At 40.6% G+C, this 72,089-nt stretch overlaps 2 protein-coding genes across 17 annotated transcripts in view; both read left to right on the forward strand.

Annotated features, from left to right (window-relative positions):
* Positions 1–20,130: 20,130 nt before the first annotated feature.
* LOC123514032 (AP-1 complex subunit beta-1-like) lies at positions 20,131–58,243 on the forward strand. 3 transcript variants are annotated; one of them, XM_045271609.1, is made up of 19 exons: positions 20,131–20,222; positions 21,953–22,108; positions 28,581–28,729; positions 33,565–33,810; positions 41,351–41,544; positions 42,164–42,338; positions 42,497–42,684; positions 43,283–43,409; positions 49,827–49,954; positions 50,300–50,480; positions 51,125–51,226; positions 51,479–51,643; positions 51,799–51,952; positions 52,064–52,198; positions 53,850–53,973; positions 54,092–54,308; positions 56,847–57,018; positions 57,484–57,638; positions 57,862–58,243. In XM_045271609.1, the coding sequence occupies exons 2-19, from the start codon at positions 21,979–21,981 to the stop codon at positions 57,934–57,936; spliced, it is 2,817 nt and encodes a 938-aa protein (XP_045127544.1). In that variant the 5' UTR covers positions 20,131–20,222; positions 21,953–21,978; the 3' UTR covers positions 57,937–58,243. The 3 variants fall into 3 exon arrangements, with proteins under 3 accessions (XP_045127544.1, XP_045127546.1, XP_045127545.1); XM_045271611.1 differs by lacking the exon at positions 20,131–20,222 and adding an exon at positions 20,312–20,428 and having other exon boundaries at positions 51,802–51,952; XM_045271610.1 differs by lacking the exon at positions 20,131–20,222 and adding an exon at positions 20,314–20,428.
* A 7,972-nt stretch (positions 58,244–66,215) lies between these two features.
* LOC123513902 (collagen alpha chain CG42342-like) overlaps positions 66,216–72,089 on the forward strand; it is a 364,679-nt gene continuing 358,805 nt past the window's right edge. For 8 of the 14 annotated variants that reach the window (XM_045271369.1, XM_045271379.1, XM_045271371.1 and 5 more), the window contains exon 1: positions 66,217–66,831. In XM_045271369.1, the coding sequence (XP_045127304.1) occupies positions 66,507–66,831 (325 nt within the window). In that variant the 5' untranslated portion in view covers positions 66,217–66,506. Of the gene's footprint in view, positions 66,832–72,089 lie in introns of all 14 variants that reach the window. The other 6 variants (XR_006677477.1, XM_045271367.1, XM_045271376.1 and 3 more) reach the window with 1 other exon arrangement.

Here is a 72,089-nt window from a genome sequence, read left to right on the forward strand (position 1 = left end):
CCGTGCGAGTTGATTCCATGGTCGAGCGGCTCTTACAATTATCAAGAAATACAAATAATAATGCAAATAAAATCAAGACAATCATTTCCACAAAATCAGAAATCAGAAATATGAAGCTCACACAACTAAATAAAAAAAAAATAATAATAATAAAAAAAAATAAATAAATAAATAAATAAATAAATAAATAAATAAATAAATAAATAAATAAATAAATAAATAAATAAATAAATAAATAGATAGATAGATAGATAGATAGATAGATAGATAGATAGATAGATCTATGATTAGCAAAACGTAAACACACAACTGATGACTGGACAGCTGTACAGGTGGCTACCATAAATACCACAACACAGGAACTGTGCTACAATAGTTCTATACAAAAATCAAATTAAGTGATGCATGTGATATATGCGACAACTTGGTACTGTACCAACAGAAAAATATTCTGCTGATATAACTAAAATTGACAGTTATGGTAAGAAATTATTTATTGGAAGCATGTAAAAAATAATATGGTTTTTGTGTTTAATGGAAGAGTAGGAGAGGACAATATGATTGGTAAGGAAACTACTGGAAAGTTGTTTTACAACAATACTAAATTGAAGAGTGACGGAATTTTGTGATAGCAGTTATGTTGTAAATGAAATGCAGACTGGTTTTAGGCAGGGATATTGCACTACTCATCATGTATTTGTAATGAAAGGCCTATTTGATTGATTTCAGTACAAGAAGAAAAAGCTTTACTGTTTATATGCAGACTATAGGAAAGCATTTCACCTTGTATGGAGAGATGCACTGGGCTAAAACTACTCAAGGTAGGAGATAATGGTAAAATTATCACTTATAACAAAGACATGTATAGCAATATGGAATTTTGCGTTACTGTTAATCAGTAACTTTCAGATTGCTTTATCAGTTACACTAGAGATGTTATGCCAGCAATAGCATCTTGTCTAGGGATCAAGGCACACAGAAACTTCTAGTTAAGCCGGGCTTGCTAATGCATTTAATTAAGACATTTCACCATCACCACAACCCACATAAACCCATCACCACACGGCACATATACAATATCTACAATTGTGTGAGCTCGACACGTAAAACATATCCTACATAATCCTGGAACAATACTTAAGTATTACCTGGAGCCACGGAGAAGGAAGTGTGGACGAGGCAACTGCCAAAGCGAATCTGACTTGTCCCAGGGCTCCAGCTAACACGTATCCTAGGGACACGTCACCGACCGATACGTCAGCCAATTCCATGGTTCGTGACCCTTCATTCGAAGACATTAATATCGAACCAATGTATATAACAATGAGCTTAAATCTAATAATTACCCATAACAATGAGCTTAAATCTAATAATTACCCATATCAATGTATACAAGTTAGAACATAAAAAGAAACAAAATAAAGAGAAAACTTATAAAGTTAGGGGAGATTATAGCGTACCATAACATCCTCCCCTTTAAGATAAAAATACAATGTAGATGTTTTTTTTATCAAAACCAAAAGTTATGCAGATGGACGGGATAGGGCATCGGCAAGAAGGTTATCGCGCCCTTTAATGTGTTTTATTTCAAGATCATATGGCTGCAATATCAAAGCCCATCTAGTTAACCTTTGGTTTTTGTTCTTCATCTTTGTCACAAATACCAGGGGATTATGGTCACTGTAAACAGTTATTTTACCACCAGAACCTAGATATACATCAAATTTCTCTAGAGCAAACAATAAAGATAAGGCCTCCTTTTCAATTGTAGAATAATTTCTTTGATGAGGCTTGAATTTAGTTGACATATAACAAACAGGATGTAATACACAGTCTCCGTCTTCTTGCATTAACACTGCTCCAGCTGCAATTTCACTGGCATCAACATGCAAAACGAAAGGGTTGCTAAAATTTGGCCCTTTCAAAACAGGTTTACACATTAAAAATGATTTAATTTTTCAAAGGAATTTTGACATTTTCATCCCATCTCATAGGTTTCTTAGGGCTAACTAGGTCAGTCAAAGGACTTACAACTTCTGCAAAATTGGGGCAAAACTTCCTATAATATCCAGCCATTCCAAGAAATCGCTGGACATCCTTGCGAGTTTTGGGTACAGGCATATTGTAAATAGCATCAATCTTAGCTGACAGAGGGAAACATTACCAAAACCAACTTCATGACCTAGAAACCTAAGTGTTGCGTGGCCAAACTCACTCTTTACTAGATTTATGGTTAGTGAAAATTGTTTTATTCTCTCAAACAAGGCTCCAAGAGTATTTATATGGGTTTTCCAATCATTTGAGTGTATTATAAGATCATCAATGTAACAGTGAACATTTTCTAATCCTCTATCAACCTAGAAGTTAACCGTTGATAAGTACATGGGGCATTCCTAAGCCCAAAGGGCATGACACAATATTGAAACAATCCATCTGGGGTAGTGAAGGCACTTATTATTTTAGCTCTCTTAGTTAATGGGACCTGGTAATAACCTCGCAACATATCAATTTTAGACATAAACTTAGCACTGCCAACAGAATCAATTATGTCATCAACCCGTGGAAGCGGGTAAGAATCTCCTTTGGTTAAAGCATTAACTCTTCTATAATCAGTACACATCCGGAATGAACCATCCGGCTTAGGTATCAAAACACAAGGAGATGCCCACTCACTCTCACTAGGCTCAATTAATCCATTAGCTAGTAGAAATTTTACCTCATCTTTCAAAATCCGCCTCTTTTCTGGTGACACACGATAGGGAGCTTGTTTCACAGGAACTGCACCATCAGTTAAAACAATATCATGTTCCACTGCTGAGGTTGGCTTAGGAACATCTGTACATATATCACTATATTTATTTATAAGTGAAACCATTTCAGACTTTTGCTGAGCCTCCAAATGACATAATTTTGAATCTAGCGAAGTTAAGATGTCAGAATTCTTTAGCTTTACATCTACCTTTAGCGTGAAATCATTGTCAGCATTTTCCTTATCTTGACTCTCCAGGATCTGCACCACCTCACTCCTGGCCTCCTGCTCTCTGCCGTGGTATTCTTTGAGTAGGTTGATATGTACTAATCTTTTATCTTTTCTCCTTCCTGGGGTGTCAATGACATAGTTTAGGTTCCTTCCTTCTTAATTACTGTAAAGGGTCCTTTGTACTTGGCTTGTAAAGGGTACTTTTTATCTGGCAAGAATAAAAGCACCTTATCTCCCACCTGGAATTCACGTAGCGTGGAATGAGCATCATAGTTGAGCTTCATCTGCTTTTGAGCTTTCATAAGGTTACTCTTTGCAAAAACATGTACGTGTTTCAGTCGTTCCTTACCTTCCTCACATATTCACTTAAGTCCTCACTTTCCTCATCCACCCAACTCTCTTGTAAGAGTTTCAGAGGTCCACGTATATCCCTGCCAAACATCATTTCATTGGGTGAATATCCCAGAGCTTCTTGTCTGGAACTCCTTATAGCATACAAGACTAGAGGCAAACCTTCATCCCAGTCTTTACCTGTCTCAAGGCAGTATTTGGTAAGCATCGACTTCATGGTTTGATGCCATCGCTCCAGCGCACCTTGACTCTGAGGATGATATGCTGATGATAAGTGATGTTGTATATCTAGGGTAGACATAACTTGCTTAAATATCTTGGAGGTAAAGTTGCTACCTTGATCTGACTGGACCACTTTAGGTAATCCAAACTGAGTGAATATTCGGAGTAGGACGGGGATTATTGTTCTAGTAGTTATTCCTCTCAGAGGAATTGCCTCTGGATAACGAGTGGACCTGCACATGAGGGTTAAGATGTGCTGATAGCCTTTTCTTGTTTTAGGGAGAGGACCCACACAGTCAATAATAACTTCAGAAAAGGTTCACCAGCAGCAGGAATTGGATACAATGGTGCTGGGGATAACCTGGTTGGGTTTACCAGCAATCTGGCATATGTGACAAGATTTACAGTATTTCGATATATCCGAGTTAATGCCAGGCCAATAGAAATACTTCAAAACTTTATCTAGAGTTTTCTTTACTCCCAAATGACCCCTAAGTGGTCATGAGCTAAACCCAACACCAAAGATCGGTAACAGGATGGTACTACAACTTGTCTCAGTTCGTGCCATGTTTCACCTGCTGGGGCATCAGGAGGTCTAAACTTTCTCATCAGCACATCAGACTGAACATAATAGCAGACAGGTTCGCTTTCAATTTCATTCACGGTGACTGCCTTGTTAAACAGTGAGGTTAGTGTTACATCTGCCTTCTGAGCCTCTACTAACATTTTCCTTGTGATTACACCTTTATCCATACTCACTGGCTCAGGGCTAACCTCAGTAGCATCAGGGTCAGTAGCCACACAAATCTCTTCATGTAGAGGTGCTTGTAAGGATTCTCCCTCGTACAGTAGTTTGTAAAGTCCAGCTTCTGGGTCATCACTGCAGTACCACCACCATCCTTGTTCGTGTTCTCACTGGCTTGGCTGCGAGTAACGGCACATGCAGGAAACAGCTCTGGAAAATCTTTGCTAACATCAGCAACAGGATCATTTTCTAATGGAGAAGAGCAAACAACAGGGTCAGGCACTACCAGACTACCTGCGACATCGTTACCCAACAAAAAAGTGACTCCTTCTACTGGTAAAGAATCTTGTACAGCAACCGTAACGGGCTGAGAAATCAACTCTGTCTTGAGATAGAGTTTTGCTAATGGCACATTAGTGGTTCCACCTACTCCTTTCAACAGAACATGCTCACCTGTGTAAATGTCATCAACAAAAGGAACCGACTCCTTCACTACTACACTATGAGATGCTCCTGTATCCCGTAATACATTAACTGGAACCGCCTGACCATCTTCATCAACCGAGATGAAACCCCGGAATATAAATGGCTGAAACAACTCTTGAGGATCTTTCACAACTGCAGACACTTCATTACTAAGTAGCGATAAATCTGCAGGGCCAAACACACAATTAGCAACAGCACCACCATCATTTTTACCAGGAGTTCTTTTTCCCAACTTTGGGCACGTGAATTTGTAGTGACCCGGCTTTCTACAATAATTACATATCTCAGCTTTACCCAAACCTCCACTATATTTTGTGTATGGGGACTGATAAGCAAAATTCTTGCTATGATAATTACTGTTACCTACAGGCTTACCATATAGTTGAGATTCGCTTTGGTCGGAACTGGGTTTATCATAACCCTTCTTACGAGATTTGCAAATAATACTATAGTTTTCTGCAAGAGATGCAGCCTTATCTAAAGTCTTCACTTCCTTCTCTAACAAATATAACCTCACTTCCTGTGGCACACCTCTTAAGTATTGTTCCAAAACAATGAGCTCACACAACTGTTCATAAGTCTTTACACCACTAGCAGACAGCCATCTGTTTTTTAGTTTAGTTAAGGCATGAGCATACTCCACATACGACTTATTTGGGTCCTTGAAACTGTTTCTAAACTTTGCTCGGTAAAATTCCTCAGTAAGTTCATAGGAGCGAAGCACTGCAGTTTTCATGGCTTCATAATCAGACTGTTGACTACTTTCAAGAGATAAGTAAGTCGATAAACCTTTTCCCGTTAGTGCAGTCTGAACTAAAACACCCCAGAACTGATTAGGCCATTTCAGGGTTTGTGCAACATGCTCAAATTGAAGGAAAAACTCTTCTGGGTCGTTTTCATTAAAGAGAGGAATCCATTTAGTAACTCGTGTCACATCAAAATCATCATGTAGCTTCATATCTACCTGAGCCTTCTTGTCTAACATTGTCAACTGGAATTCCCTTTCCCGCTCACGGTCCTGTAATTTTTCTCTTTCTAACTGTATTTCCATAAGTCTAAGGTTATCAGCTGAATGAGACTCGCATAGTTTTAAGGCATCCGATGTTAGTACCCCCTTGTTCACAAGGACATTAATCACTGCACTTTTGATCTCTGCTTTCCTCCATGAAGTTTTAACATTGACCTTGTAATGAGAAGCCAACTTGACCCAATCATCCTTCCTTACTTCACTCTCAATCAAGAGATTAGTGGATGGCTCGAATCATCGATTACCAATTGTAACCAACGGGTAGGAGGTATAGTGGATGCCCAAGAGAGGACTGGATTTGTAATAAATGTAATAATAACGTAATAGGGGACGAGTTCCATGTTTTGCTTGAATGTAATAACAACGATATACAAGAACTCATGACAAACTACTTACCCATAATTACAGAAATAATCCAACCCGGTATAAATTTGTAGAATTATTACAAAGTGACAGATACACGATACAACACAAGTTAACGATATTTGTTTTGTTAAGTATTATGTGTAAAGAGACACAATGGGTAAATTTATAATGTATACTGTGTATGGAAACTGTCCTCCATACTTTGTTAAAAAGTCTGACCATAATAGCAGTCTCTGACGAGACAGCCAGACGTTACCCTACGGAACGAGCTCAGAGCTCATTATTTCCGATCTTCGGACAGGCCTGAGACCAGGCACACACCACACACCGGGACAACAAGGTCACAACTCCTCGATTCACATCCCGTACCTACTCACTGCTAGGTGAACAGGGGCTACACGTGAAAGGAGACATACCCAAATATCTCCACCCGGCCGGGGAATCGAACCCCGGTCCTCTGGCATGTGAAGCCAGCGCTCTAACCACTGAGCTACCAGTGTGTGTGTGTGTGTGTGTGTGTGTGTGTGTGTGTGTGTGTGTGTGTGTGTGTGTGTGTGTGTGTGTTAGTCAATCAATCAGCCAGACAATCATTTACGTAGTCCCTTTATTTAATCCCTGTCTCTGTCTGTCATAGAGTGAGCGAGGGCGGCGATTGAGCCGTGATCTTCTTATTTCAACATACTTTGACAAACTGGTCCGAAGAAAACATTTAAATTCATATCAAAATAAGAGAAATAAAACGAGAAAGATAGAGCAATGGGTCGCATCTACAGCACTCTGAAAGTCTCTGCCCACCTGGAGGTGGTGGGCCGGTGTGGTGGCGCCGACCGCCTCACCCTCTGTCTGCCCAGCAGCAAGGGGAAGGGAGGCCGGCGCCTGCTGGGGGCCTTCAGCTTCCCCAGCGCGGTGGACGGGGCAGGCCAGCATATGTCTGCCCAGAAGATCTTGGTGCCCGTTGGCAGGGTAGCCAAGAAGGATGGGGCCACGCCCGTCAGGGTGGACATCCTGGCGGGGGAGTGCCTCGTGGCCCGCCGTGAGATCCCGCTCGCTGACCTGCGGGTGGGTCTCAAGGCAAACACAATCGGGCGCCGTTCTGCACTCTTCTTCAGCCTCAAGGCAGGCCAGGCTGAAGAAGTCGCAGTGTATTACAGCAGAAGGCTCCTCAGCGAACCAAGCCCATCCCAGGAGGACAAGCAGGAACGAATGAAAACCGAGCAGCACATCAGCCTATCCCCTGAGGGCGACGAGACAACCAACAGCCTGGTCCCCCAGGCTGGTGAAGTCAAACCAAGCCTGCCCCCATATGCCGTTTACACAAGCCCCAGCAAGACCGCAGCCGAGGTCACGTACTGTGTCCTCACCCCCCAGGTCACGGTCATTTACCCTCTGCATGGCCAAAGGTGGGCCGCTCCCCAGGCCCAGCCCTACCAGGAAAGGGGACATGCTACTCAGGCTGACGAGACCGTGGACAGCCTGACCCCCGAGGTCGTACACCGTGACCTCGGGGATGGCCAGAAGTGGGTCGCCCCCCAGGCCCGGCCCTGGCGACAGAGGGACTATACTACTCAGGCTGACGAGACCGTGGACAGCCTGAACCCCGAGGTCGTACACCGTGACCTCGGGGATGGCTAGAGGTGGGCCGCTCCCCAGGCCTACCTCTGACACAGGAAGGAAGAGCCAGGTTGGAGATCATCTATGGGGGGACGGAAGGGCATTGTCTTGCAGCCTTCCATTTGTTCCCCCTCTAACAAGGCAAAGGAAGTCCCGAGGGGCGGCAGGGACGGGGGCCGGGGCCTAGTGGGCAGCCTGCTCCGATGTGTGGTGGCCATGGCCTTCACTTTACTCGTCTACCATGTGTGCATGGAGTGATACGTGTGCATGGAGTGATTCTAGTCAGGATAGGATAGCTTAGGTTAGGTTAGGTTAGGATAGGATAGGATAGGTTAGGTTAGGATAGCTTAGGTTAGGTTAGGTTAGGTTAGGATAGGATAGGTTAGGTTAGGTTAGGATAGGTTACGTTAGGTTAGGTTAGGTTAGGTTAGCTTAGGTTAGGTTAGCTCTCTCACTCTCTATTTCAAATCTCAATACGACTTCATATTCTCATTCAAAACATTCTTAACACTCTTTATCCTCACAATAATGGACAAATATTCTTCCTATATTAATGCAACCACAAAAACACACGTTTTCTCACTCAAACTAAAACTTTCTCAATGCACTCAACCTCCAAACCACCAATCCTACAACACACCGCCCAACAACACCACTTCCTATACCTACATTTCAACAAACCCTTTCATAACCTACCACACCACAGAATCATCACAAAACTTACACTTACACCGCTACCCATACACGGAACAACATTACGCTGCATAAGCTCTTTAAGCGACACACAATTATAATAAACCATTCTCATTTACATTGGCCTCAACTCATTAGCGGGCTGCCTCAGGGATCGCTTCTAGATTAATCATTTCGATACTGGAATTTAACACTCATTTTACTCAATTCAACGAACACATCAAATGGACACACACAAGGCAAATGCAGGTTAACATTAACAAATGCAAACTATTTACTCTACATACACCAAATACACACAACAACTTGTAGCTTCAGACTATGAAAAAAACATTGACGAGTTAGTTACCTCTCATCTTGGTCTAACAACACCATGCATACAGGCTGGAAATGAGGCAAATACCACTCATTTTTACGAGTGTTAAAAGCACAGGTCCCGAGGCAATATTATACCTGTATTTGGTAACACCGCATTTACTACATTACGCTGCATACTTCTGGGCCCCACATTATACGAAGGATATACGAATAACAGAATCACCACAAAAGAGAATTGAAAAAAGATACAGTGATATTCCCTACGAAGCGAGATTTCAGATACTATAGCTAAAGTTGCATTCCTTAAACAAACGTGCAGGGGTTAAGAGGGGTTCTGATACAAATATCTAAGTGGTGTAAGGCTTATAAATAACAAAAGGGACAGGAGCAAAGCTCTTACGATTCATCACTAACAAGGATCGAACAGAAAATAAAGCCTTCCAGCTTGAGAAATTTACCTTGAAGAAACAGATGGGCAGGAACTGGTTCTCTAGCAGAGTGCTTCATGAATGGAACGGACTCACTACTCATGTCACTAGTGCCGAGTCAATAAGTTGCTTTAAAAGAAGATGACACAAGTTTATGGGTGAGGACGATAGGAATTAGGTAGGTGGTGGTGGTGGTGGTTGAGGTGGTAGCAGTAAAGAAAGGTTAAGTTGAGGAAAGGTAATTCATGTATAATCATTAATTAATCAATATTATCACTCCCACTGTGACCTGACATCCTGTTCCATATCACTTTTTTCCTCCACCTGTTACCAGCCTTCTGTCCTTGACGACAACCTCCCACGGAACAGGTTACACCTCACTGGTAATAACCTATTAATATTATGCAATTACTTATCATTTTCCTGAAATAACATATCTGATAATGATCTTGGTTGACGAATTTTATGAACACTTTATAAAATCGACTTGGGCAAACTCTCTAAATTCAAGGCTGTTTAGCGGCATCTCTCCACCAACATTGGCGTCAAATCGCCTCCATTGGTGGCAAGATATCAGTAAAGTTGTCAGTGTGGTGACTCCTTTAGTGCCAATTTCTGATCCCACCTCGCCGCGTCTGGATTCATTTGATTACTAACTCATCTGTGACTCACGACAACACAGGTACTGTATTCACACACACACACACACACACACACACACACACACACACACACACACACACACACACACACACACACACACACACACACACACACACACACACACACACACACACACACACACACACACACACACACACAAGAGTGAGCGCACTCTTCTTTTCGCACTGTTCACCATTGAGGAACATTGTTGTTGCCAGTAATAAAATGATAAGTGTTTCAACTACTTCATAAGAAAAATATGATGATAATAACAATAATAATAACAATAATAATGATAATAATAATAATAATAATAATAATAATAATAATAATAATAATAATAATAGTAATAATAATAATAATAATTATGATTATAATTATAATAATAATAATAATAACAATAATAATAATAATAATAATAATAATAATAATAATAATAATAATAATAATAATAATATAATAATAATTGTAATAATAATAATAATAATAATAATAATAATAATAATAATAATAATAATTGTAATAATAATAATAATAATAATAATAATAATAATAATAATAATAATAAAGATGATGACAATATTAATAAAATAAATAATAATAATAATAATAATAATAATAATAATAATAATAATAATAATAATAATAATAATAATTATAATAATAATGAAAATAATATAAAAAATAATAATATCAATAATAATGATAATGATAATATCAATAATAATAATGAAAACAATTATAACAACAATAATGATAATAATAATGATAATAATAATAATAATAATAATAATAATAATAATAATAATAATAATAATAATAATAATAATAATAATAATAATAATAATAATTGTAATAATAATGGAAATAAAAATTATAATAATAATAATAATAATAATAATAATAATAATAATAATAATAATAATAATATAATAACAATAAAAATAATATTAATAATAATGATAATAATAATAACAATAATAATAATGAAAATAACAATAACAACAATAATGATAATAATAATAAGAAATTAACATTTATATTTTAACATTGCATTACTTTTTAGAAAGACAGCAAACTGGAAAACTGGATGGCCGTGGCCCAAATGAAAAGCAAGTGAACACAAATCCCTACAAATACAGATGCAGTTTTCAAAAAAGCTCCACGGATGCAGAGGAAGAGGTCAATATTTGAAAAAAATAAATAAATAAATAATAATAATAAATCTAAACTCGATTTTCTTGTGTGACATTTTAGGGGATTCTCGGCCTTCCAGCCTTGCCAAGTCTACCTAACGAATTACAGCTTCGTGTACATAATTAAGACGCATATAAAATGCTTTATCGAAAATCCAACATTAAAAAAAAGACAATAAAAGCAATTAAAAGAGAAACATTAACGTTCCACGCTTACGATATTCCTATCACAATAACAAATGCCAGCAGACCTGTGTAGCAGTGTTGGTGTAAACACGTTATAATCTTTATGAACGTTCACCGTAGTCCTTAGTAAGACAAATGGTGCAATAACTGTGTTCCAGATACAATACGAAAGAATATATCAATACAATGAGGCATTTCGTTCATGAGATGAAATATTGTCAACTCCATTCACACGGCAACACTCATTATTGTCCAAGCCCCGCCTGTCCGCGAGACACAGTAAGGGACGAGGTCACGTGTCACGGTGGTACACTGAACCTGTTCTAGAGACAATATCAAGAACTGTAACAATACAATGAGGTATTTCCTCGCTTAAAGTGATTATTATAAATATAGAACTCATTCAGATGGCAACGCTCGTGTTGACACAAGGCGGACAGGTGAGGCCACTGTACAGCCTCAGGTCAGGTCAGGTCAGGCAAGGCACAGGCATGGTATGCGAGACAATGATATAACCCTTAACCCTTTCAGTACCAACACGCGTCTCCAGAGTCATTCTGGTCATTTTTTGGTGATTCTATACAGCTTCAGAAACTCATGGGAGGGACTAAAATAATGAAGACTGTGGCTATTAATCTTCTGACCTCCATAGACCCTTTCTAATATCAATAAAATGGTCTAATCGTACACAAATCTTCAGGTTAAAATGTGTCCCAGTACTGAAGGAGTTAAATCTGGAGATTTTGAGATATAGGCGAAAACTTGTTGCTAAAGGTATGATTATCATGTGGAAGGGTCAGACAGAGGAAATCCTGATGGTTAACTAAGGCCTACAGTGACATGATTTGGTCCGTAGTGTCGATCAGACTAACTCATCTGACATGACTGAGGACGAGGGGACGCGGTACAGAGATGCACGCGGGATAACAGTGCTCCCACAATGCAATGTTCATACAAGCATAATGTATATAAAATGCATGTAAATATCATGGTACTTAATAATATAATGATACACACAACACAAATTAAACAAATATGTGAGTGGCCACCATCACAGGGTACATGTTTGTCATTTATATTATAGATATTGAAGTGGGAGAAGGAGGAAGCCAAAAACTTCAGAGTGACGTATTGTCTGTCATTTGTGACGGTGGTAAGTACAGTTTTTGGTCATGGGAGCATTATAACGGGGGAAAAATGTTTCCCACCATTACAGTGCTGTCATGATCATTTGTTGAAATGTTGAGGATGTAAATTATTTAACATTTTAGTTATAAGGAAGGGCAGTTTGTAGGATTCGGTTAAAAAACGTTTCCTCATGTATAATGTGCTGTTGAGCAATATTATTGTTTGTTGGTTTAGTTTGTTTTTTGTCTTCCCTAATTTTCATGCTAAGCGTTTTTCTGGTCTTGCTAGCTGCATGCCTCCCCTCCTCCCACAGCCTCGCTCCAAAGTTTTTTTTTTTTTTTTCTTGCTTTCATCTCTATTCTGTCTACCTCTCTATTGCAAAAGTTAACCAGTACTCTCAACCATTCATTCCTTTTTTCATTGGTGTTTTTGTCCTTGCCTTTAGCAATTAAAAGTACAGTAATGAATAAATAAATAAAAACTTTGTCAAGTGACAGGTAATGGAATAAATGCATACGTGATCTGGCATCACATGTACAATATTGTCACAGAATGCACACCACTTGTCACCAAAGACACAGGAGGAACAATCAAACTTGTATCCATGTACCGGGTAACGGAAAGTATTGTGGCTCAGCAGTTGTTACGGCAACTTTGGGTGTCAGGCAGGGTTCCTCTATCTCTTGTTTTTTATTCGTCACATTCGTGAATAAGTTGATTAAAGTAATGAAAGAGAAATGCATCACAGAAAACTTTTTTGGGTGGTTACACATACTTGTACTAATGGATGATATTGTGATATTGTCAACTACTAGACATGCTATGATTAAAAAGGTAGAGATTCTCCAACAGTTCTGTCAGGAATACGGCATGGTTGTGAATAACAGCAAGACAAAGTTTTTTTTTTTTTTTTTTTGTGATGTAAACGGTGAGGATGAGGATGCAGAGCCGATACGTGTGGCGGGCCTAGTGATGGAACACTGTACTAGCTATGTTTACCTTGGATCGCCCTTCACGAGTGACGGCTCGGTGTCCCTGTCTGTTAATGTCCGTGCTAAGAACAAATTATGTTTTGTATTGAAATATGTATCTTTTTTTTACAAAAAATAACGATGTGCCTTTCATTGTCAAGCGGCGGGTATCTGATGCCGCACTAATGTCGTCGCTCATGTATGGATGCGAGTCATGGGTGTGTGCTGATATTAAGCCCATCATGAAATTATATAATTGGTCACTGAAGCAACTGTTAGGAGTGAGAAGGACAACATCAAACCAAGTGTGCTATGCTGAGGCCGGTTACCCGTGGCTCCCAGATTTCATTAGATACAAACACCATAAGTTTTTCCATAAGATGTGGTCTGAAAGATCCAGTATGCCTGATGATCCACTGTCATTTGCCATTACAGTTACAACTCAAGCAAACACTCACACAGGTAAACTCATTAAAGAATTATTAGAAAATGAAATCCCCAGCATGGCTTCATTAATTGGCAAAGTACAAAATGCTATAACTGCTTCAGACTCATCACGTTGTCTTGTATATAAAAAAAAAATTAATCCACATTTCAAAGTACATGATATTCATAAAATGAGAAATGTAATAAACGGATTCAAGCGCATATCTTTCACAAGCATCCGTACATGTGGCCTCAGTCTCGCAGTGGAGACTGGCCGCTGGAACAGAAGGGATCGTGGCCGCTTTCCTGTGGAGGAGCGCGTGTGCTCCTGTGGCCAATACAGACAGAAAGGCATGCAGTTGAGGATTGTCCACTGACAGAAAATACCCGTCAGGTGTATGATATCAGCAGATTAGAAGACCTATTTAACGATAACATTTCCAGTCATGAGGCACGTGCAATAATCCATGAAATTCTAGAAATATTTAAGCAATTATATATGCTGCCCTCATGTGTGATGTATTTTATGTGTTTGGAGTGTTTGATTTGATTTATGTGTTTTATGTGTTATAGTTCATGTATGTTATTATGTTTCTTTTTGTGTGTGTTTGGAGTGTTTGATTTGTTTGTGGTGTTTTATGTCATATAGTTCATGCACGCTTTTTTACTTAGTGTGTTTAGAGTGTTTGATTTGTTTTATGTGTTTGATGTCTTATAATTCATGCATGATATTATTTTTGTATGTTTGGAGTGTTCTATTTGTATGTCTTGTTTCGTAGCTCATGAATGTTCGTACTTGGTGTGCTTGGAGTGTTTCATTTGCTGTTTATGTCATATACTTATGTATGTTTGTATTTTGTCTAATGCATACTATGTGCTTAGTGTATATTTCATATGATTTATTACCGTACGTGTTTTACGTTTTATGTTCAAATATGTTGTTGTATGTGTTTATTTTATGCGCTTTGTGTGTAGATGCGTCTTATCTATTTTGTCATGTGTTTTATACGCTTTATGTGTAACGTGTTTCGTCCAGTTATTTGCATATTATTAGTAATTTGAACCTTGAGTATTATGTTTTTCTTTTTATGTTTTTATGTGTTTTGCTGCGTTTGATGTGTGCCATTTGCTATATATTACGGGACTATTTTCGATGGGATTTGTGTGTGTTTAAGATGGTTTGATTTGCTTTAGGCGTCTTACACGAAATGTGTGTTATGTTTTATAAAATTTTGACATTCATGAATTCTAAAGGAAAGCATTTGTGATGGACCATATGTTCAGAGTACTTTTGTAAAGATAACATTACGTTGTGGTCAATAAATATCTATCTATCTATCTATCTATCTATATCTATCTGTAGCTTGCCTGCAGGGTTGCCACACTGATTCTTACTCTGCTTCAACAGAGAAAATGAGCATTCAGCTGAACAATATGCGACCATTGCGTTCAAAATATACCAAAGCCATTGTCTACATTTGGAAAGGCACACTCAATGTTACCCTGTACAAGTATTTTATAAAGTTCAGCATGACTGAATCTTGTTTTTACAGTTTTTGTTTAACTGGATACAAGTGCACCGGTCATTTTTACCTGTCTCAATGGCAAGAGCTCACCAAGCTTAGAGAACCATTAAAGGTTTAGAATCTCATATATATGTACACACTGCAAATTTATAATAACGGCACCACAGATTTAAAAGAATAACTTTTGGCTAAGCGGGCGATGGCAGCCAGCATCGGTGGTGTCTGTACCTACTATCTTAGCTTAGGTTATTTTTTTTTTTTTTTTTTACATTACAAGGGCACTGGCCAAGGGAAAACAAAGTGTTGGAAAAAAAAATCCCGCTGGTTGCCAGGCCCTGTTAAGAGGAAAGTAGGAGAAAGAGAAAAAACAAAAAAATCTAAAAGGAGGGTCCAGTTAACGTAAGAGGTGTCTTGACACTCCTCTTTTGAAAGAGTTTAAGTCATAGGCAGGTGGAAATACAGACACAGGTAGAGAGTTCCAGAGTTTACCAGTGTAGGGAATGAAGGAGTGAAGATACTGGTTAACTCTTGCATTAGGAAGATGGACAGAATAGGGATGAGAAGAAGTAGAGAGTCTTGTGCAGCGAGGCCGCAGGAGGGGGAAGGCATGCAGTTAGCAAGTTCAGAAGAGCAGATAGCATGAAAACAGCGGTAGAAGACAGATAAAGATGCAACATTGCGGCGGTGACTTAAAGAATCAAGACAGTCAGTTAGAGGAGAAGAGTTGATAAGACGAAAAGCTTTAGATTCCACCTTGTTTAGTAAAGCTGTGTGTGGATCCCCAGACATGAGAGCCATACTCCATACACGGGCGGATAAGGCCCTGTACAGAGCAAGCAGCTGGGAGGGAGAGAAAATGGACGAAGACGCCACAGGACACCTAACTTCTTGGAAGCTGATTTAGCAAGAGTAGAGATGTGAAATTTCCAGTTTAGATTTTTAGTGAAGGATAGACCGAGTGTGTTTAATGTAGAGGAGAGGGGAAGTTGAGTGTTAATGAAGAAGAGAGGATAGTTGTCTGGAAGGTTATGTCGAGTAGATAGTTGTAGGAATTGAGTTTTTGAGGCATTGAACAAAACCAGGTTTTCTCTGCCCCAATCAGAAACAAGTGAAAGATCAGAAGTTAGGCGTCCTATAGCATCTCGCCTTGAGTCATTTAATTGTTGTTGGGTTGGGCGTCTGTTGAACACTGTTGTTATGCCCCTATCAACTTGTTTTTAGTTCTCTTTGTTAGCTGACTCAAGTGTTTATTGAACTTCAATTGTTACTTTATTTTAGGTTGTACCCGACACCATCTAATTTTAGGTGGAAGGTTAGGCCCACCATCTTTTTGGCGAGTTTGGAAGAAAAAAAGAAAAAAAAAATTTCCATCAAAAACACCAAAAATTGTCCAGGAAAAAAATAGGCATTGTCTTTGAGAGTGAGTAGGGTGGCCTTGTACAAATTTATCCTTTATCAAGTTACCAAAGTACCGTAACTAAAAAGACTTCAATTCACCACAGTCAGAACTGAATGACGAATAAATAGTTTTCCAGCTTGGACCGGCTCCACGGTTCAACACACTACCCTCTAGGATCTATAGCATCATACATAACAGCACAGCTACACTTAATATATGTTGTTCCTAACCATTGGGATCCACTGATACCGGAGGGTATGCAAAGCCAAATCAAAGACAACAACAAGAAAAATAAGTTCAAAACTTGCACAGCACACAAGTGGTAGCCAACTAGTTTCGGCAGGCTTGGAGTAGAAGGGAGGGAACAAAACAATACCGCAGCTTGTGTCTCTAAGATTGCTCGTGTGACCTGCGCTTCTTCAGTACTGGAACGCATTTTTACCACGAGTTTTGGGTGTGATTACACGATTTTATTGACATTAGGAAGGATCTTTGGAGGTCACAAGATTAATGGCCAGATTCTTCACTATCTTAATTCCCACTGAGTTTATGAAGCTGTATAAAAATCACCAAATTGTAACCAGAAAGAATATGAAAACGTGTCTTGGTACTGGACGGGTTAAGCCTTCTATACGGGGATAATATTTCATGACACCATTCAAAATTCGGCTATGACAAATTTCTGCGGTGTCCCCCTTCCCTTGATGCCCTAAGCACGAGCTTATTTTGCTAAATGGTTAGTCCAGCCCTGCTCCCAGACATGCTGCCTAGAGTTTCTCACCACATCTTCCTTAGTAATAATTAGGAAACATCTCATAATATCATTAAATTTACATTGTCATGATTGCTTAAGAGCATAAACAAAGATATCTAAGTGTTGAAATGTACCCAAAAAATATGTCATGACTGCAAAAATGTTTTTCATAAAGACAATGAAATTTCATTTCATGCCTTCTATACTGTACCATCGTGCAAGGTTTGGGAGTCATCCTCGCCAAACATCAGGCAGCGTTTTAATACAGTATGGCTGAAGTGTAAGTGTCTATAAGTGTATACTATTGCCTTTCTCATCTTCAGTTAATAACAAAAAATAAACCTAACTAATTGCTAATATATGTATTTGGTTGTCTCTCTGGCTCAGTCACACAAAAAGTCTTAAATACTGTAGTCTAGTTATTTTGCATTTCATTATTTGTTACATTATTATTTTTTTTATTATGTGACAATATCACAAGATGTACAAGCATTTATGCACTTCAAAATGCAATATATTTTGAGCATCATGAAATGAAGGCTGCTGCAGGCAGTCTCTGACAGATGCCTCACCAAAGAACTGAGCTACAGTCTTTAAGTCCGTAAACTTTTGGCCTGTTCTTCAGTACTCTTGGGTGAAGCTGACAATGGAGCAAGGAAGATGTGGGAACACACCTTTTGGCAGATGTGCATGTTAAATATTACATAGGATTATGTATGGTGGTGGTGGGCAGTGCCTTCCCTCATGTTTGGCATTCATATGTAATGAGGCAACACATCAAAAATCACCATTGCCACAACCATCATGGCTCTATAGCATATCTCCATGGCTTACGGTTAGTATTCCACTTTCTTCCAAGGATATTGTTTCTTTCTTCAATTGTAAAGTTGCTTTCTCACTTGATGGATTTATATGCACAACACACAAATCAACCAAGGGCCTCAGGGTATTCCAAAGTGAAGGAGGTAAAAGACTACAGCTGCACGTGACCTTGGCACTCACCTCCACCTCATTTCGTGACAGTGTACCTAATCCTACGCAATTTTCTTTCTTTTTTTATGGACCCAACAACAACACAAGAAATAAAGATGATAAAAAAAAACTCAAAGTAACTTTCCCGATAGACGACAAAGTATTTACAAAATAATAACAACAACAGAAAAAAATGCGGCCATATCATTTCACCTTACAGAAAACTCCCTTATTTCAGAATATCAGTTTGGATTTACACCCTATTACAGCACAAAATAAGCGATATATAAGCTTTCTAATACATTCATGGCGCCATTCAAAACAAGAAATACTTAATTACTTTTTTTTTTTATTTCAACAAAGCATTTGACACCATTTCTCATACAATTCTAATAGAAAAAAATGAAGTTTATAGGGCTCGGGGAACAGCATACAACTGGCTCAAGAGTTAAGGCGGGTTCTCACTTGCCAATTTGCGACTGAAATTTTATGCAGGTAGGTAAAGTTTCCGACTCAAAATCGGTGCCCAGTGACTGGAGAAAGCAGTCGCAAAACAAGACCAACATATTGATCGATTTGTGATTTTATTCACGTTGTGACGTCACGGAAATTTTTTTTAGAATGTTGTCTCCATGCAGATGTAGAGATGTTAGAGTTGGTGATGGAAAAAAAAACACATCTGGGACCCCAAAAACGAATTATACAGTTAAAAAAAAAAAAAAAAAAAAGCTTGCGCAAATCGTCGTTCGAGGATGTAGCTGCCACGCTACAAGAAGTGTTTCCCTCAATGCAGGGTGATGTTGGAGGTGAGGATTGAAGACTTGTCATGATTTGATTTAATCACAATTGTACATAGTCTTCTTAAGATTAATAGTTTTCTTATGAGAAATATAGGCTAATCTAGAGTGTGGTAGACACTCTTTTTCTTTCCTTCTACTTAGCCAGGGACGTATCCACATGCAGGCATTTTATTTTCTGTTGACTCTTCCGGTACGCCATAAGAAAAGCAACCACAGCTTCAGCATCGTCACTGGAGTAAGACATCTTGGCGGGTATCTGTTTGTTTACATTCACTTCCCGTTAAGGCGCCAATTAGTCGATGCTTAAGCGCTACGTCGACACTTTCCGACTAGAAGGGATGAGTTGGAAACTGTACGTACGTAAAATAACAGTCGCAAATTGGCACGTGTGAACCCGCTTTAAGACTACTAAAACTGCCTGATATTCTATATTTATAGGCCTGTCAATTTGAATGCGGAGCATTACATCTGTTTTCAATAAAATGTAGCTTCCATGTACTAGTACACAACAATACTCGAAATGAACAGTTACTTACCCTTCAACTCCCATTATGCAGAACATACAGTTCTCTGGATGAAAGAGGAACCAAACTGTGCCATTCGGGGTCCTTCGGCTCCACAGCCAAATGACCGCGATGTTATGATGACATTTTTTTTTTATTATTGATCATAATTAACCGAAATAAAATAAATACTAACTATAAGCATAATAAAACAATATGAATAGGCCCATAGATTAAATTACCGATTGATATTGGAAAATGGTAGGAATGGATTTACTAGAATATAAAACATAAATCTTTATATTATAATTTTATTAGATAAAAAAAAAAGTGATAGAATGATAAAGAAATCAGGAGAAAAGAGAATGTTGGTTGAGCCCAGCCGAAACCGAGATTGTGAAGCGACTCCCCGACTCGGCAAGGGGCGGCATCTCTCAGCTGGCCACGGTTATCTCTTCTTCACCTCCCTAGGTAACATAATAAACCAGCTATGATGAAAGGGCTCCCATGGGTGCTGGACTAGCGGTGGGGGTGTGGGCGTGGCTGCCAGGACGAGGACGAGGGGTAGCAGTGGGTGGGAAACAGGAGGGAAGGAATCGATGTGGGCGGAACTGTCATGGTGGTGTGTTGTGGCTGGCTGATTGGTAGACTACTTGGGACCTTCTGACGTTTTGGTGGTAAATGGCTGTATTTAATTGTGGTGCTGAATTTCTGTTAATTCTTTGTATTTATCGTGATGTAAAGAGAAATGAGGTGAGTGCATTGAGGACACGTAAGGAGATGTGTATGTTGCAATCCCTTGGCAGGAATCTTCGTAATGTCATGTAAGTGTATTTACACGATATTATAGAGCGGAAATTATAAAATTGAGCGGTAATTTCTATAGGGAACACTTGTATAACTCATTGGTAGTGTGGAATACTATATTTCACTATTTTCTGGAATTACTGACGAAACCTTTTTTTTTTTTTTTTTTTGTCAATTTCCAGTAGTGTCATCCAACCATGGAATCTGACGTGGCTTAAGTTTGTCTAGTTAGAAATGTAGTGAATTACTTGATGATATGTATATAATTTCGATGATATGTATATAATTTCCATCCCAAGTAAATATTTTCAAGTTATGACTTTTTTCAACTCCAACTTAAGCCTACCTCTCATTCCCAATGATCTTGCGAGATTGGGAAGTCAGGGTTTTCGGGTGGGGGAGCATTAAATTAAGTACTAATGTGTGTTACAAAAGAGGTCAGAAATCAATTAAGTCACATAAAAAATCTGAAAATACTTTGATGGTGGCAGCAGCGGTAGCTGCAGTTCTGGCGAGTGTTGTTTTGTTATTGTCATCTCTTGTGAGTGGATCTACCCTTTTTTTTCATAATATATTTACTTTTTAATTTCCCCTCCCTCCCCAACCACCTGTCTCCTCAGAAGGTATTGTTTTGCTGTTGGCATGTACACTTGTCTTAATAGGCTGTCCTGTACATGTGCATCTCTTTCCACTAGGTGTCTATTTGCCCATAACTCTGAAAATATCAAGGCAGTTGAATCTTATAAATATCGTAAGCATAATTCATTATTTTATTTATTTGTCTATGACTCAATGAGTATTAACACACTTTTCATAAATTCTCATTGGATTTTATGGAAAAAAAATAGTAAAAATTTTCTTCTTATCTTTTTTTTTTATAAAAAAACTTCTTCACATTATACTACAGATAAAAGAGATAACACTCACAATTATAATGTATAATGTGATGAACCATACATATCCTCCAGTTAGGTCACTTTCAGTAGCATCTTCAGGTTAGCTAACAGCCAGGTAGTACTGTCAGAAATAATGCCTGGAGATAAACGAACCCAACTAACCTGAGGAATTAAGTGCTTGGCCAGTAAATCCTGGACTAGCTTTAAGAATGAATTGAGCCTTTACTAGGTAGCCATTAGCTGCCTAACTCCTGCAACTTTTGGTCTTGTGCTTTATTGTATATTCTTAATATTTAGTAAAAGATTAATTTACCAAGTCTGCAATTTAGTTTGTCAGGCTTCTTACTAGTGAAAGGTTTCCACTCTGGGTTGAGATGACATTATCCAGAAGATAATGGAACACCTGGTAGGCATTGTGGAACAGATCTTTAGAATAGAATTAGGTAGATACTGAATGCATTTTATGTTAAAGATTCTGAAGGTACAATTTTTCCTCAGCTTGAATTGGATAAAGATCCTCCAACATGACTGACTCAAAATACTTCACCACCACCAAGAAGGGGGAGATATTTGAGCTGAAATCTGAGCTCAATAGTGACAAGAAGGAGAAAAAGAAGGAGGCTGTAAAGAAGGTCATTGCTTCTATGACAGTTGGTAAGTGGCAGCTGACCAAGAGTGGCAAAAAGATAATGTGTTCTCAGTTTTTTTTATTTTACCCAGTTATTCTGATAGTATATTCAAGTGGAAAACTTGAATGTTGTCATCAGGATTTGAATACTTAGTATTGTTAATGAATGCTTAAAAATTACACTACTCCATGTTGATCTTATTGGTGAGATTTATGTTGTGTCAAACAACAAAGATTTTCACTGATTATATTTGTTATTAAAGAGGAGATGCACATGTTCTTAAACACCAAGTTTTTTGCATTAACCTTTCTATTTTTTGTACTTTTAGAGGTGTTATATAGGATTAATTGTGATGATAACAGCAATATTCTTAGCTGTATGAAAAATAGAATATCTATTGTGTAAGAGGACAGCTGCTCTTTGGTCTTTCAGTTACATTTGCTTTAGTTCTTCAGTACATATGTGATATAGCAGACAAATTGTTGCTGTTGAGTTGATTAAAAAAAAATTATATCTCTTTGTCTGTGTCCAGAGTGAGTAGCTATGGAAGAATGAAGAGTGAGTGAGTGTTTATGCTATGTAGAAAGAGATAGGTTTGGAGGAGATAGCACCAACAATAATTTGGCTAAAGTGTACCAAATTGCAGGTTTTGATGGAGTAACTACAGAAATGTTTAGTTAAGTATGCAATTGAAGTAGGGGTGTAATAGATTGTATGCTTCTGATATGTGAGCTAACATGGTAAGAAGTGTTTTAATTGCATAGACAAGCAGCTGTTGTACTCTATCTTTATAAAGATAAAGGTTGTTGGAATTGAACTCTTAAATTTTATAGATTATGAGTGTAATAGTTGAAGGAGGGGGATATTTTCTTAGTGTGCCAAGAAAAACTAATACATTGGAGATTCTTAACTTGGAGTGGAGTGACTGAAAGGAAGAATTATGAGGAACAAATGGGACTTGGGAAAGATAGATATATTTTTGCAGTCAAATATGGAGTTGCTAGATTCACCATATATATATATAGTAATATTTCACAGAAAAATTGATGAACTGGATATCATATATTTTTGGATATTCTCACATTTGGATACTGTCCCATGCTGATATATTAGAATAGCTTAAGTATTTCTAAACACATATCTACATTTCGTGTCTTCTTGCACTCTCTTGCAAGTTGCAATAACACGATTGTGAGAGATAATAATAACCTTAAGGCAATATATTATACACTGCTAAATTTTCGACATTCAATTACATTAAAACTACTTACACAATATTCATCAGTAATTACTTCAGCAAGTAACAAATTCTCCTTCCATATAAGTGACACCATTCTCAAAAGTTTCTCATCAAAATCCAAGCATCAAAATTCAAAATCAAACTCACTCAACATATTCCAAATCCATATCACACAACATATCAAATCACCACAAATCTTAATTCTAAACATCCTACAAATATAACATCCAAAAATATTATTTCCTCCTCTACTCCATGAAGTGATAATTAACTAAGACTGCATCACCAACTGTTTAATCTTCATTTACTAATACAAGAGTTCTCCATGTCGCCTCTGACGTCTCTCCAGTCAGGAGCCTGCGATCTCCCTCCAGCTTTCTTTTCTTGACTCCCAAAAAAAAGGCTTTTTTTCTCCCTCAGTTACATCTTATTTTATACTCCTAGATTGTTAGTGTCCATATTTTCCAAGCAGAAATGCACATCTCACCTAAGTCACACCCCACAGGTGGGGCAATGTACTTTTTAAACCAATCCTCAGTAATACACATGTTATTTTCAAACCCTCTAGGTGTGGCAATGCATCTTGACCCAATCCTCAGTAACACAAGTCACCCAGACACACCCTTAGGCTTGGGCAGTTATATCTTGACCCAATCCACAGTAATATAAGTTACCCAAACACACCCTTTAGGCGTGGCAAGCTATATTTTGACCCAATCCCTAAAAATACATTCTACATAGACACGCCCCCTAGGCGTCACACTATATTTCACCTAATCCTGGTATCTGAGGTAAGGTATGGCACTAACCAAAGTGTCCCCTTGCTTGCGGTGACCTGCGTTCCCACAGGTCGGGACCATGTGTGCCTCCACTGAATTCCTTTCAACCGCCACCTCATATATTTCTGTCAACTCCCTCATTTCTATGTTTACATGTTATGTTTGAGTCTGGTCATGGGTAGACCTTTGGGCAGACCGTCAGTTTATTACTGTTACACTCAAGCCCCTACCAAAAATTCTACTACATGGTACAATGTTTTTCTACTTTTCTCTATTTTTTCTCTTCCTCCTTCATGCTTCTGCTTTTCTCCTTCTATTCTCTCTTCTTGTTTCTTCCCTCTTATTTCTTCTTTCTTCTTTGACTGTGTCAGGTTACCACATACAGCATAAATGCCTTAATAGTAAAATTAAGGTTATAACCAAGCTTTTTTTTTTTTTTTTTATTAATTTTTTTTATACTATCTATCCCGTGGACAAAAATTACTTCTGTTACTCAATTGATAACTCAAAGTTAGGATGATATATTCTTTCCTTGTAGGCTAGGAAGTAGACTACAAAAAACCATGAACATAATATGAAGCCTTGCAAATGAGTTTATTTTCTAACTTAGAAATCAAAGTCTGATAATGAGATTGTCTGTTGCCAACCAATTCATTCTGCATAGATGTTTTTGTCATTACAGAAGCCTAACAGAGACCTGGCTAATGGACAGTGGCCATTCTGACAAGTTATTTTTACTCTAAAGACACACTATGTTCAGGCTTTGGCAGTGCAGCACCCTCAGGATATTTTGGTTTTAGCCACAATTTTCTTTTTGCTCATAAAGAAAACTGAACAAAATTAGCTGTACCCTTTCTTTTTGAAGCATTAACCTCTGCAGAGATGAAGAGAAATGTGTGTTAAGGTTTTGTGATGTATTCAAATATATAAAAAATGAAAGACCTACATTTTCCTCTATGTAATGATTTTAGTCATATAAACTCAAGTAACTATAAGGAAATACCATAGTAAAATAACAACAGAAAAAGTACTCCTGAATTAAACCAGCTGCTGAACACCAAAAAATTGCCAGTTTGTTACATTGTTGGATGACAATTGTAAGGAAGAATTAAGGCTTGTCATATGGATAGAAGGATTCAAGTGAGTGAGGAGGGAGAGTTTTGCTATATGAACAGGATTAAGACAGGGATGTCTGATGTCTACTGATTTTTAATATTTTTATTGATGGCAATGTATATGTAAGGAAGATTAGATTGATGTAGGAAAGGTTGGTGGAAAGCTGAAAAGGAATGGAGTGGCATAGCTAAACTGCAGTAGCATATTCATTTGCAGATAGCATTGCTTTATTAGTTAGTAGAGAATGAAAGGAAACTTACAAACCTGAGAGTATTCGATCATTTCCATAGTGCATATGAGACAAAAACTAAGGGAGAATGCTTGAAAAATTTATAATTGTAGTTTTTGAGAAGGAAATTGTGTGACTTTAGAATACAGTACTTTATAGATCAAGTGTGGCAGCTAAAGGTAGCATGTGAGGTGGTTGTAGGGAGAGAGAGAGAGCATGGGGGAAGTAATTGAGTTTGAGTATTTCAGGACAGTATTAAGCAAACATAGTGAGATGGACAGAGGAAATGGGAGAGAGGGTTGTGAGATTTTGGCATATAAGAGTAGTATGTGGAGTAACAAGATGGAATAGGTGAGAACAAAATGTATATGAGAAATGTGTTATTAGTAGATTCCTGAGCAAGGGATATGAGTTGTAAAATGGAGAAATTGGTGAAGAACACATTGAGGTAGTATGGCCTTATTGAGATGATGAGTTTTTTAAAAGTAAATAGTATATGTCCACAGAATTCATTAAAGTTGGTATTTGGAGAGAAAGGTCATTTGATGGGTGAAAGGAAAACATGAGAAAGAGCAGAGGTGTTAGTAGAGGTGAAACACTTGCATAAAGACCAGAAAGGCTAGAAATAAGGTGAATGGGCTACTAAGATTCATTTTTAGGAATGTGAAAAACAGAAGCCCCGAAATAATTCTAAAATTCTATTTAGCGCTGGTCAGGCCACATCTTAACTATGCAGTACAGTTCTGGTCCCCACAATATGGAAAGGATATAGCTCTATTGGAGTCAGTGCAAAGGAGGATGACTAAAAAGATACAGGGGATGAGGGATATTTCCTAGGAAACGAGACTAAAGAAACTCAATCTGCATTCCTTAGAGAGCTATAGGTTTAGAGGAGACCTGATAGAGGTATTTAAGTGGCATAAGAGTTTTAACAAATGGGACATGAACAAAGTTGTTAGGATTAGTAGGGGAGACAGAAACATAAATAATGGGTTTTAACTTGAAAAGTTCAGGATGGTCCCTGAAATAAAAGATCTTCCCTATGAAGAAAGATTGAAGGAGATGGAGCAACCAACTTTGAAGGATAGACAGGAAAGAGGAGACCTAATAATGATGTATAAGTTAGTAAACCTTATGGAGAAGATAGATAGACAAGACCTGGTAACACTGATGGATCAGGGAAACAGACAAACAAGAGGACATTCCAAGAAAATCATGAAAAGTCAGTGTCATAGGAATATCAAGAAGCTCAGTTTTCCACATAGGACAGTAGACATCTGGAATGGATTAAGTGAAGAGATTGTAACAGCAGAAGGTGTGCACAAATTTAAAAAGTTAGATAAATGTAGATATGGAGACAGGTCACTATGAGCCATGAGCCCTGCTTGAACCCTGTAACATACAACTAGGTAAACACACACACACACACACACACACACACACACACACACACACACACACACACACACACACACACACACACACACACACTTCTCTGCCTGTCTACAAATAACTGATTATAATCTTCAGGACTCTATGTATCTTTAGTAGTGTTTACTATCATACTATCATCAGCATCATTACTCTCCTATCATTACTATCCTATTTTCTTTTTTATTTTTTTTTCGGCAAGAATTATTTTATTCTTATGCTGCCTAACTTCCCACTCAATCACTTCATTCTTGGTGAGGCTGCAGGGTTTGTTCCATCAAACTGTTCTAATGGATAAACACGACATGACAAGTTGGGGGCCGCCGTGGTACAGTGGAACCATGTGTGCATTGGGGTCCAAGGGTTCTCCAAGCGTATGGGTTCAAATCCTGTGCACAGTCTGATTGTAGGTTGGGCTTCCTTACTTGGGGCAAGGATTTCCTAGCGGGTGGGCTTTAAGATAGGAGGTACCCCAAAAAGTATCTCGTTTAGCCCAGAAATTCCCATGAAAAGCCAACATGGTATAAATTTAAAAAAACTAAAAAAAAGTAAGATTTTTGCATTTATAGTAATGTAATAAATATGAATTTTTTCAATACATATTTGTTTATAATTAGTACTAACCTGTACTTTTGTGTTGTGTTTCACTGGCTAGAACTCTCCATGGTGACTATTTTGAAGTCCACATGATAGTATGTGTCTCAGATTAATGATAATATTGTCACCGTTTCTTAAAAATAGACTACCGGTAGCTTCTTTTAGACGCTGTCATATTTACAGGTTTAATTAAGTTTGGTTTAGGAAGTTTGCTAAATAACATGATTTGCAGCATAAAGTGATGGTAGATTATTTTATTCTCTTGTATGAAAATTATTTGACACAAAAATCACTCACTTCAACTAAGCATAGGCTGCAAAATTTTTGAGAAAGCCAATTCCACCTCCCACTAGTCTACAGCAGGCTGCTTGAGGCTATGCGAACCTATGTACAGTAAGGTATAAGGATAACTGCTTAATCGGATCAGTAACAATATAAGAAATGGAAAACATAATGTGTAACTGTAAATCAAGTAAGACAAACGCAAACAAATAAAGCTTTGATATATTTACCTAATAATATTTTTTTCTAGCCTCATTTCTCTTGTACTCCTCTGCCACTCCTCTAACAACATAAAGAATTAAATACAATAAGATAAAGTTTTGTTTATCATATAATCACAGTAAAAAAAGTGCGAACATAAAATAAAAAGGCTTTTCTCGCCTTACTTCCCCTCTCAATCATTTTGTTTTTGGCTCTCAACACCTTACTCACCTCAAGATGGACACGTGGTTCAGGCAGGGACGCAGGGCATCAACACACAAAAAGTGGCAGCGCTATCAGCCGAGGTGATAGTGCATGGGTGTCATTGCTCCAGTGTTGAACATTCCTCTATTATTATGCAGTGAGGCATTAGTTACAGGATCTTACCTGCAGATTCTCTAGTGTTGACATTGGATAAAGTTCATGTTTATTCTCCATTACCTTAATTTCCAGGTTGACAGAAAACACACGTGACAGAGGAAGATTATTGGTGCATATTTACATATTTGCATTGCAGTGTAATCCTGTGTATTTTTATTTTATTGATATATTAACTGTAATGAGGCTTTGATGTTTTAAAAATAGTATTGCAATGGCTTCATATTACATTTATCCTGTGCAGGGAAGGATGTGTCGGCTCTGTTCCCAGATGTAGTCAACTGCATGCAGACCGACAACTTGGAGCTGAAGAAATTGGTGTACCTTTACCTCATGAATTATGCTAAATCCCAGCCTGACATGGCAATTATGGCTGTTAACACTTTTGTTAAGGTATGTGGAAGATGCAAGAATACTGGGACATGAAGGTCATTTTGCCCTTTCTCTAACTACATAAAGTGTTTAAAGAAATTATGATGTGTTTTGTGTATTGCTATGTTTTTGGTCAATACGTACTTATTACTCCATCTCTCTTGCCTGTTGCAGTAAAATACTATCATCTGAATGGCAGAAAAAAATTATTCATTTGAATTAAAAGCAAATAGTGATAACCCCTGAAATTCTATGCATTTACATAATTTTGAAGTTTATGTTTTAGGCCTTATGGATTTTTTCGTTTTTTTTTCCATTAAGAAGTTTCAGTAGTGTAGATTTTTTGTGAATACACTATATCTTTAACAAAGGATCTCTGAATTTCTGCTTTGAGAGACTTTTATTAATTTATTGCATTAAAGTCAGACTGTTATAGAGAGAGTAATGCTGAATAAAGTATTTGTAAGTAAAATTTGTTAAAGTATGAGAAATTCTAAACACATAGTAATACCTTTCCAAATATGAAAAACTTGTAGAAAGTTTTAAAATACAGGAAATGTAAAATCATATTTTACTTCTCTTTAAAACCAGCAAAATCATTGTTATTATATTTCTGCTTACTATCATCAAAGTATTGTTACTTTCTATTAATAAAAGAAATGTTGCACTGTAGGGTATGTTTCTGCAAGAAGGATGATAATTCCTAGAATGAATGTGAAATGACTCAAATGAGATTGCCAAGACATTGGAACCCAGATTTGGTACACAACTGATCACTGGTTTGTTTGTTTAGTTATAATTTTTTTTGTGCATTTTCACATGTATTTCCTACTAACCTACTAAGTGTTGTTATCATATATGTATGATGGAATAGTAATAGTACTAGAAAATAAGCTCTCCTAATATGCATTATTGCCATAGGTGATTCATGCAAACTATTCTGCAAAGTTCGAGTATTGAGTTTCCACTGTATACAGTAAGGTCTCGGGTTACGTCAGTCTCGAGTTACGTCAAACTCGTAGTTACGTCAGTTCACTATAAGGCAATTTAAGATTTAGAAAAATGAAAATTTATAAGTCGTAAAGTGCAGGATTTATTGTTATTGTTGGCCGCCAGGCGTCACTAGTGGTTACCTGTCACACCGCCCGCCTCACGCTTGAATACAATAACACCCTGCCTCAGTTCCACCACACTGTCGCCCCTGGCAAGAGTGTTACTGACTCAAGAGTGTTTACTGACTCAAGTTCTTAGTATCTTGCTCAATGGCACCAAAGAGAAAGCTCCTTAGTGACAGCAGTGATGCTAAGAAAAGCCCGTTACCATGACAATGGGAGGTTGTCGACCTTGAGGGCTCGCGTACCCACCATCACAACAATAACAACTCCGGAGCCTTTGCCTGGGCCACACAACACTTGCAGCTCACTTGCACCGTCTGCGCCTGTCTGCTGATCCCTATTGCCCTTTCCTATTGCATTTCCTGCTCCGCTGCCCACGTTTCTACTCCCACTGCACTGCACTACGCTCCCAGCTGTCCGCCCTGGGCGTCACAACATTCGACCTGCCCACCCTCCTGGTGGCCTCAGGCGTCCACCCCTCTCGGCAACCTGCAGTCCTTCGCGTTCGCGGCTCTAATCAACAACAAAAACAAGCTTGTGTTTCATATTCCTACATATTTGTAAATAATATAACAATATAACAATATAACCTTTTACTTACTTGAATGACCATAACCAATGATTGGTTGAAAACTCGATAATATGCTTTGAAATGTAAGTGAACCAATTATAACAAGTTTAACCCCTGACTTGAGCTTCCATTGAGAGTAAACAAAGCGAGAGTGTATCATAGTACAGTAAAAGGTTTAATGAAAGTAAAAATTATGAAGTTAAACATTTAAGCAATTTAATTTAAGACTAAGTCATTATAATGTACACTAATGTATGTATGTAAGTAACTTTATAATGTTGATGATCTTAAATTTATGAAGAGTGGAGAGTGGAGCGGGAAATACGCTAGCTGGCAACCTGTGGAATGTAAACAAAGGGCGCATCATTGTACCACATACAAAACTTATGTACCACATTTCCACAAGGCTTTCCATTTTATCCATTGCAGAGTCACGAGTTCAGGTGGTTCTTTTAGCTTGCAAGGAAGATATGATCTCACCAGCCTTCTTAACCCCTTCGCGCCGGATGTTAAAAAAGCCCGCCTGTATGATATACGGGTGGTAGTGCCACGCGCCTGAGCGCGGGAAACTCGTGCAAGCTTGTCATACTTGTCGTCTTTGTGTATTATGCTGCTATTTTTTAGTCACTATATCGCCTTCGAAGAGGAAAGTGGACGCTTCTCTCTTCGGAGAAAAAGAGAGAGAGAGAGAGAGAGAGAGAGAGAGAGAGAGAGAGACATTTGCTAATATTTTAGACACAAGCGGGACGCATGTAGCTTATCTTTCGAGAGGAAGAGGGGGAGTTTGGGAAGGGAGAGGGAAACGAAGGAGAGAGAGAGAGAGAATTAGAAAATTTGTTGTTTTTGTATTTGTGTGTGTGTATGTGTGTGTGTGTGTGTGTGTGTGTGTGTGTGTGTGTGTGTGTGTGTGTGTGTGTGTGTGTGTGTAATAATAATAATAATAATAATAATATACGGTTTATTAATTTGGCAATGTAAAATTACACTGAAAATGTACAGGGGCGGGGGGGACATTAAAAATAATTAACTGAAATGCTTAACCTAATTATGGGTCTAACTTAACCTAGAATTCACTTATTAATTTACTTATTTATTTAAGGCTCGCACAATAGTGGGCACCGTGCTAAGTCGGTACCGATCAGTGCGCGGTGCTCTTAAGGGCGCCACGCGATTCTGGTGTCGGGTGGCGCGAGCAGGGGGAGGCACGTCGGGGGGTAACAGGTGGCGGAGACGTGGATGACGCAGCAGTCCTTCCCCAAATTTTTCCAAGGCTTCTTGGTGTCTTGTGGCCAGCCTCGGCAGACTCAGGCAGGTCAGGGCGTCCTCGTAGGACCTGTAGGCAGGCCCAAGGATGACCCTGAATGCCCTCCTCTGAACCCTCTCCAGCTGTTGTCGTTGTGTGAGGTTCAGGGAGGAGGACCACGCTGGGGCGGCGTACATGAGCTTAGGGAGTATAAAGGTGAGGTACACTCCCCTCAGCTCATCTGCCGGTGCTCCCAGGGACCTGAGTCAGCGCAGTAAATAGATTTTGTATGAGGCTGACCTGATGATGTTGGAAACATCATCAGGTGTGTGTATGTGTGTGTGTGTGTGTGTGTGTGTGTGTGTGTGTGTGTGTGTGTGTGTGTGTGTGTGTTTTCACGAATGTTACAAGGCAGGACGCATGTAACTTATCTTCGAGAGGGAGAGGGGAGGGAGGGGGAGAGAGAGAGGAGAGAGAGAGAGAGAGAGATGGAGAGAGAGAGAGAGAGAGAGAATGGGAACAGTCTATGCCATTGGGTAATTTTAGACACAAGGCGGGATGCATGTAGCTTATCTTTAGTGATTGGTGGAGATAAGGATGGTGGGAGGAGCACTAGGATTTCAAAGACAGCATACGGCGTGTGTAGTTGGTATCCAACACACCATACTGGACAACTGAACTGAAGAAAGCTCAGAAAAGAAATATGACGTCTACGTAGGCGTCACTGTATATGCTACTGGGGCTTCATGACGCCTACATAGGCGTCATCGTATTGAAGGGGTTAAAAAAGTCTGCTGACTTGAAAGTGGTAGACAGTAGATGGAGTCAAGCCATGGTGGGAAGCAATGCTATTAGTTTTCTCACCTCTCGTGTCTGTGAACAATATCCAGCTTCACTTCGAGAGTAAGAGACTTCCTGGTCTTCTTAGCAACGCTAGGCGACATTGCAGGGCGTTTTGGTGGCATGTAGAGCAAGGGAAGACGAGGTGCTGCTGACACTTATTGTTTTGAACTAGGGGTAGTGAGTGGTGCACATTTTGTCCACGAGAGGCGCTGCTGTATTCAAAAGCCTGTCAGCTTCCGTGATACGGCGGGGCTCTCAAACTTGGAAAAAATTATCTGGATAAAATTTTGTTAAAGCGAGTTTGGTGTTTGTTAAACAAGCAGATGGTAGTAAAATGAAACCTTCGTTATAGCAAAATTTCATTGTGTGAACCTTCGTTAAGCGGGGATTGCCTGTATATATATATATATATATATATATATATATATATATATATATATATATATATATATATATATATATATATATATATATATATATATATATATATATATATATATATATATATATATATATATATATATATATATATATATATATATATATATATATATATATATATATATATTTGCATCCTGGATCATTTCACATTTCATACAGACTACTACTTAGCAAACAATGTTCTAATCTTTTTCATCCTCACGTGATGCACACCAGTGGTCTTCATACTAATTTTGAAAGACAGTATCTCATTCTTGCTTATGTTCAAAGCAAAAGTAGTTTTGAACACTTGAGACAGGCAGGGAACTGAGATGTGGGAAATAGAGACAAAAAATTAAATGTCCATCTATTATATCAGTCAAGAGGTGACTGAATCAGGATTGCTCAAACATGTTGTTGCTTGATATGGGCAGACTACACAGGTATACTTTGTAGATGTCTAGGATTGAGTCATGTTTATACCAGTATTGTTCACTGATCTTTAATTAATACTTTAATTACAAGTATTATAGATAATTTTGTTGATTATTACAACAGCACGCTGTCAGCCGAGACTTAATTAGTTTCTATGAAACTTTCAACTCACTAATACAATGCCACATCTTCATTTGCTTCATTTTATTTGATTTTCTTTGTACCCTAGGACTGTGAGGATCCTAATCCTTTGATCCGTGCCCTGGCCGTGCGCACGATGGGGTGTATTCGTGTGGACAAGATCACTGAGTACCTGTGTGAGCCCCTGCGTAAGTGTCTCAAAGATGAGGATCCATATGTGAGGAAGACAGCAGCCATCTGTGTGGCTAAGCTGCATGACATCAATGCTTCCATGGTGGAGGACCAAGGCTTCCTTGACCAACTGAAAGAGCTCCTCTCAGACTCTAACCCAATGGTAAGTCAAACAAAGAAAAGGCCGGCCCAGGTATTCATACAAGAGGAACACCTGTTTGTCACAACAGTATGTTGTGTTGACTGATTCTGTGTAAATTTCTTTGAGGTCAATTCCATCTACAAAGATTTCTCCATCAAAATTTCTGCCAGAATAATTACTTCAGTGATGAATATCCAACTTAAATAGAATAAGAATATTCATTATTAGGTAAAAGTCTGCCATAAAAAATATGAATAAATTCTCAAAATGCACAAAATCTAAGTCAATATTGTTGGAGTAACTGCTGCTTCAGAAACATTGAATGGTGGTGCATCTTTTTATCTGTTGTGAATTTTAAATGGCCCTATCTAAGATTTTTATTACCATGCATGTGGGTGTGATGCATTGGCTGGGACACACACACACACACACACACACACACACACACACACACACACACACACACACACACACACACACACACACACACACACACACACACACATATATATATATATATATATATATATATATATATATATATATATATATATATATATATATATATATATATATATATATATATATATATATATATATATATATATATATATATATATATATATATATATATATATATATATATATATATATATATATATATATATACATATATATATATATATATACACACACACACACACACACACACACACACACACACACACACACACACACACACACACACACACACACACACACACACACACACACACACACACACACACACACACACACACACACACACACACACACACACACACACACACACACACACACACACACACACACACACACACACACACAGGTTAGTGGTGAAGGTTATTAAGTCAAATGAGACATTGGTGAGGGAAACTGTAGACAAAAAGAGATGTGTGGTGATATTTGGTGTGGAGGAGGATAAGACACCGAGTAAAATGGAGAGAGAGAAAAACATAAAAAAGGTGATAAATAATATCATTAATGTGGTGCAGGAGGAGGGAAAAGACCTAGTACAAGAAATAGAGGACTTCCATAGAATTGGAAAGTTCACAAGAGAAGGTATGAGGCCAATAAGAATCAAACTTAAGTCACAAAAGGATGTAGATGAATTGGTGGAGAAGTCATGGAGGCTAGCCCAGCAGGAAACAACAAGGAAGATTTGGTTGAGAAGAGATCTCGGTGAAAAGGAAAGAGAAATGTTAAATGAGTTGAGAAAGGAGGCTTTGAAAAAAATGAAGAGAGGACAGAAGAAGAGAAGAAAGAGTTTTTCTGGAGAATCTTGGATATGAGACTGAGGAAGTGGTTCATAACCCAGAAAAGTACAGCAAGAAAGGACTAAAGAAACTTACATATGAGCGAAATGTAATGTATTCCAACATAAATGGAGTGATATCGGGGATTTTAGAACTCAACGATTACTTGAGGGACAAGAACCCAGATATTGTGGGTCTTACTGAAACAAAACTGAGAGAGGGAGAAGACCTGATGATGGTTGGAGAAGGGAAATATAATGTTTGGAAAAGAAATAGAGTAGGTAAGATGGGAGGAGGAGTGATGTTGCTGGTTAAAAAAGATATAAAGGTGGATCAAGTGAAAAAGGTATGGGAAAGGCAGAAGTGCTAAAGATCAGAGCAGAAACTAATGAAGGAAAAAGAGGCACTACATAGTGGTGTACGTACCACCTAAGACAAATGCATGGTCAGTACAGGAATATGAAGAAATGATAAGTGATACAGGAACATGTCTGGAAGAAATGTTGGGTGGCTGTGAACGAACTATAATGATGGGAGATTTTAATTGTAAAGAGGTGTGTTGGGAGGACTGGTCAATGGAAGGATCAGAGACAACATGGGGAAATACACTATTGACACTGGCAATGGAAAATGTGTTAACTCAGTGGGTCAAAGAAGATACTAGGTTTGGAGGAGAGGGAGCATCGTCAAGACTGGACTTGGTCTTTAGTACAGAGCCAATGGTCATTGAGGAGATGAGGGTGGAGTGCCCTTTAGCAAAGAGTGATCATGCAGTTTTGGAGTTCAAGGTGATAGACGAAGAGAAATCTAGAAGAAATGAAGAATATAAAGTGGGAAGATGGAATTATGCCAAGACAGATTTTGGAAACCTAAAGAAATTCTTTCAAGAGACAAATTGGATGAAATTCAAGAGTGCTAAGGAGCAAATGAAAAGTGGAAGGAATTTATAAAAATATACAAAGAAGGTGAGAAAAATTTGTACCAATAAGACAACATAGAGAAGTTGGAAAGCAGGACTGGTTTAACGATAGATGTGAAAAGGCTAGAACAAGAAAAGAGGATGCATGGAAGAGGTGGAGAAGGAAAAGACGGATTAAGCAGTGGGAAAGTTACAAAAGAGCAAGAAATGAATATGTGTTGATTAGAAGAGAAGAAAGAAAGAAACAAGAAAAGGATATAATTGATAAATGTAAAGACCAACCAAGGCTTTTTACAGACATGTGAACAACAACATCAAAAATAGAGAAAGTATTGAAAGTTTAGAAGTAAATGGAGTATGCAGTGAAGATCCCAGGAAATGGCAGAGGCTATGAATGGATGCTTTCGGAAGGTATTCACAAAGGAGACTGCTTTTGACAAACCACTGGTAATGGAACAGAAAGGGATTATGAAGGAGTTTCAAGTAACTGTGGAGGAGATCAAGAACATGATGGGGAGTTTAGAAGTGAGAAAAGCTGTGGGACCTGATGGGGTATCAGGATGGATTTTAAGAGAATGCAGGAGCAATTGGCAGAAAAAGTTTGTGAAGTAATTGATGCCTCATTAAGGGAAGGTGTAGTGCCCCAAGACTGGAAAAGAGCTAACATTGTCCCAATCTATAAATCAGGTAACAAGAGAGACCCATTGAACTATAGACCAGTGTCACTTACAAGTGTGGTAGCTAAGATGTGTGAGAGGGTGGTGAAGAATAGATGGACAGACTTCTTGGAGAAAATGACATACTTTGTGAGTGTCAATTTGGTTTTAGAAAAGGGCGTTCATGCACGACAAACCTGATATGTTACTATTCGAGGGTGATAGATGTAATACAGGAAAGAGATGGTTGGGCTGATGGAATATATCTGGATTTAAAAAAGGCCTTTGATAAGGTACCACACCAGAGACTGATCTGGAAACTTGAAATGGTAGGAGGAGTGCATGGCAGTTTACTAAAATGGATGGAAGACTTTTGGTAGGAAGAGAAATGAGAACAATAATTAAGGACAGACCATCAGAATGGGGATTGGTGGAGAGTGGAGTTCCACAGGGATCAGTGTTGGCACCAGTAATGTTCGCAGTCTACATAAATGACATGGTGGATGGGGTGTCCAGTTATGTGAGCCTATTTGCAGACGATGCAAAATTGTTAAGAAAAGTGAGATGTGACAAAGATTGCGAACTACTCCAGGAAGACTTGGACAGAATATGGAAATGGAGCTGTACATGGCAAATGGAGTTCAACACGACAAAATGCAAGAAAATAGAGTTTGGCAAGAGTGAAAGAAGAATCAGGAGTATGTACAAGATAGGAAATGAAGACATAAAACCAGTCATGAAGAAAAGACCTTGGGGTGACAATTACCAATGACCTATCGCCAGAGAGACATATAAACAAAATAATTGGAGAAGTATTGAACTTATTGAGGAACATAAGAGTGGCGTTCAGATATTTAGATGAAGAAATGATGAAGAAAATAATTACTGCAATGATAAGACCGAGGCTTGAATATGCAACAATACAGTGGGCTCGAACTTAAAGAAACACATAAGGAAACTAGAGAAAGTACAGAGGGCTGCAACAAAATGGTGCCTGACTTAAGAGATTTGACTTATGAAGACAGACTGAAAAGAATGCAACTTCCAACCCTGGAAAACAGAAGAGAAAGGGGAGACCTGATAGCAATATACAGAGTGATGATTGGCATGGAAAAATGGATAGGGAAGATCTGTGTATGTGGAATGGAAGAATGTCGAGAGGGCATGGGAAAAACTAAAATGGCCACTTATAGGAGAGATGTGAAAAATATAGCTTCCTCATAGAAGGGTGGAAGCATGGAATAGTTTAGATGTGGAAGTGGTCAACGCAAGGAATATTCATGATTTTAAGAAAAAGCTGGACATTAATAGATATGGAGACGGGACAACACGAGCATAGCTCTTTTCCGTATGTTACAATTAGGTAAATACAATTAGGTAAATACACACACACACACACACACACACACACACACACACACACACACACACACACACACACACTCAGTGGTTAGAGCGCTGGCTTCACAAGCCAGATGACCGGGTTCGATTCCCCGGCCGGGTGGAGATATTTGGGTGTGTCTCCTTTCACGTAGCCCTGTTCACCTAGCAGAGAGTAGGTACGGGATGTAAATTGAGGAGTTGTGACCTTGTTGTCCCGGTGTGTGGTGTGTGCCTGGTCTCAGACCTATCCCAAGATCGGAAATAATGAGCTCTGAGCTCGTTCCGTAGGGTAACGTCTGGCTGTCTCGTCAGAGACTGCAGCAGATCAAACAGTGAATTACACACACGCACACGCACACACACACACACACACACACACACACACACACACACACACACACACACACACACACACACACACACACACTTAAAAATGCAAAATGCATTCTAGTGAATCTGGCAATTTAGTTAGTGCCTCTTCTTGTATGTCTGTGAGAGGGGGTTCTGGCTAAGCGCAACTCAGAAAGTCACACTGAAGGTGCCGGTCCTTAAAGAGTACAGTCCAAAGGGTTATTCAGAATTATGTCTTGAAATTTCTCTCTTGAAACAGTTTAGTCAGACTTTGGAGGAGATAATAGAAGTAGGCATGGAGTTCTAAAGAGTGCATAAGAAGAGATTAACTCCACTGGAGAAGTGAAGGTAATGGGGGGTAAACAGATACTGGGGCCATGGAAAGAGAGGCATGTACTTAACAGGATCAGAAGAATGTTTGTGAAAGTAGATATAAAAGATAGCAAAGAGAAATATAAAGGAGAGGAGTTGGAAATTAGATACCTTTTATTTTATCCTATTCATGACAGCAGTATGAATGGAAACATCCATACATGTGAATAAGACACCTGTAGTACAGAATTAACAGCTGGAGAAAAATTGGCAGAGACAGCTTAGAACACCTAATATCATGGAAGCTGTTTTAGCCTGTGACTAATACCTTTGCAAGATGGAACCAGGTGCCAGATCACTATGAATATACATCATTATATCACAGCATTTAGATAAGAGTTTGTTTTCGACACATAGATACCAAACTTTAATTGTGTTTTTCTCAAAACTAAGCATGACAACAAAAAAAAAGGAAAATTAAGTTATAATTGTTGCATGAGTATGATAGAGTTTTGTGATGAAACAAATTGTTTCTGTTTTCATTCCTTAAGAGAAATTAGTGTTGTAAACATACTCTTATCTGAATGCTGTGATTTTAATACTGTAAGTGTTAAGATCCATGCTACACATACATACTGAATCATAGACCACAAACATTTTCTCTCTGTCATCTATTGGTGCACCAATGTACCAGGCATGGGTTGGTGCAAATATGAACCAGTTTGCAATGCACTGATGATATATTGTTGTTTTTGTTCTTTGGTGTGATTTTTCTATGAAGCACATATGAGTTAGTAGGGATACAACCTGTATCTAGGGATTTTCTTCATAAATATTCTTTCATATATTAGAATAATCCAGTATTCCACGTAAAAAGTAGTGATCTAAAGAACTTTCACTGTTTTCTCTTTACATACATAGTCTACTTACTACCATCCATTATTTTTTCTGTTATGAAAGCAGAAATTTTTTTATTAGGAATCTTTATTTATTTTTTTATTTGTTTATTTTTTTTATTATTATTTTTTTATTTATTTGCTATGAGGGGAATTTTCCTGTACAGTTGATTACTGTTACGCAATGCATTGCTTATATTTTTGTAAGTAAAACGTCTCTAAACTTTATACAACTTTTAGACTTTTTTGCACATGTAATTAACACCATACCATTATCAATAGTATAACACATGGTACCATTATAACATCTGCAGTCACAAAAAAATAAAAATTTACACACAATTTGCTTATATACTCATGTTTGCAAAAGTTTATAGAAAGGGCTATTCGGTCCACAGATGTACCAATATGCAACAAGTGAAACAATTGTTTGGAACCCATGTGGCCCAGTACGTGATTAACGTGTTAACTAATCAGCTTGAAATTATAATATGATGATTATGGGACTATTGTAAAGGTGGGTTCATATATATCAATATTCAACTGAAGTTGCCAGTTGGTATAGTTTTTAACTGAATATCGATGCCTCAAGGGTGGAGAAACCAGTCACAAAACAAGACTGACATGTTGGTCTTGTGGTTATATTTACACTGTGACGTCACAGAGAAAGGTTTGAAAATGTGGTGTCCAGATGTAGAGAAGATGTTGGAGTTGGTGAGGGAAAAAGAGCACATCTGGGCCCCTAAAAATTAATTATACAGCAAGAAAAGCTCATGCAAAATGACTTTCGATGAGATCACTGCCTCTTTCCAAGAACTGTTTCCTTCTCTGCAGGGTGTTGTTGGAGGTGAGGATTGAATTCTTGTGATGATTCAATTTGATTGCAATTGTGCATAGTCTTTTTAAGATTAACAATTTTCTTATAAGAAATGTAGGCTAATTTACTCTAATTATAACCCTTAAAGTTATTGGTTGGGCATAGGACAGAACCTTAATGGGCATAAACTCATCAATTAATTTCAAAGTCGGCTTTATTACTGTTTCATTCAATACGCCATATGTAACAATAGCAACTGCAACTACTGCTTCAGCATCATCAGTGGAGGAAGACCTCTTGTTGGGTAGCTGTTTGTTTACATTCACTTCCCTCCAACCAACCAGTACTTCCCAGCTGCTGTGTGTGAACATGTTCTGGCTAGATGGGCTACATTGATACCTATAGCAACTAGCATTTCCAGTCGTATATTGACATGTGCGAACCTGCCTTTATTTACACTACAACACCTAGTTGGTACAATAGGTGCAATTTCCAGCTTGCCCTCAAAAGGATGTTTTAGGAAAATTCTGTGGGTGAAATGTTCTTTGAGAAAAAATTTATTTGGAAGAAAACTAGCATTTCCAGTCGTATATTGACATGTGCGAACCTGCCTTTATTTACACTACAACACCTAGTTGGTACAATAGGTGCAATTTCCAGCTTGCCCTCAAAAGGATGTTTTAGGAAAATTCTGTGGGTGAAATGTTCTTTGAGGAAAAATTTATTTGGAAGAAAACTTAGGCATTGATTTCATTCCTACAATAATTTATATATTCTGGCAGGCTTGTATCTCTTGAATTATAATCATTTGTGTTTTTATTATTTTTTTCCTGTATCTCTTGTACAAAGTGTATCTTTTATGCATTGGTAATTGGATCCATACTGAAATGTTGAAAACTGAATATTGCATTTAATTGTTCGTGTCACTTAAGGTGGTGGCCAATGCAGTAGCCTCCCTGACGGAGATCAACGAGGCGAGCAGTTCAGGCCAGCCGCTGATGGAGCTCAATGCAGCCACCATGAACAAGCTACTCACAGCTCTCAATGAGTGTACTGAGTGGGGTCAAGTCTTCATCCTGGATGCCCTCTCACAGTACAGTCCCAAGGATGAACGTGAGGCACAGAGGTAATGGCACTTTGCTAATTGTGTTAATTTAAATTGCCACTGGTATTTCCTTGTACTAGCCACAATTGTTTTGATTTTTATCACTATTACTAGTTGCTTCAAAGTGCAATGAAACTAGGAATGGTTTTAAGTAAATTAGAGAGAGAAGTTCACTCTGAAACACATCCAGCATTTACATGAAGTGGAATAGTTGTGTGGCTAAGAATGTGACTGATGTTTGTATGAGTGTGTGGTGCTTTGTAAAGGACAGCCTGTGTGGGGTTGCTAGTCTGGTATGTATATAGAAAGATCAATTATGGGCCAGTGAGCATCCCTACCTTTCATTATTGGAAGGATGGAAAGGTCAGAAGAAAGCCACACATTATTAACAAGTCAGCTGTAGAAATAATGAAACACATATAAAATTGTAATCACAACAAAGTTTAAAGGTGTATTGTCTGAAGCATGATGAAAATTCACTGATGTTTGCATAAGAAATTCTTGAAGCATATTTAGAATTAGAATTAACATGAATTGTATATATACTGAAGTCCACAATAGAAATCACAATGGATTGGTAAAAGGCATTTATACAAGCTGTGTTAGGCTGACTTCTTGATTATCTTTCCCTCACATGTAGCATTTGTGAGCGCATCACTCCTCGCCTTGCTCATGCTAATGCAGCAGTTGTCCTCTCTGCTGTGAAGTGCCTCATGAAGTTCATGGAGCTGATGGTTGGGGACTCTGAATTTGTTAAAAACTTGACCAAGAAATTGGCACCTCCCCTGGTAACTCTGCTGTCCTCTGAGCCCGAGGTGAGTACCACCACCTTTGCTGTTCAAAACATCCTTTAATTAACTCATGTGTAATTTTGAGACTCATTTCTATATATGATAACTATCTGTAGTCATGAAAATTTGAAGGTACAGTCTCAAAAATGTGTTTCATAATTTTTCTTTGTGATCTGATTCAGGTTCAATATGTTGCACTGAGGAACATCAACCTCATTGTGCAGAAGAGACCAGAGCTGCTTAAGCATGAGATGAAGGTATTCTTTGTTAAATACAATGATCCCATCTATGTGAAGCTGGAGAAGCTGGACATTATGATTCGTTTGGCATCTGAAGCAAACATTGTGCAGGTCCTCTCAGAGCTTAAGGAGTAAGTTGGGTCACTAAGCCTTCACTTGTGGGTTGGTGAAATGATCTTGCAGTTGTCCACTAGTCTGTTGATATTATTTACCACCTTAACTTTTTTTGTAGTTGAGTAGAAGATAATGACAGTTTCCTCTCTTGAAGACATGTGTGTTCAGTATTTGTTGAGACTTGTCCCTACACTTCATCTAATATAGATGCTGTCTCACTATTAGAAGACATACTTTAGTTGATGTCAGAAGATAAAGTGTCTGGAGTTTATAAACGCTGAATTATAATGTGACATATTTACATTCACAATGGAAAAAATACCATAAAATAAATTCTGTAATTAGGATGCCTTTTTATAAATGCTCTAATAAGATTTGTCCATCTGGACCAGTGGTGAACAGGGATAAGAGTGTTAAAGATGTGTGTGTGAATGTGTTGTGCTTTGCTGGGGTCACCCCTTGTAGGATCACTGGTCTGTTATGTTGATACAGACAGATGGGGATGAGAAAATAATAAGACCTAGGAAAATGAAGAATGTGGTATCATTATGCTACTGTCCAGCATTAGTAAGGTATTTTATTTTGTGTCCCACTCATCATTCTTGAACATTACAGATATGCCACAGAGGTGGATGTGGACTTTGTGCGTAAGGCTGTGAGGGCCATTGGCCGCTGTGCCATCAAGGTGGAAACTTCAGCTGAGCGTTGTGTCTCCACTCTCCTGGACCTGATCCAAACCAAGGTGAACGATCTGTGTGCTATGTTAAACCAAAAAACATCTGTGTTCATAAGTGTGTCTTTTTTTGTCTTATTTACAAGTGAAAACCTTTAATTTATGTGTGTGTGTGTGTGTGTGTAATAATAATAATAATAATAAACGGTTTATTAATTAGGCAATGTAAAAAATACACTGAAAATGTACAGGGGTGGGACATTACCACAATGAACTAAAAATGCTTAACCTAACTATGGATAAACTTAACCTAGAAATTCACTTATTTATTTAAAGCTCGCACAATAGTGGGCACCGCGCTGAGTCGGTACCGATCCGTGCGCGGTGCTCTCAAAGGCGCCACGCGATTATGGTGTCGGGTGGCGCGAGCAGGGGGAGGCACGTCGGGTGGTAGCAGGTGGCGGAGACGTGGATGACGCAGCAGTCCTTCCCCAAATTTTTCCAAGGCTTCCTGGTGTCTTGTGGCCAGCCTCGGCAGACTCAGGCAGGTCAGGGCGTCCTCGTAGGACCTGTAGGCAGGCCCAAGGATGACCCTGAACGCCCTCCTCTGAACCCTCTCCAGCTGTTGTCGTTGTGTGAGGTTCAGGAGGAGGACCACGCTGGGGCGGCGTACATGAGCTTAGGGAGTATAAAGATGAGGTACACTCCCCTCAGCTCATCTGCCGGTGCTCCCAGGGACCTGAGTCGGCGCAGTAAATAGATTTTATATGAGGCTGACCTGATGATGTTGGAAACATGCTGCTTCCATGTTAACTGATCATCCACCAAGACACCTAGAAGCTTGGTGCTGCGGACCACCTGGAGGGAGTGAGGGCCCACAGAAAGCTGGGGAGGGGGAACTGCTGCTGTGGAGGTACAAATGTGCATCACCACGGTCTTGGTGTGGTTGATGGTCATTTTGTTGTCCTCCGTCCACGTCTGTAGTTGGTTTAGAGTGGACTGCAGTGCTGAGAAGTCTGGGTTGGTGTTGTTGACGGGTACGCCCACGGTGCAGTCGTCCACATACTTCCAGCGGTGGGGGGTGTGGACGAGAGCATCGTTGATAAGGATGAGGAAACACAGGGACCCATCTTGGTCCCCTGAGGGACCCCGCATGTGAGCTGTTGGAAAGAGGAGACAGAGCCCTGATAACGAACGGCCTGACGCCTTCCCGTGAGGAAGTCTGCCAACCACGCTATCAGGTAGGGAGAGAGGCCCAGAGTGATGGCTTTATTTATCACAACAGTGTGATCAACAAGATCAAAGGCCTTTCTGAAGTCCACAAAAGCAATAGCTAGAGAAGTGTTGCGTTTGTCCAGGTGGCTGTGGACGAATTCCAGGAAGCTGACAAGGTAGTGAGATGTGGAGGTGGATTTAATATTGCCAAATTGTTGTGTGTCAATAGAGTTACAAATTTTGTTATAGGCCCAGTCGAAAACAAAATCTTCACAGATAAGGCTGGGTATAGGGGTGATGGCGACTGGTCTTAGATCATTCAGTGACTGTGGATTAGAAATTTTGGGGAGGGGGGTGACGTAAGATGTCTTCCAGTCATCGGGGCAGGAATGTTGAGCAAGGGAGGCATTGATGATAGAGCAAAGGGGTGTGGCAAGTTCTGGGGCAAATTCTCTGTAAATTTTGATGGGGAGGTCAGTGGGAGTGGTGGATCTGTTTAGTTTAAATTTAAGAAGCTTCCTGTAAACATCAACCTCCTGGACAAGGGGTGGAGGGGAGGAGGCAGGGAGGTAGGCTGGGAGAGTAGTGGAGTGAAGGGGAGGGAGTGTCTGACAGATCGCAGCGAAGTGACCGTTAATCTCTTCGGCCGCGCTGTCAGGTGAAAGGTGTGAAACACAGGGAAGAGAAGAGGCTTGCTTTTGTAAACCACACAAAGACTTAATCTTGTCGTACCACTGTCTGTTGTTAGTAAGCTTGAGATGGTGAATTTTGTCTGGGTAGTAGCTTGCCTTGGCTTTTTTAATTTCCCTGATAACTCTGTTCCTTAAACTCCTGTACTGGTCAGGGCTAGAGTGGAAAGCCCTGTCACGCTGACGAAGGAGTCGTTTGATGCAGGGCGTCATCCAAGGGGCATCAGATGGGTCCACTGTGATGTCCTTGGTGGGAAAGTAGTGGTGGAACGCTTCCGTTGTGGTAGTGAAGTAGTTCCGCCATTTTGTGTGGACGTCTTCCACCTCCAGTACCTCGGTCCACGGATGAAGTGTTAGCCACTGCCCAAATTCCCTCATGGCGGAGTCAGGCATGGGCCTGTGGGATCTGGTGACAGTTGACCTGGGAACCGAGGTGGTGGGGGGTGGGTGTCCACAGGATGGAGAGGTGGGTGCTGCGTCCCATGGGGGGGGGAGTGGCTTGGGAGGCGAGTACTGCTGGCTCAGGTCTGTCATGATAAGGTCGAGGGTGGACTGGTGGTGGGTGGGGAAGTCCACGACCTGGGTGAGGTGTAGCTGGTGCAGGATTTCACTGATATCCAAGCGGTTGAAGTCCCCACAGATTACCAGCTTGGCAGCAGGAAATCTCACCCGTAAAGCATCAGCAGTCTCGATGATGTGATCAGTGAGCAACCGTGCAGTGGCGGCCCGTGGAGGGTGGTAGACAACACACACAATGATGGAGGCTGTGTTGCGGGGTGGCAGGGGGTAACCCTCACCCACAGGGCCTCCAATCCGGCGGGGACGTCGACGTGTAGGTGTGAGGGGCTGAGGTCAGAGCGGCAAAACAGGGCCACTCCTCCCCCCCTGCGTTGATTCCTGAGGTGGTGGAACAGCTGGAAATCTTGAATCATACACACCTCAGGAGTTATCTGCCACGCCTCCGTGATCGCCACAATGTCTGCACAGTTAGATCTCACTGACACTATCAACTCGTCCATCTTGTTCGCCAGTGATGTCACGTTGGAAAGGAGGAGAGAGGGAAGACTATACCACACGCGCGGAACTTCGAAGTGTTTGTATTCCTCTCCTCAACCTTCCGCCCTTCCTTACGGTAGATGTGATCACTTTAATGGGACGCACCACACTCCTTCCTCCCTTGGATCCACGATTCCGAAATAACTGTAAGTTTTTGAGGCGTTGAATGACCTCTGATGGAGGGTACCCAGCCTCACGTCTACGGCGCAGAAGGGCATTGCGTCCGTAGCTTAGCACTGCAGCACTCATTTCACTGTTTGTCCAGACGTGCACTCACTTATAATATCCAAAATTGTTTGTATTATAACACTATGGCGAGCACTAATTAACCTATTAATAACTTATACAAAGGAAGAGGCCAACAGGCTGGCCGTGGCTGCCCGAGAGCGCACAAGGTCACACGTCCGACCCGAGTGAGGTCAGGAGTGTGTGTGTGTGTGTGTGTGTGTGTGTGTGTGTGTGTGTGTGTGTGTGTGTGTGTGTGTGTGTGTGTGTGTTATGTGTGCTCAGAGCTCATTATTTCCGATCTTGTGATAGGCCTGAGACCAGGCACACTGGGACATCAAGGTTGTGAAGCTCACTGCTAGGTGAACAGGGCACTGAGACACCCAAATATCTCCACCGTGTGTGTCCTCTGTGTGTGCCAGCTCTAACCACTGAGCTACCGGTGTGTGTGTGTGTGTGTGTGTACACCAGGGTTGCCTGCTGGTTACCTAGCCAGCCTTTCCCCTACAAAAAGAGCTCAGAGCTCATCACACACCACACACACTGGGAAAGTGAGGCCACAACCCCTCAAGTTACATCCCGTACCTATTTAATGCTACATGAACAGAGGCTACGCATTAAGAGACTTGCCCATTTGCCTTGCCGCTCCTGAGACTCAAACCTAGGCCCTCTCGGTTGTGAGCCTAGGGTGCTAACCACTATGTGTGTGTGTGTATGTGTAGTGTAGTGTAGTATAGTGTGTGTGTGTGTGTGTGTGTGTGTATTTACCTATTTACCTAGTTGTAGTTTTACAGGGCCTGGGCTTTATGCTCGTGTGGTCCCGTCTCCATATCTACACTTATCCAATTTTTCTTTAAAACTATGTACACTCTTTGCTGATACCACTTCCTCACTCAAACTGTTCCAAGTCTCAACACATCTTTGCGAGAAACTAAATTTTTTAACATCTCTCAGACATCGTCCCTTCCTTAGTTTCTTACTATGCGATCTTGTGCTTCTAAAGTCATATTCTTCTCTCAGGATCAGTTTCTCATTATCCACTTCATCCATTCCGTTAATCAATTTATAAACTTGTATCAGATCCCTCTCTCTTCTCTGCTCCAAGGTTGGTAGATCCATTGCCTTTAGTCTCTCCTCATATGCCATCCCTTTAAATTCTGGAACCATTCTTGTAGCCATTTTTGTAGTCTCTCTAATTTTCTTATGTGTTTCTTTTATGGGAGTCCACACAACTCCTGCATATTCCAATCTAGGTCTTATTTTAGTACTTATCAATTTCTTCATCATTTCCTTGTCCATATAGTGAAATGCTACTCCAATATTCCTTAGCAAATTATACGTCTCTCTGAAAATTCTATCAATATGGCTAACCGGTTGATTATTTTCTTCCATTGTCACTCCCAAGTCCTTTTCCTTTTTTACTTTTTCTAGTTCTACTCCATCTCCCATCTTATAGATTCCCACTGGTCGTCTTTCACTTTTTCCCATTTCCATGACATGGCTTTTGTCCACATTGAATTCCATCTCCCATTTTTTGCTCCATTTCCAGATCTTGTTTAAGTCTTCCTGTAGTATTTCACAATCCTCTTTTTGTTTAATGACTCTGCACAGTTTCGCATCGTCCGCAAACAGATTTATGTAGCTGTTCACTCCTCTGGCATGTCATTTATATATACGAGAAAAGTATTGGTGCCAATACTGACCCCTGTGGCACTCCGCTGTCTACTGTTCTCCACTTGGACTTCATATCTTTAACTATCGTCCTTATTTCTCTCCCCCTTAAGTAATTCTTCATCCATCTCAATGTGCTTCCTTTTAAGCCACCCTTCTCCTCTAACTTCCATAGTAATCTTTCATGTGGCACTTTATCAAAAGCCTTTTTTAGATCTAAATAAATACAGTCAACCCATCCTCTCTCTCTTGTACTTTATCAACTATTCTAGAGTAGAAACTCAATAAATTTGTCACACATGACCGACCTTTTCTAAAACCAAATTGGCTATTTGATAATATTTTGTTGTCTTCAAGAAACTCGATCCATTGCTTCTTTATTACTTTTTCACACATCTTGCATATTACACTAGTTAGTGATACCGGCCTGTAATTTAAAGGTTCTTCCTTCCTTCCGCTCTTATATATGGGAACCACCTCAGCTCTTTTCCACTCCACTGGCACTGTTCCATTTTCTATTGAGCATTTTATGATGTTGTATATTGGACTTGCTAGTTCTTCCCTACATTCTTTCAGTATTCTGCCTGAGACTTCATCCGGTCCCATTGCCTTTTCCTCATCCAATTCCGTCATCAACTTTTTATTTCAAGCTTGGTTACTTTAATCTCTTTCATATAGACAGTCTCTATTACCCTGTGGTCTTTCAAATTTGGATTCCTTAGTAAAGACCTCATGAAATTTACTATTTAACAGTTCTGCCATACTTTTTGGGTCTTCCACCATTCCGTTCTCTCCTTTTAACCTTTCTATTGTTTCTTTTTGTCTTATTTTTCCATTTATGAATCTGTAGAACAATTTTGGTTGTTCCTTACATTTTTGACAATGTCCTTTTCATAGTTCTTTTCTTCTTCCTTTCTCACCTTAGCATATTCATTTCTTGCTGTTTTGAAGTTTTCCTTATTTTCTGGATTTCTGTTTCTTCTCCACCTTTTCCATGCTCCATCTCGTTTCTCCTTTGCCCTAGCACATCTTGCATTAAACCAATCTTTCTTTCCTTCTTCTTTAGGTCTATATTTCAGAACATATTCCCTGACCCCAGTTTTGTATATTTCCAAAAATAAGTTATATTTCTCTTGAACCGTTAATGAGTTTTCCATCTCCTCCCAGTTTACGTTTTAAAATAGTTCTTGAGATTCTCAATATCAGCCTTTCTGTAATTTAATCGGTCTCCTTTGTATGATTCATCTCTATCTTCCTTTCCTTCTTCTATATCCATCTCTAATATTACATGGTCACTCTTTCCCAATGGGCACTTGTATCTTATATCATCGTTAATTGGTATATCCCATGTAAAAACTAGGTCTAATCTTGCCGGCTCATCGTTTCCTCTGAATCTTGTGTTTTCCTTTACTCTTTGGACCATCAAATTATCTATCATTAGGTTCAGGAATCTATCTCCCCAGGCATCTTCCCCCATACCACTTTCATAATTTTCCCAGTCTACCTCCTTACAGTTGAAATCTCCTATCAATATCACTTTTCTCCTTTCCTTAATGTGTGTGTGCGCGTGCGCGCGTGTGCTCGCTTGCATATGATCCATGGAGTTGATGCCACATGTTTTGTATTGCAGGTGAACTATGTGGTGCAAGAGGCTATTGTGGTGATCAAGGATATCTTCCGCAAGTATCCTAACAAATATGAGAGCATCATCTCCACCCTCTGTGAGAATCTGGACACCCTGGATGAGCCTGAAGCTAGGTACTGAGCCTCTCCTGCCAACTTGTACACCTTGTAATGGTGCTTGTGTCTGCATTACTTGGGCTTGGATGGGAGAATGAGAACACATTTGATCTTGCCCATAAAATAGTTTATGATTTAATGGCCACAGTAAGAAGGCAAAGGATGTTACCTTGCATGTGATTGAAAAAAAAATCTGTGAAAGTGCAGATACAAGATGATTTTATCTGTGTTAGAAGTAAAAGTTTATGATTATGTATCCATTGTTATCACATGTAACCTTATCTTAGTGTGCCTCAGTGATGTGGAGGAGAGATGGTCCTTGTTGGCTGATGGTGCTAATGAGGTATTTACATGTGCACACAGAGCCTCCATGATTTGGATCATTGGTGAGTATGCAGAGCGTATTGACAATGCTGATGAGCTGCTGGAGAGTTTTCTGGAGGGCTTCCATGATGAAAATACCCAAGTCCAGTTGCAGCTGCTTACAGCCATTGTGAAGCTGTTCCTCAAGCGACCCACAGACACCCAGGAATTGGTGCAGCAGGTGAGGTGTTCTGTGATGGTGGTACTGCTAATGCTGTAAATGTTTGGACATCTGTCATTGCTTACAATTTAGATAGTTTACACAGGTCAATCAGCTGACTATGCTAAGACTGTGGTGGTACAAAAGGATGAAACATTTAACAAAAATTGTGCTCTCATCATTTCATGCTTATTTTCACATACCAATCATTCCATTGTATACTATGTCAGTATTTCAAAATACTTGCATTGGGTGCCAGACAGCCAAAAAATAGAAATATATACTTGGTCTAGTATTAATAATGCTGTGTGACTTGCTGTTATACATATTTGTCAATGTGTATGTTTATGTATGTGTGAATATGCACTTACATCATTCTTATTCTTATAGATGGCTGATAACAATAATAGCTATTATCTGGAAAGTCCATACTTTACTTCAAATACTTTATGTAGATGCCTCAAGGTGCTGCATTACTCCTCATAAAATTAGGAGTGTATGATTTCATTGAATAATTAAGTTGTTACTCAGAATTGTAAGGTTTTAAATTTCTTAAAAATATTATTCTGAGAAATTGCATCGTTGATTAAGTTTTTATTTTCCAAAATTGAAGAAGTTACTGACTTGTGTACAGGTGATGCTGAGTGTGACTATTTTGTTGTCAGGTGCTTAGTCTGGCCACCCAGGACTCTGACAACCCGGATCTGAGGGACCGAGGCTTTATTTATTGGAGGCTTCTTTCTACAGACCCTGGGGCAGCCAAGGAGGTGAGTGGGGGTCCTTCATATCTACTCACTGTGCTTCTGTTGAGAGAACTGTTATTGTGTATTTGTCTTGATCTTATCTTTATTGTCTTGGAAGTGTCAGAGCTACAGTGCATTGCCAACATTAATGGTAGTTGATACTGTGGTGTAGTTTTTGTTTGTTAATATGGATCATCCTACCTTGTAAACTGTATGTGTTGGTGTCATATTTGGATTGGTGTGCTCTTTTTCCTAATGTATCTTATCTATGTGTAGGTGGTACTGGCAGAAAAGCCCCTCATAGCTGAAGAGACAGACCTAATTGAGCCAACTCTACTGGATGAATTGATCTGTCACATTGCCTCTCTGGCTTCCGTCTATCACAAGCCACCTTCAGCCTTTGTGGAAGGCCGCACTGGCCTGCGCAGGGCACTTCCAAAAGTGAGTGTGCGCTACTTGGAATATCACAGGGTTACCTAAGTGAGAAAAGTCATTGATATGGTACTTAGAAATGGAATGATCTTTTCAGATATATGGCTCCTTGATATCACTTTTATTAGAATTTGAATTGATGAATGTTATTAAATTTTCTTCAGCAGTCATCAGGAGACAATGATGGTAACAGTGACCAACAGCAACAGCAGCAGCAACAGCAGCAGCCTACAGTCATTCCCAATCAGGATTCCCTCATCCCAGACTTGCTCAACATGGACGTCAGTGCTCCTCCTGTTGTTCCCGCTGCCCAACCAGGTAATGGTTCAGTGAGGCACCAGTCTTGTTTAGTTGCTGAATTTGGAGTTGTGCAACATCATGATGGTTTTCCACAGCAGTTGAGTATATACGGTCATTCTTATTGTGCAGCATACACTGGTGGCACTCTAGACTTGCTGAGTGGGGGCCTGGACTCCTTACTGGGAGGAGGTGGGGCAGATGCTGCAGCTGCTCCAGCAGCAGGTGCAACTCCTCCAGTTGGTGGGACAAACACCTCGTCTGCAGGTGTGTACTGTTCTGAGTGTGTTCTGTTGGGGCTTTGCTCTGAAGTATCTATTTTAGTCTCTTGTGATAAAGATCAATAGGCATTGTAAGGAGATTTAAACACACTGTTACCATACTTTTCTAAGAAATATCACAAGGGAGCAAACATGTATCATATAATGTTATGTGCATTTGTATTTGTCTGTACTGTGTGTGTGTGTGTGTGTGTGTGTGTGTGTGTGTGTGTGTGTGTGTGTGTGTGTGTGTGTGTGTGTATTTACCTAGTTGTATGTTACAGGGTTCGAGCGGGGCTCATAGTGACCTGTCTCCTTATCTACATTTATCTAACTTTTTAAATTTGTGCACACCTTCTGCTGTTACAATCTCTTCACTTAATCCATTCCAGATGTCTACTGTCCTATGTGGAAAACTGAGCTTCTTGATATTCCTATGACACTGACTTTTCATGATTTTCTTGGAATGTCCTCTTGTTTGTCTGTCTCCCTGCTCCATCAGTGTTACCAGGTCTTGTCTGTCTATCTTCTTCAATACAGTTTACTAACTTATACATCGTTATTAGGTCTCCTCTTTCCTGTCTATCCTTCAAAGTTGGTAGCTCCATCTCCTTCAATCTTTCTTCATAGGGAAGAATCTTTTATTTCAGGGACCATCTTTGTAGCAGCCCTTTGTATCCTTTCTAGTTTCTTGATATCTTTCTGCCTATATGGCGACCATACCACTGCATATTCTAGTCTAGGTCTTATCATAGTGGTTAATATCTTTTTCATCATACTTTTATCCATGTAATTGAATGCTACCCTGATGTTCGTTAGTGTCTTGTATGTTGAAGCAAATAATCCATTTATATGTATTTCTGGAGCCAGGGTGTCTTGTATAATCACTTCCAGGTCTTTCTCTTCTCTTCTTTTCATTATAATCTCTTCTCCCATTTTATATTCCCATGTAGGTCTTCTATTACCTTTGTGTGTGTATTTACCTAGTGGTATTTACCTAGTTGTAGTTTTACAGGGCCTGGGCTTTATGCTCGTGTGGTCCCGTCTCCATATCTACACTTATCCAATTTTTCTTTAAAACTATGTACACCCTTTGCTGACACTACTTCCTCACTCAAACTGTTCCAAGTCTCAACACATCTTTGCGGGAAACTAAATTTTTTAACATCTCGCAGACATCGTCCCTTCCCTAGTTTCTTATTATGCGATCTTGTGTTTCTAAAGTCATATTCTTCTCTCAGGATCAGTTTCTCATTATCCACTTCATCCATTCCGTTAATCAATTTATAAACTTGTATCAGATCCCCTCTCTCTCTTCTCTGCTCCAAGGTTGGTAGATCCATTGCCTTTAGTCTCTCCTCATATGCCATCCCTTTAAATTCTGGAACCATTCTTGTAGCCATTTTTTGTAGTCTCTCTAATTTTCTTATGTGTTTCTTTTTATAGGGAGTCCACACAACTGCATATTCCAATCTAGGTCTTATTTTAGTACTTATCAATTTCTTCATCATTTCCTTGTCCATATAGTGAAATGCTACTCCAATATTCCTTAGCAAATTATACGTCTCTGAAAATTCTATCAATAGTGTGTGTGTGTGTGTGTGTGATTTTGTGAGAGAGTTAAGATATGTTAATAACATTTTATTTGTTTTCACCAGGTTTGTTGGGTGATATCTTTGGCATGCCTGCCACTGCTGGGCAAGGGTACAATGTCCCCAAGCAGCTGTGGCTGCCAGCAAACCGTGGTAAAGGAATGGAGATCACTGGCACCTTCTCCCGCAGGTAAGGGTGTTGAGTAACAAGGAGATAAGAAAATCATCATGGTAGATTAGGCTCATACACTAAAACTGATTAGACAGTAGAGAGTGTCAGAATAATCATACTCTCACATTTTTTGCAGGAATGGCATCATTTCAATGGACCTGACTATCCACAACAAGGCCATGCAGCCCATCTCAAACTTTGCAATCCAGCTCAACAAGAACAGCTTTGGAATCAGTCCATCATCACCTCTCAATGTTCCTGCTCCTGTGGCACCCAACCAGTCTGTAGATGTCTCCCTCATCCTGGCCACCACAGGTCCTGTCCAGCGTATGGACCCCCTCACCAACCTGCAGGTGATCCATTAGCACACTATGAGACACTCCTCAGAGACTCTGTGCAGACCTTCACCAATATTCATTATAAGTAAAGTATATACACGCAGAGAGTGATCATTTTATTGATGAAGGTGATTTTTTTGTGAATTTTTGAGATTCTGGAAGTTAATGTATGTGCATATGTACAGTGGTACCTCACAATAATGGATACTTCCATTACTGTGAATTGTCCATTACTGAGAGTAGTTTGTCTGTGAAACCCTTAAACACCCCTTTTCCCTTTTTTTTGTTAGTTTATTCTCTTTAAATAATTGAAAAAAATATTTTCTTAATTTGATCTGTCTTATTCTGCTTTCAATGTTGAAATAAGAGTTAATTATTATTTAATAAGTGTACAGTAAGAAAAATTTGTCTTACCAAGAGTAGATGAATCAGAAATATAGCTTCACGTTTGGTGTAATGGCCGATTCCGTTGTGGTTCAGTGGCATCTTTAACAAGCATTTAATGACTGCCTGAAGGACATTGCTGAAGTGACAAAGGAGGGTAGGAAGATAAGGGCTCTTCAAAGTCAGAGTAGACTACCTCCACACCATTGCCACCTCTCCATAGATCACAGGCTTGCCTTCTTTCTCTAACAGCACTTCATCTCCTTACCCTGTCTCTGTCTTTCTTTCTCCTGTTTTCTATATAAATTGGTGTGTTTCCGAAATTACTTCTGAAATCCTTCTAACTTTTGTTCCACATCACTGTTAAGGTAAAAAATTAAGGGGTTTTATCTATAGAAGAGTGTTCCCCTGTCCTAAACACAGCATTTTAGTATGGAAGGGCTACACTGTCGAGTGCAATGCCTCACAGCCAATCTAAGTTACTAATCTGCAACTACATTTTTGCCACCACTGCTGGCACTGCACTGGTGAAACACTTTGCTCATTATGTTATTTACAAGAAGGAAAGCTAGTCCACTTCACGCTAAGTTACTCTCAGTCTAAAGAAGAAAGGAGTGAAATTGTAGACTTCCAAAGACTGGTAAATGAATACAAAAATCAAGTGATTGGAGTGTTTATTTGCATTTGTGTGTCATCTGCACATTTGCCAACCACGGCGCTCAGTCTGTCTATCCGTTTGTCTCTCTGTCTCTCACTCCCTCACTACCTCACCCTCTCTGTAACTCTCTCTCTCTCTCTCTCTCTCTCTCTCTCTCTCTCTCTCTCTCTCTCTCTCTCTCTCTCTCTCTCTCTCTCTCTCTCTCTCTCTCTCTCTCTCTCTCTCTCTCTCTCTCTCTCTCTCTCTCTCTCTCTCTCTCTCTCTCTCTCTCTCTCTCTCTCTCTCTCTCTCTCTCTCTCTCTCTCTCTCTCTCTCTCTCTCTCTCTCTCTCTCTCTCTCTCTCTCTCTCTCTCTCTCTCTCTCTCTCTCTCTCTCTCTCTCTCTCTCTCTCTCTCTCTCTCTCTCTCTCTCTCTCTCTCTCTCTCTCTCTCTCTCTCTCTCTCTCTCTCTCTCTCTCTCTCTCTCTCTCTCTCTCTCTCTCTCTCTCTCTCTCTCTCTCTCTCTCTCTCTCTCTCTCTCTCTCTCTCTCTCTCTCTCTCTCTCTCTCTCTCTCTCTCTCTCTCTCTCTCTCTCTCTCTCTCTCTCTCTCTCTCTCTCTCTCTCTCTCTCTCTCTCTCTCTCTCTCTCTCTCTCTCTCTCTCTCTCTCTCTCTCTCTCTCTCTCTCTCTCTCTCTCTCTCTCTCTCTCTCTCTCTCTCTCTCTCTCTCTCTCTCTCTCTCTCTCTCTCTCTCTCTCTCTCTCTCTCTCTCTCTCTCTCTCTCTCTCTCTCTCTCTCTCTCTCTCTCTCTCTCTCTCTCTCTCTCTCTCTCTCTCTCTCTCTCTCTCTCTCTCTCTCTCTCTCTCTCTCTCTCTCAACTCTCTCTCTCTCTCTCTCTCTCTCTCTCTCTCTCTCTCTCTCTCTCTCTCTCTCTCTCTCTCTCTCTCTCTCTCTCTCTCTCTCTCTCTCTCTCTCTCTCTCTCTCTCTCTCTCTCTCTCTCTCTCTCTCTCTCTCTCTCTCTCTCTCTCTCTCTCTCTCTCTCTCTCTCTCTCTCTCTCTCTCTCTCTCTCTCTCTCTCTCTCTCTCTCTCTCTCTCTCTCTCTCTCTCTCTCTCAACGACATTCAAACAGAAATGCATAACTAGCATTTCACTTCAGCAGGCCATTGGTCCAACCAGCCTAGGACCACAAATCACCATGAGTGTCACTCTGGTGACCTCCCCAGGCAAGCAGTCGCTACTCTCCACCTCATTCCAAGTTTTGTAAATTGTACACAAACAAAACGAGTTACAATGGTATCTAGCATGCCTTTTTTGGCTTGTTTATCATGTCATATGTGTATTTGTCAGCGCGGTCACTCGGGAGCTACAGATTTGTAGGGGTTTTAAAAAAAGCTGCCATAATGGTCCCCAAAAAATTGGTTACGTTAGGCTAGTTCAGTTCATTATTGAGCAAAATCTGTTATCGTGAGGCACCACTGTAAGGGTAGAAGAAGGATAAGATGATTTAATATATTTGTGTATGTATGTTGCAGGTTGCCATTAAGAACAGTGTTGATGTGTTCTACTTTGCCACTGTGATGCCCATGCACATCTTCTTCACGGAGGACGGTGCTATGGAGAAGCGAGTGTTCCTCTCCACCTGGAAGGACATTCCCAGCCAGAATGAAGTCCAATTCAATATTGACAATGTGAATATGAATGCAGGTATGTGTTGTGCTCCTTGACACCCACACTCAAGGAGGGTAAAAGGACTGACTCTGCATAACAGAAAAAAGCAGTTATGAGGAATGGTATGACCCAGTGACCTCAAAAAGAGGCACTGTACATTGCTGGTCTCACACAGGTGTGTAGCAGGGTAGAGTACTTGTTATGAATGGATTTTGTTCTTGAACAAGATTGTCTAAGCTTTGCAACAGATCCCCATGAAGGGAGGACAGGAGTACCTTCTTTTCCCATTGGGGGCTGAAAGGCTAAAGGAGTGATGTGAATATGAGATTTGTGTGCTTTGTTTTGGCTCTCCCTCTCTGTGGGAGACAGCCTGGATGTGTGTATGTATTATTTTATATATTTCTCTTTAAAACTGGATAGAAAACTAATAGATACAAATATTGTATGCATTTATGTAGCCATGGTTTGCTCTGACCACCCATTTTTGTGTCTGATCAACAGATGGAATCTCCAACAAGCTTCAGGCCAGTAATGTCTTCACCATTGCCAAGCGTAATGTAGAGGGGCAGGATATGCTTTACCAGTCCATTAAGCTCACCAATGGGATCTGGGTGCTGACAGAGCTTAAGCTGCAGCCAGGCAATACAACCATTGTAGTGAGTATCATATGTGTGGGAAGGGTTGGGCTGGGATATTATGGACAGAATGGGGACAGATAGTCCATGTCATTGTCATTGCCAAGAATCTAATCTTCAGATTATAACAGGTGAGCTTTGTCTTGATTTAGAGATTTTTTATCTTCACTTTTCAATAGGAAGTATTGATTTGGTGAAATAAGCAAATGGCACACTAGTTAAACTTTTCAACATTTTCTTTCAGCTTTCCCTCAAATCTCGAGCTACAGATGTTGCACAAGGAATCAACGAGGCCTTCCAGGGCATTCTTCACTCCTAACAGGTGTTATGGCCTTCCACAGCCCTGAGGCAGCCCAAGGCCTGTGCCCTGTGTGTTCAAAAAGACTACTAGTAAGTGTTGTGTTGAGAAGAAGTGTAGCATTGCCAGCACTGATGCTGGATTGTTTCACTAAAACTTTTAAATAACACATGTAGATTTTGAGCCTGAATGTTGATGTTTTGTTGTACAGAGCTTGAAAGAGTATCATATAAGTGAAGTTGTTATCATATTCATTCCAGTCCAGCTTACTGAGGTGACTTCTGTAGGCTGTTATATGTCTATCTCAAATAAATATATATATATATCAGTTCTGCATCATCTTTCAGTGACTCCTCCACATTCCTTGCTTAGTGAATGGATAAAACATGCCACTCATGCAGCCCTCAGGAGTGAGTGTGTCAGGGTTCATGTGATGCAGTGTGTGGGGAGCTCCTTTACATCTGTTGTGTGTTGCGTCATGTAAAATACCATGTCAAGTGGGTGTTCCTCTGAGTGGAGGTTGTTTAAGACCATTGTATCCCAGGAGGGTTGTTGTCAGTGGCGTGTCAAGGATTCTGGGTAAAGGGCAGATATGCAGTTTGTTGATGGTGATGATGGTGATAGTGACATTAATTACTTTCATTTAATCAAACTTTCAAAGCAGAAATGCATCTTGACTTAGAAGAAAATAGACTTGGTTTTTTGTCATGTGTCTCTTACCAGAGATTTTCCATTGATACTTTATTATTTTTACTTCTTTATTGGTTTATCTATTTTCATTTATTTTTGTCATTGTGTGTGTGTGTGTGTGTGTGTGTGTGTCATTGAAAGTATGGGTATGTAAAGAAAAAAAAAAAAAAACTCGTACTCCATAAAGTTAACATGAGGGTTGTGGTAGAGATAGTGATAGTGTTGGTAGGTAGGTAGTGTAGTAGTAGTAGTAGTAGTAGCAGTAGTGGTACTAGGAACTGTAGTGGTAGTAGTAATAGTTGTAGTAGTAATAGTAGTAGTAGTATGTAATTCAAATATGTAGTAGTTATAGTGGTAGTGGTGGTGGTGGTAATACTCACAACAAAACCTTCAAAAAGATTAACTGCGTCGTGAATTTCGTTATAACAAGACTCGTAAACCATCGCAGTGAATTGTGTTAACTGTTATGGTCGCGGCGGGAGAGATGGTGACAGGATGATGATGGTGGCGTTGATGGTGGGTTGCGGGATAAGTGTCACGTCAAGGCTACTCGTATTCTCGACGCCGCTTCTCTGTTGGCCCCCCTCGCCTCTCATCTCCTCACCCTCCCTTTGAAGTGAGCGGCGACAACCATCACCGTCAGGCAGGTTGTTAAGTAGATTAGCTCCTCCTTCCGATCTGTCTCGTCACCTACTTCAAAGGCAGTCAGTCGTATAGGTTGTAGATATCTTAATTAACACCACGAACAATAGTGTCTAGAGTGTGGGTATGATACAAGGTGGAAAGTTAGGGAGTCGGCTAGACGTTCCCTTCTATTCCTTCCACGACTCCAGGGAACAGAAAGAGCTTAGACCGCATAGTCACACATTAGTCAGCGACCTAGGGCCACTTACCGGGACAGCGCGGTCATTTCTCCTCGGGTTATGCCTATGTAAATAAATAGACAGGCAGACTTATTGATTACAAGTTCATTATTGCAGTTATAAAACACAATTCAAACAAACTCCCAACATAAATGCTAGCGGGTGAACACTAAACAGGGCTACATTTGAAAAAGCTTGCCCCTCTGCTTCGCCGCTCCCTTCTTGGTTGTAGACTGAACTTGCTAACCATTACGTAACGCGGCGTGTGTGTAATTCACTAAGGTCGTCTGCTGGTTATCCAGCCAGTTTTCCCCATTACGGAGCGAGCTCAGAGGTCATAGACCGATCTTAGGGTAGGACTGAGACCACAACACACTCCACACCGCGAAAGCGAGGCCACAACCCCTCGAGTTGCATCCCGTACCTATTTAAAGCTTTGTGAACAGGGGCTACACATTAAGATGCTTGCCCATTTGCCTCGCCGCTTTCCGGGATTCGAACCCTCTCGGATGTGAGCCGAGCGTGGTAACCACTACACTACGCGGTGTGTAGCACCGTGTGTGTGTGGGATTGGTGGTGTAGACAAACGGGTCGGGATGAGTGATAAGTAGGGCACAGTTGATGGGCGGAAAGCGTAGAGTTAGTGGAACATGTTCAATGGTGGTGGCGAGGGCGGAGCGTCAGCAGTAGTGGCACAGAGGATGGATGAATGGAGTGTCGCAAGGCTGGTTGGCTGGGTGGAGTGTACGCTTGTGGTCAGTCCGGGTGGAGTAGTGGTGGTGGTGGTGGGATACTGGGATGGAGAGGATGTGGCGTTTTTATTTATTTATTTTTTTGTTTAAGAGAGAGAGAGAGAGAGAGATAGTATAGTATCAAATTGCGTTACAAGAACTCGGACAAAATAGAAACGCGTTAATCAGTTTTGACAAATTAAAAGAAAAAAAAGTGAAGCATGTTAGAACATTACGTACTACATACAGACAAATTGATAATATAACGTACTACTACCACTACTACTACTAATATTACTTCTACTACTACAACAACTACTACTACTACTACTACTACTACTACTACTACTACTACTACTACCACTACTACTACTACTACTACTACTACTACTACTACTACTACTACTGCTTACTGCTACTACTACTACTACTACTACTACTACTACTACTACTACTACTACTACTACTACAACTACCAGTACTACTACTACTACAACTACTACTACTACTGCTACTATTACTACAACTACCACTACAACTACTACTACTGCTACTACAACTACTATTACTACTACTACTACTACTACTACTACTACTAAAATTAAAATCATGCTAACAACAGCAACAACAACAACAACAACAAAGATGACACCCCTATATACATTACCATCAGTGCTGCTACTACGTAACATGCAAAACAATATCAGCGAATGCAGACAAGTAGCAAGCACAGAACGAAACACAAAACCTTGACTGACTGAATGATCCACTAAAAATATCACCCCCGCCCCCCGAACTTGGCGCCAGTCACAGGATCATAGGTCAGACAAAAGACGAACACGAAGCGAAACACACAAACCATGCTCTGTCTTCGCTGCAATAAATAACCCACTCGTAGCAGAAAGAAAGAAAGAAAAAGAAAGTTCAAGGCTGTGCAGTTCTACAATGACAAAAAAAAAAAGATGAAAAAACGACAACAACAAGAGCTTTCGGTAAACAACAGAAGCTACCCACAGTAACTAATAATAGAATGTCCAAAGGCGAGTGTGATGGATAGATAGATAGATAGACTCGTGGTTCAGTGGAGGCGATCAAAGGGCAGTACTGCGCTGAAGGCGGTCGGGTCGATTCACGGGTAAAATTCTCTATCTGTTTCAAAGGGAAGGGGGAAAAAGTGAGCGGCCATAAAAGCCAGGAAGGAAGATTGAAATGTTTATGGAATGTTGACTCTTTTCCACACTCGAAAGACAGGAACTAATATATATGGAGAGAGAGAGAGAGAGAGAGAGAGATTCTACGCAACACTAGCTACACTCATAGAAAACCTGCCCACACACGCCAAAACTATCAGTGAGAAGGATATACGTACAGTCAGTCAGTAGGTGGTCCGGATTACTCGTGTTGACGCACCGAATGAAATGAAAGAGGCGCAGTGGGATGCCTAATTCAAGGAGGTGACGCCCTTTGTTTATTTTGGTACGAAGTGATGGTTGGTGTGGCGCTCGCTGCCCAACTGCACTCCGCTCGTTGGTTCCGCTCACGTTGCTGCATTCTTGAGAGAGAGAGAGAGAGAGAGAGAGAGAGAGACCCGCAACTATTATATTAGATTGCTCCTCGTACTCTGAGCACACACACACACACACACACACACACACACACACACACACACATAACAACAATATCGAAGACAGCCAACCATACATTAGAGTACAAAACACAGAAGAATAAAGGAATAATAGTGTTAACAATAACAAATAACCAAAACCACCATCACTACCAATAACAATGAAAAAAGGAGAGGAAAATAAATAGAAAATAAACAGACAGACACATTACCGAACACTACAAAATACATAATAGATAAATAAAACAACACTGACGATACCAAAAAGAAAACAAAACAAAACAACCAGTCAAAACAAAACAAAACAAACACACAGCCACCTCTTTGTTATACAGTAGAGAGCCACCGACCTCAATCACGTCTGACAGAGCGGCACATTTTACTTCCCCCAGTAGACCCATCACACGCTGCAGAAGGCGCGGCCAGAGGAACGAGTAACAGCCCTCGTATACATTCCACCAGCAGGAGTACCCTTATTACAGGAGGGGGACGGGGGTAAGGAGGGGCGGCGAGGCAGGGATGGGTGAGAATGTAGGACTGCGGATAGGGCGGGGAGGGCGTAAGGATGGAGAGGGTGGGTAGTGGTAGTGGTGGTGGGTGGTGGGTGGTAGTACACTTGAGGGTATCGGGGAGTCAAGGAGTTTTGGGATCTTATAACAGCGTCTCCTTCTTCTTTTTGGCAGGATAAATAGGTGTGTGTGTGTGTGTGTGTGTGTGTGTGTGAGGTTTACTCGTTTATGTTACGCGAGTCAGATTTATGGGTCTAGTGAGTGGCTATGAGTAAGTGTTAAGTCCGTAATAGATCATGTGGTACGCGTTATTGGTGTAAGAGAGAGAGAGAGAGAGAGAGAGAGAGAGAGAGAGAACATGTGTGAACTCGATCGCTACCCTCCTCCATAACCCACCTCCTCAAAATGATAATGATAATAATAATAATAATAATAATAATAATAATAATAATGATAATAATAATAATAGTAATAATAATAATAATGATAATGATAATAATAATAATGATAATAACAATAATACTACTAATAATAATGATAGTGATAATAATAATGATGATGATAATAATAATAATAATAATAATAGTAATAATAATAATGATAATAATAATAATAATAATAATAATAATAATAATAATAATAATAATAATAATAATAATAATAATAATAATAATAATAATAATAATAATAATAATAAATTGAATAAAAAAAATAGTTACAAATCGTACATGCAAGCGACTGTGAGCCAAATTAACCCATAAGTCAAGACAATTACAAACGGAATGATTGTCAAAACAGCTGTGACCGCTTGCAAAAAATTAAGCATGTGAATAAAAATAGATACGTAAATAAGAAACAAAAAAAAAATCAAACGAATAAAAGAAAAACACACAGTGACACACACACACACACACACACACACACACACACATGAAGAGGACAGTTCGAGAAGTGGAGTCAAGGGAGAGCGAAGTGAGGTTGGTATGAGAGAGAGAGAGAGAGAGAGAGAGAGAGAGAGAGAGAGAGAGAGAGAGAGAGAGGGAGGACGACTCGGCGTAAGAATCAGCCAGAGCGTGTGCTGGAGATAACGTACTAGTGTAAAGTTTATGGTTACGTTAAGCTGGCAAAGGAGGAGGAAAAAGAAGAAGAAGAAGAAGAAGAAGAAGAGGAGGAGGAAGAAGAGGAAGAAGGTCAAGACAAGAAGATGCACTTACACTCTCTGACCACTCTTAAGTCAGCCGGGAGGTGAAATGAGCGGGAAGAGAGGCCAGCTGGTGCTTGCAAGATGGTATGTGCAATGTGAGGGCGGGAAGACACGTAACATTTGACTGGAATAAAAGATGGAAGTTCTATTTTGAGGCGGGAGGAGGTGAAGGGGCATGAAGGACGGGAGGAATGATGGGTGCAGGAAGGGGCGGGAGGGAGTGGTTTGCGTGGCAAGGGCGGGAGGAGATGGAGAGGAGCGTGGAGGGAGGAGGATGCTTGAGACCAGTCTAGTGGGAAAGTGCTTTGTGTTGTGTTGTGTTGTATTTTATTTTTAACTCGTTCATTATCATCATTTGGCGCGGTTGTTGTATCGCGGATGTGTTTTGTTACTTGATGTTTGTGCCATTTGGCTAGATAGATTGACAGGATTCGTAAGGTACGTGGATGACGTCAATGATGATGATTACAGTAACGATATTAATGATTTTAATAATAATAATAATAATAACAATAATGATGATGATGATGATGATAATGGTGATGATGATGATGATGATGATGATGATGATGATGATTGATAATAATAATAATAATAATAATAATAATAATAATAATAATAATAATAATAATAATAATAATAGTAATAATGATAATAATAATAATGATAATAAAAATACTAAATGATGATAATAATAATAATAATAATAATAATAATAATAATAATAATAATAATAATAATAATGATGGTGATGATGATGATGATGATGATGATGATGATAATAATAATAATAATAATAATAATAATAATAATAATAATAATAATAATAATAATAATAATAATAATAATAATAATAATAATAATAATAATAATAATAATAATAATAATAATAATAATATTGATAATAATGATAATATAATAATAATAACAACAACAACAACAACAACAACAACAACAACAATAATAATAATAATAATAATAATAATAATAATAACAACAGCAACAACAGCAACCACAACAACAACAATAATAATAATAATAATAATAATAATATAATAATAATAATAATAATAATGATAATAATAACAACAACAATACTAATAATAACAATAATGATAACAATAACAGCAGCAATGACTACAACCACAACAACAACAAACTCATTAAAAACAAGCCAGAAAGTAATAACCAGAAATATGGTGAGGCAATAAGCAAGAGGAGGAGGAGGAGGAGGAGGAGGTGCACAAGGAGGAGGAGGAGGAGGAGAAGGTGGAGGAGGAGGAGGAGTAGGAGGGGGAGGGGGAGGAAGAGGAGTGGAAGAAGGAAGTGGGGAGAGAAACAACCTAGTCTTACCCTCCCTCCTTTTTACCACCCCAACTCTCTCTCTCTCTCTCTCTCTCTCTCTCTCTCTCAGACCAACCTCTCGCCTAATATTACAGTGGAATCTGAGCGTAAATTTCACTTGAGTAAACCTTCGTTGGGAGGAGGAGGATGAGGAGGAGGAGGAGGAGGAGGAGGAGCAGTGAAGAGACGGAAGAGTGATAAGAGGAGAGAATAAGGGACAGGAGGGAAAGTAGCTCTGTCTCCTTCCTTACTCCTGTTCTGCCTTCTCCTCCTCCTCCTTTTTTTTCACGGCTGTCGCTAAAAGTCACGCTTCTCCGACCACCACCACCGGCCACGCCCCCACCACGCCCCCTGCCCACGCACGCTGATAGGACAACGCGCAGACGTAAGGAAGGGGTTTGTTGTTGTTGTTGTTGTTGTTATTATTATTATTATGATTATCACTGGTGTTAATATTGTCGTTGCTGTTATAATATTCCTGTTGTTGTTAGTGCTGCTACTGCTGCTGTTGTTGTTCTTGTTAGTGTTACTTTTGTTGTTACTGCTACAACAACAACAACAACAACAACTACTACTACTACTACTACTGCTACTACTACTACTACTACTACTACTACTACTACTACTACTACTACTACTACTACTACTACTATAATGACTACGTGCCTGATTTTCCATTATCGTCCTTTTCTCTTCGTTTACAGAGGACCGCTGCCGTGCCGCTGCGGGACTGTCTGAGAGGGTCGGCAGAAGGGGCAGGCAGGGTCGGCAGATGATGAGTGGAGGACGACTGCTGAGGGTGGTCGGGACTTCTTGATGAGGTAGGGATGTGTATACTTATGGCTCTCTCTCTCTCTCTCTCTCTCTCTCTCTCTCTGGGTCCCCATTACCTGTGTCCCTCCTCTACTCTCCTCCGCCCACACCGTCCATCACAGACTACTCTCTTGACGATGGAAGGACAAATTTACTCTTTAGCGTGACTTGGTTATGTTAATTCTCTCTCTCTCTCTCTCTCTCTCTCTCTCTCTCTCTCTCTCTCTCTCTCTCGTTGTAACTTGGCTCGGGCAGCAGTGACGGCCTGCAGGAGACGAACGCTCGCGGGGGTCCAGTTAGAGTTTGCAGTTGCCAGTTTTGTGTTTAGGTGGGAGAGTGGACGATGTGTTTCTCCAAGCTACTGTGTCCATGTCTCCAGGGTAATAAACCGTCGGATTGGTGACGAGGACGACCACTGGGTATTTGGGAGGCGGGGACAACCTGTGGTGCGCCCAGACCTGATGCTCAAGCTTCCAGGGGTCGCCCGCCGGGATGAGAACTGAGGTCTGAGAAGCCGCGCCAGCCTCAGTCGTGGTCTGGCAGTGTAAGGGGATAGACGTCGGCCGCTCCTCCGTGGCACACGCGATAGTCATCCCCGAGTGTTTCTTCAGTGTTGGCGAGTGAGTTCGTTCGACGGGCGTGTGGCTGCCGGCGCGTCGGGTTACTGTGCAATCCCGTGTGCGGCGGGAGGTGCGTGTGGAGTGCCGGGAGGCGGTGGCCAGGAAGGGACACATGCCCGACGGTCCTGTGGTCATGGTGGTGGAAGGCAGCTTGGTCTAGGCAGCAGCCCAGAGTTGAAGTCGCTCCCCCAGGATGACGGAGAAGGTGGCGGCGGCGGGGAGCCCCAAGAGGGACGCTAGCTACTACCCCACCTCGGCCACGGGCAGCCCCGGGGGCAGCCGAGTTCTGCCCTGGCTGACCGCCCTCGTCCTGTTCAGCGTGGCCTCCTGGTGCTTCCTGGCCTGGCGACACATTCACCTCGAGTGGAGGGTGGACCGATTGGAGGGTGAACTGGAAGCACGCCTCGAACAGCGTCTCCAGCAGCTGGGACTCAAGTCTCAAGTCCAGCTCGCACCCGCGCCTACCCACATCCGCGTGGCGAGGGACGTGGCCGCTGACAACTGCATCTGTCCCCCAGGTGAGCGTGCGGCCCCGCCCTCCTGCTGCTGCTGTCGCTGCTGCGTAGGTGCCGCTGTAGCTACACGCCCAGCGGCCACTCTGACGCCCAGGCTTCAGGAGAGAGACCACGGCGGCCACTGGCGGGGCCCTGGCGGCACTTGTTGGCGCGGCGGCCGAACCTCCCTGTCTTCCCTGTGGTCTCTCTCTCTCTCTCTCTCTCTCTCTCTCTCTCTCTCTCTCTCTCTCTCTCTCTCATACACACACATTTCACGGTTCAATTTTCAGCAGTGGCTGACGTGTGTGCATAGAGGGAACACTCACACACACGTTCGCACGATTTTATACCAAGAAATATTTTACAGTGAATATAAAAGTGCGGCGCGATTTTTTTTTTTTTTTTTTTTTTTTGCAGAGGAGGAGAGGGAGAGGGGGACGGGGCTCCAAGTGTGTGTTGTGATTGTTTTGCCGCCGCGGTGTTTTTTGTTCCTTACTACTACTACTTCTGCTGCTGCTGCTGCTGCTGCTGCTGCCGATGCTGTCGTTGTCATCGTTGTCGTCGTCATCGCTGTTGTTGTTATTGTTGTTGGTGCTGAATACACTGTGGCTGTTGTTGTTATTGTTGTTGGTGATGGTGGTGGTGGTGCTACGTAATGCTACCTTTACTTCCACTACTAATACTAATACTACTAATACAAATACTACAACAACAACAACAACAACAACAAATTCTACTACCACTAGTGTGTGTGTGTGTGTGTGTGTGTGTGTGTGTGTGTGTTTGATTGTTTTGGTCAGCGGGAGGCACATGCTCACTCATGCTCATACACACACAAACACACACACACACACACACACACACACACACACACACACAGTTTGGTTCTTTCCTTCATTCCTGCTTCCATCCTTCTCCCTCTCCTTCTCCCCTCTCTTCGTCACCAATGCTCCCCGCTGCCTCTACCTCATAACTCGCTTTTTCACTTATGCTACTGCTCTCACCCCTGTCATTAACTCTCTCTCTCTCTCTCTCTCTCTCTCTCTCTCACCCCTTTTTTTATTTCATTCATGCAAAACTCTCTCTTTTTTCAATCGGCTCCCCTGCTCTCCTCTCCTCTCATTTCCTCTCCTTCCCCTTTTGAAAATCTCTCCCCTTCCCCGTCCCCTCACTAACTTAACGAATTTTAACCTCATTTCATATCCATTCGTATCTCTCTCTCTCTCTCTCTCTCTCTCTCTCTCTCTCTCTCTCTCTCTCTCTCTCTCTCTCTCTCTTTCCTTCACCGCGCATTATTTACCTTCACTTTTGGTTTCTTTCAGCTTGTGTTTAACTTGCTTGTTTCTTTTTCTCTCATTTCTTTGTCTTTTTTGCGTTTTTACTCTTTTTTATATCTTTAATACTCTCGTGAAGAAAGAAATTATGAATATTACTCGTGTTTATTGCTGTTGTCATGTTATCTATCAGTCTGTCTGTCTGTCTTTCTATCTATCTACCTATCTAATCTATCTATTTATCTATCTGTCTATCTTTACAGAGGCTAAAGTGGTAACAAGAACAGTGATGATATGCTATATAGTAACAACAATCTTCTTCTTCTTCTCCTCCTCCTCCTCTCCCTCTCGTCCTCGTCCTCCTCCTCCTCCTCCTCCTCCTCCTCCTCCTCATATACATTTTCTTTAATCGCTCTACACTCCTACTGCTCTTCGTCGTCCTCCTCCATTTCATTTCTCATATTTTTTTCGCTCCTCCTCCTCCTCCTCCTCCTCCTCCTCCTCTTCCTCCTCCTAAAATTTAAGTCGAGCACGTGTGTAATTAATTCGAAATCCTGTGATCTGGTGGCAAGATGGTGCGGGGGGTGGGGAGGGAAGGGAGGAAGGTGAGGGAGAGTAGGAGGTAAAGGAGAGAGGGAGGGAGAGAGGGAGAGAGAAGGTCTGTTATTCATGATAAAGGCTCTGGCCAACTGGAGAAGAACGTGTCTGTGAAGGGTGATAACAGCTCTCCTCCTCCTCCTCCTCCTCCTCCTCCTCCTCCTCCTCCTCCTCCTCCTCCTCCTCCTCCTTCCCCGGTTTCTCTTCCTTTTTAGCTTAATTCCTTGCTTCCTTCCTTCTCCTTCTCCTCTTTATTTGTCCTCCTAATTTCCTTATTTTTTCCTCCTCTTTCTACTCTTCCTTCTCTTCCTCCTCCTCGCTCTCTCCTCCTATTTGTCGCCTGAACTTTCATCTTTCTTCCTCCTTCTTTCTGTTCCCTTTCCTTCCTTTCCTTTGTTTCCTTTTCTTCTTCGGTGTTATTTCCATTTCTATTTTCTTAGTTTTATTCCTTTCTTCCTTCCTTCCTTGCTTTCTTTCTTCTTTCTTCCTCATTTTTCTTCCTTTTTTTCCTTAGTGTCTACTCTGTCTGCCTAGTCTTCCTTCCTGTGTTCCTCCTCCTCCTCCTCCTACTCCTCCTCTTCCTCCTCCTCCTCCTACTCCTCTTCCTCTTTCTCTTTCTTCTTCTTTCTCCTCCTCCTCCTTCTCTTCCTTATATGGTCTTCAGTTGTCAATATCAGTATTCTTGCTGTCTATTAGCTACCCTCTTCTCTCTCTCTCTCTCTCTCTCTCTCTCTCTCTCTCTCTCTCTCTCTCTCTCTCTCTCTCTCTCTCTCTCTCTATTCCCCTTCCTTCATCGATCTTATCTTTCTTCTTTTCTATATCCCTTTCTCACGATTTCTTCTTCTTCTTCTTCTTCTTCTTCTTCTTCTTCTTCTTCTTCTTCTTCTTCTTCTTCTTCTTCTTCTTCTTCCTCCTCCTCCTCCTCCTCCTCCTCTTTGGTGATAATTTCGTTTCTTCTGAAGTGACCAGCTGACGACGTAATGGGCTTGTTTCTCCTCCTCCTCCTCCTCCTCCTCCTTTCCTGGTGGTGACGTCTCCTCCCTCTGCTGTTGATGTCTTCCTCCTTTCTCCACTCTCCTCTCCCTGGCTCCTCCTCTCACCAATATTTTGACACCTCATCTTATTCCTCCTCCTCCTCCTCCTCCTCCTCCTCCTCCTCCTCCTCCTCCTCCTCCTTCTCCTCCTCCTCTTCTTCCTCCTCCTCCTCCTCCTCCTCCTCCTCCTCCTCCTCCTCCTCCTCCTCCTCCTCTTCTTCCTCATCCTCTTCCTCTTCTTTCTCCTCTGCTTCTGACGTCTTCTCTCTCTCTAGGGATATTTTTTTTTTCGTTTTCTTTGCTTGCTTTCTCTTTATTATCTTTTATTATCTTCGTTTTGTCTTCTTCCTCCTCCTCTTCCTCTCTCCTCCTCCTCCGCCTCCTCCTCCTCCTCCTCCCAGACATGGTCTTTCTCCTTTCCGTCTTCTCGTATCTCTTCCTCTTCTTCCAGTTCTTCTATCTCTTTCTCCTCCTCCTCCTCCTCCTCCTCCTCCTCCTCCTCCTGCTGCTGCTGCTGCTGCTTATATCTTGTTCTCTGCTCTGCTTGTGACGTTTTTATCTTCCTCTGTCTCTGACATTCTGCTTCTCCTTACATGTGACACTCTCAATATTTCACGCCAGGTGCACACACACACACGCACACACACACACACACACACACACACACACACACACACACACACACACACACACACACACACACACACACACACACTAGCCAGTTGGTGAGTCAATTCTATGTTCTCTTTTTTTTTTTTTTTTGAGGGGTGGTGGGCGCCCGCTCGCACAAACACACACACACACACACACACACACACACACACACACACACACACACACACACACACACACACACACACACACACACTGATAAGCTAACAGACAGTCGCACTAATAGAGTAACTTGCAGACATATTAACAGACACACAAGCCATGCAGATAGACAGACTGACAGGGAGACAGATACTCACACACACACACACACACACACACACACACACACACACACACACACACACACACACACGACAGCACTACTACTACCACCACCTCCTCCTGCTCCTCCTCCTCCTGTTCCTTCCCTCCTCCTCCTCCTCCTCCTCCTCCTCCTCCTCCTCCTCCTCCTCCTCTCTTCTTCGTCCTCCTCCTCCTCACTACATCACACATTCTGAGAAAATATTACAGTAAATGCCAAGAGAAAGGTCACAATTGTTCCTGGGTCAGCTGTGTGTAGTGTTGCGACCCTCCCCTTCTCTCCCCTCCCCTCCCTTCGAGTGCTGCGGTGTGTTGCGTGTGTTGATGAGTGTTGCTGAGTGTGTTACAGGTGCTGCGGTATGTTGCGAGCTGGTATGTTGTGCGTATTAAGTTCCAAGGTTCGTGTTTCGGGTGTTGTATATATTGTGTTGCGGTTCCCCCTCCCTGTGTTCGTGTGTCACATGTCTACATTGCGGTCCGTGAGTGTAGATAAGGCAGTAATGCAAGGCTCAGGTGTAAGTCCCGCCAGGTATTGTGTTGCAGGCGTGGCGTATCGTTGTGCTGCTGCTGTTGTGTTGTTTGGTGGCTGTGCTGTGTCACGGAGTTTTGTGCACGTGCATCCATCATATACTCAGTCATGTGCTGTAGACTTCCCCCTTCCTCCTCCTTCTCCTCCTCTTCCTGTCCCTCTCTCTCTCTCTCTCTCTCTCTCCCCCTCCTCTTCCTCCTCCCTCCCACCAGGTGTTTGTGGTCCATCAGAGGAATATTTTGGTTGGGTTAGCTCCCTGTTATTCAGCTGTCGTGGTTTGTTTATGGTGTTTGTGCCTCAGCTAGCCCACACCTGCGGCCACACATGAATTCCCACGCCCCTACACACCGTCATCCACCCACCCACTCACACACGCACACACGCATACTTCTCCGCATCCACGCATCCACATACCTTCGTTCCTAACAAAAATAGCAACGTCAGAAGAAAAAAAAAAAAAGGAAAATAAATCGTTATCATCATATAGAGAAGCAGAAGCCTGAACAGAAGCAGTGCACAGTGTGGTATTAAGAGCAGCAGCAGTAACAGTAGCAGTGAAAATAACAGTATCATCTAATGTGCAGTGAAAATAAGTGTCATGTATGTAATGTGAGTTTCTGGGTATTATTTTGTGATTGTTGCCGGTGCACTAACGAGCTAAGTGTTTCTGTGTGTCCGTGTGCGTGAGAGAGAGAGAGATGAAAAAAAAATGTTCAGGGTTGTTTTTCGCACAATGTTTCCCAAGTTTTTTTTTTTTTTTTTTTTCCCAATGCACTTTAACTTGGATTTATGATGATGCAGGGTCAGAGGCGGCGGTAGACACAGCGGCGGCGAGGCGAAGGCGGTGACGGTGGCGGCGCAGGAGGCGGGGGT

The sequence above is a fragment of the Portunus trituberculatus genome, chromosome 37, assembly GCF_017591435.1.
Source record: "Portunus trituberculatus isolate SZX2019 chromosome 37, ASM1759143v1, whole genome shotgun sequence".
NCBI lineage: Eukaryota > Metazoa > Arthropoda > Malacostraca > Decapoda > Portunidae > Portunus > Portunus trituberculatus.

Coding starts and splice junctions, on each gene's coding strand:
- LOC123514032 (XM_045271609.1), top strand. CDS start 21,979: ATGACTGACTCAAAATACTTCACCACCACCAAGAAGGGGGAGATATTT. Junction 42,339..42,496: donor TGCTGTCCTCTGAGCCCGAG/GTGAGTACCACC, acceptor GATCTGATTCAG/GTTCAATATGTTGCACTGAG. Junction 53,974..54,091: donor ACTGGCACCTTCTCCCGCAG/GTAAGGGTGTTG, acceptor CATTTTTTGCAG/GAATGGCATCATTTCAATGG.